The following is a 69,329-nucleotide window of genomic DNA, read 5'->3' on the forward strand; positions in this document are numbered from 1 at the left end:
GGCGGTTACAGTTGTTATGTGGGCGTTAACAGCTGTGAGATGGCCGCTTCTGCCTCAGCTTTTCCATTCTTCACCAGAAGAAAGGAGTCTGACACCCAAGGCTGAGGTTCCCTGTGGTCTGAGGGCTGCCAGCCCCGTGACACTTAGCACAGGTGGCTCAGCAGTTCCTTCTGTTGGCTTGTAGAGGCAAGTAAAGTTTAATCACATGCTCACAGAATCATCCGGGTTGGAAGAGAGCTCCAAGAGCACCTAGTCCAACCTCTGACCTAACACTGACCAGTCCTCCACTAAACCATATCACATAGCTCTACATCTAAACATCTTTTAAAGACCTCCAGGGATGGTGACTCAGCCACCGAGCCCTGGGCTCGCCACTAGTGACCGGCCTCCAACTGGATTCACTTAATTCACCACGACTCTTTGGTCTGGGCTATTCAGCTAGATTTTAGCCCAACGAAGCGTGCACCAGTCCAAGCCATGAGCAGCCAGTTTCTTGAGGAGAATGCTGTGGGAAATGGTGTCAAAAGCCTTACTCAAGTCAAGGTAGACCACAGCCACAGCCTTTCCCTCATCCACTCAGCGCGTCACTTTGTCATAGCAGGAGATCAGGTTCGTCAAGCAGGACCTGCCTTTCATAAACCCATGCTGACTGGGCCTGATCTGTGTAATACACAATAAATGTTTGTTCATTGTCTCTTGTATTATAAAAACAAGGAGTTCTGTCTGAGGAGCGGGAGTTGCGAAAGCTCCCTGCTGAAGTAAGGAGCTGTATAATGCTTGGCTAGACACTATGAAAATTCTTTTGCTTAATGTAACAAAAAAGAGAACCCCCTCCCCTTCTCTCCTGCGTCTCAGTTGCCTCTTTTTGTTCAAAGACCCTGCTGCAAAGCTCATGGAACCATCTCCTGAGAAGTTGCTAACCTAGTGTCTCCACATCCTGCCTTCCTGTCTCACACTAGGCCAACATGACCAAACAAAAAAAGAAGTTGAACCACAACGCTGAGGAAGACAACAGCCTTCATCTTCACGACCACCAGAGGGACAGAGATGACCCCCTAGCAACAGTGTGCGCAGTCACAGAATTTACCAGGATGTGCTGCGTAATCCCGGAATTACCAAGGTATAAAAAGGGACCTGGCAGGGGTGAGGTGCGCGCCGTTGGTGGAGCCGAGACTCCCCAGCCACCTAGCGCTGTCTTGCTTGCTGTTGGCTTACTCAATAAATTCCTTTCTATGGTTAATACAACGCTCTCTGAAAAATTAAGAGGGCAACTTATAACAATCTGGGCCTGCTTGCCCTGCAAGTGCCGCGTAATGACTCTCAGGAGGATCTGCTCCATGAGCTTCCCTGGCACTGAGGTCACACTGACAGGCCTGTAGTTCCCCGGGTCTGCCCTCCGGCCCTTCTTGTAGATGGGCGTCACGTTTGCTAGCCACCAGTCAACTGGGACCTCCCCCGATAGCCAGGACTGCTGATAAGTGATGGATAGTGGCTTGGCCAGCTCCTCTGCCAGTTCTCTCAGTACCCTCAGGTGGATCCTATCTGGCCCCATTGACTTCCATGCATCCAAGTGCCGTAGCAGGTCGCCAACCATTTCCTTGTGGATTATGAGGGCCACATCCTGCTCCCCATCCCCTGCCACCAAGTCAGAGGGCTGGGTACCCAAGAGAACAACTGGTCTTGTCGCTAAAGACTGAGGCAAAGAAGGCATTAAGCACCTCAGCCTTTTCCTCAGTGGGGGCTTCCCAACAGCCAGGCTGCTCTCCAAGCTCAGCACGGTGGCAGCGGGGAAACCTCCTGCCAAACGTGCCAGTGCCGTTCGTCACAGGGTTGTGCCGCAGCTGCACCCCCTTGCGAAACAGCAGTGGGGAGAAAGGGTGGGCATTGCGGGCAGCAGCCGCGAGCAGCTTGTGCACATCTTTGCCTTTGCAGTTTCGGAGGTACAAGAGGAATGCCGTGGAAGCACTGGGGCGTGAAATGGAGAAGGCGGACTGTCCTGGGGTGGCTGCGGAGAGCATGCTGGCCCTGGCAGAAATACTTGGAAAGCTGATGGCGAACGGCTTGGGTGAGGCCTTCAGAAGTATAGCCTGCTTCTCCAGGAAGTTCTTTGATACCGTGATCCAAGGTGAGGAAAATGGGTTCTTCCTGGCCTCCATCAGCCCCATCTTCTCTTCCTTCCCTGCCCAGCGAGGCCTTTGGTTTAAATCCCTGGCCAGCCAGTCGAGAAACACTGTCGCATCGAAGGGAGTGGACGGGGCGCTCTGCGGCCCTACACAATCACCGTTCCCACTCAGAAATCAGCTGGAAGTGAGCTCCTGCCTCCTCCTCAGTGAGCAGCATCTGTGCTGTCTGCGCTGAGGAATTTGTGGGGAGGACCTGGGGATGCAGCAGCTGGAAGCAGAGGCCTGTGGCTGCTGCCTGTGGCCCCGCTGCCCCAAAACAGCTCCAGGGGAAGGAGGGCTCTGTGCGGCCCGGGATGTGTCAGCCACAGAGCCGGGCTGGTGGCATCATGCCATGGGAGGGTTGGGAGGGCCCTGGCCTTTGCTCCCCATCCCCCTCTATCCGTGTCTGGGGCCAGAGGTTCAGTTCCCCTAACCAGGACTCCCTTCTCTCACAGCTTGTGGCCTGACGAGGACTGGGAGAAGAGTGGTGCTCCAAGTGCCTGACTTCAAGGAGCTGTGTGAGGGGCTGGAGACCATGGAGGATGGGTCTCCATGTGAGAGACCCTCTGTGCCCTTGGGGCAGGGGCTTGTCCCAGCCCTGCTCCGGACCTTTTTCCAGACAAACACCATCTCATCGTGCACAGAACCTTCTTTCTTTGGAGACAATCAGGCAAAGGCACGGAGGGGAGCAGTGCTGCCACCTCCGGCCCTGCCCTGTGACGTGTCCCCATTTCTGTGGCAACCCTCTGTGATGCGCGAGGCCCCTTGATGAGGTCACAATGGCTGGGTGCCTTGTAAGTGCCACCGTGAGGGCAGGTGGCCCATTGCCTCTCGGCGGCCGCAGGAGTAGGACCTAGAGAGAGATTCTGGGGTGATCCTGCTGCGATGGAGAGGCTGAGGAGATTTTTTGGTAAGGAGCAGTGGGAGGCCGGGGGCCGCATCCCCATGAGTTCCCAGCACCACCAGAGATGGGTCCCCGGCCTGTGCTCTCGGTGCTGGGAGGATGCCTGCCCCACCTGGTGCGAATCCCCACGGCCAGCCAAGCTGATGCAAACTGGTTGTTTCCTTCCATCTTCCTTTGCTTGCGTAGGGATCAGGATTAGACGAAGACGTCACAGGAATGGTGGCAGAGAGACGGGGTCTGAGACTCTTGCCACCTCTGCCACCGTCGTGACTTCCTTGTTGGAGAAGCTGCAAGACAGAGAGGTGAGCTGACAGAGCTGGTGCTGCCTGTGGGCTCTCCAGAGTGAGGGGCAGCAGCTCGCAGCTGCCCAGGAATAAGGGCAAAGCAAGAGGTGTCGTGGTCTCTCCCTAGGGTGAGCGAGTGGAGACTTATCGCCGCCTCGAGCACGTCTTGCAAGAAGATGACACCCATCTGCCGAGTGGCGTTGTCAACCGAGTGCTCGCAGAGGTGTCTGGAGACGTGAAGGCAGCCCAGGTGAGCTTGTTCTCTAGGAGGACGAACGGAGCAGCCCGCCTCTCCCCAGCTCTCTCCTGGGCAGCATTTCACCTGTGGCTCTTTTTCAGGGCGCGATGACCGAAGTGACAGCAGCTGCTGGTGACGTCCTGGTGGCTCTGGCTCGTTCCCACTTCGAGTTTGTGATGTCCGAGCTCCAGGGCCACCTGAAGAGCATGAAGGGAGGAGTATGCCAGGAGTTTGTGCTCAACACCTTGAGCAAACTGGCCAGCAGCTATGGTATGACCCCTTTGGCCTTGTGCTCTGGGATATGGTCCATGACGGCCAGGAGCAGGGCCCCTGCCCCTCCCTGAAGGCTATTTTGGGCCGGCGGGCTGTGGGCTTGTGGCACCTCCTCGCCCGGAGCTGGGATTTCTCCCCAGCCCTCCTGCCCGCGGTGCTGCTCTGGCTCTGGCTGACCGTGGCTCCCTCTGTCCCTCTGCCCGTCCTCTCTCTTGCAGCCCTGCGGTGCATCCCCTTCACCCAAATGATGTTTGCTGCTCTGCACGCCGTGCTGAGCCACGTGGAGAGCAGCCGGATCCTGCACATCATCTGCAGTGGTGAGTAGAGGGGAAGGGGCCGGGCGGGCTCTCGCTGCCTCGCTCCGATCCGATGGCGGCGTGGTCCTATGCTGGGGGGCAAATTTGGGAAGGGCAGGGTGGGGGCTGCAATGGTAAGTGCTGGAGGGGAAGAGGAACAGGAGGAGGAGGAGGTAGAGAAGGAGGCTGAGGTGCAGTGGGCAGGAGGGGCACCGTAGTTTAGTCCAGATGCCTGGAGCACAGCACTTGCTGGTCCCGAGCCGAAGCCTGGCGAGCCAGGGACTGCTCCACGCGGGCATGGGTGAGGGAGCCGGGCACGCTGCCTGTTGCAAGCTTTGACGAGCTCCTTTCTTGTGGTGCAGTGCTGGAGCAGTGGTCGAGGGCGATCAACGCTTACTTCAGTGCCTGGGAGCAGTGCCCCTTCCCTCGCATCGGGGAGGCGCAGCTCTGCGAGCAGGTGTACGGCCTGTTCTGCCACGCCGTGGGAAACTGGCTGGGCCGTGAGGAGGAGGAGGAGGTGAGAGCTGCTGGCCCTTTGGCAGGGGAACGCTTGCTGTCCTCTGGAGAGAGCCAGAGATGGCTCTCCTCTGGAGAGAAGGGAAAGGGAAAGCCCCCTGTGGGCAAGGCAGGCACGTGCTGGGGGACGCCGAGTGCTGGACAGCACTCAGAGCATCTCGCCTCTCTTCCCTCTGCAGGACAAGCAGGCTGTCTTGGGAGCAGTGGCTGCTATGATGGCCGTCATCCTCCGTGATGCACAGCACCAGGACAATGTGTGGAAGCAGGTCTTCTGGCTCCTGCAGCAGTACCAGGAGCTCCAGGAGACTTGCCGGGTGACAGAGGTGAGGCGTTGCGCGGGGTCTGGTGCAGCTGTGGGCAGGGCTTCCCCATGCTGCAGGCGTGCTGGGTTTCTTCCTTCCCACGTGCCTTTAACCCGCTCGTCCTCTCCCTTCTCTTGTAGAACCTCCGTTATTTCCTGACAACCTTGAAGGAACTTCACGGTGTCGCCCCCCAGGACCAGCTCCGTGCCATCACTGCTGCTGTGCACCACCAGGTAAAGGGAGCCCGTGTCTGTGCTGCTGGCCCACGTCCTGCAGGCTGGATTGCCACAGAGGGGCAGGGCAGGGCGTCCTTCCACCAGGACCTTCCTGGAGGTGCCTCGAGGCTGTGAGCACCCCGATCCTGGCTGTTTTGTGCAGGCCCGAGGGGCAGCTCAGTTCCTTCAGCCCTTTCCGCCTCCTCCACCTGGCAGGAGGCCTCTGGAGTGCCGGGACCCAAAGGGACCCAAAAGGCAGCCTCTGATGGCTGCTCTGCCTGCGATCGTTCTCTAAAATGGACCTTTTTCCCCACAGATGGTGGATGAGGCCAGGCAGCACAGCGCAGGCCACAAAGAAGAACTGAGGCAGTGCATTGTGCTTCAAGGTAAGGGAGGGAACGGGACGATGCCCGTCGTGTGCTCACAACTTCCTTGTGAACCTCAGCCGTGGGGTTTTTCTGACTATTCACGCAAAATGTGGTGTCCTGCCCGCAGCTCAAATCTGCCCGGAGGAGACAATCATGTTCCTGCTGTCCCAGCTGAGCAGTGAGGACAAGAGCATCCGCGGGACAGCGCTGACTCTGCTGGGAGCCGTGGCACGCAGTGACGGTCAGTACCACAGGCCAGGCCTGGGGCAGTCGGGGGGCTGAAGCTATCTGCTGTCGGAGCTTTCAGGCCCTGCAAGGCAGCAGGAGCTGCAGAAACAAAGTCCTTCTGGGACGCCAGTGCTTCCCCTGCAGTCAGAGCCCAGCCCTGCTGTGCTGTCCCGCTTGTGCATGAGAAGCCTGGGAGCTTCGAGGGATCCCTTCTGCCATCTGAGCCCTGCCTGAACGTGGACCTCTCTGTGTCTCTTGTAGAACCTGCAGTGAGAGAGAAGCTGCCCCTAATTGTAGAGGCCGTGCAGCCCTTGTTCATTGAGGCCAGCACCCAGGTGAGTAGGGCAGGGGAAGCCCCCTGAGCCGGCAGGTTGTGGAGCTGTACAAAGCCGAGCCCAGGCAGCGAAGCCTTCTCCTGCACGCTCGGTGCCTCTCCATGGGCTGCGGGGGCTGCCCTAGGTGAAGGTGGCTTCCCTGTGGCTGCTGGCGGGGCAGACCGTAACCACAGCGTCCCCTTGACAGGTGAGGAGCGCGCTCCTGGGTTTCATCAAGGACCTGCTCAGCGTCAGCCTCCCAAGATGCTTGGCGTGGGAAGCGGTGGCGCACATCTTCGTGGAGTTCAGGCGGGCCTCGGACAGACTGGTAAGGACAGAGCGGGACACCCGCGGCTCGGTTTCGTGCCCAGGCTGTGCTGAGAGCTCCCTCAGTGGCACTCGCAGCATCGCCTGGGCCCCGCAGAACCTCGTGTGCTCGACAGCCCTGTGCAGCGCTCGCTGCTCCCGAGCTGGGGCTGGGATGTGGGGCCTGGCCGTCCTCCTCCTCCACAGAGCCTCCTGAGGCAGGAGCTGGGAGTAACGGGGGGTTTCCCAACGCTGTCTTGCAGGCAGTAGAAGACCTCCAAGAAGAAAGAGACCTTCAGGCCCAGTGCGTAGATGTCCTGGAGTCTCTGGATGTCTCCGTTGGAGGCATGACCCAAGTAAGTGGTCCTGCTCCCCGCTGCTGCAGCCACTTTGCACCTGCAGGGTGTTTTTGCCAGCCCTCGCCTGCCCCTTTTGGGGAAAGCCGTCCTTTCCCTCTCCGAGCCGCGATGGGCATGCTAACGTGCCAAACTGCCTCCTCTTCCTCTGCAGCTCTTGTGGCCACGGCTCCTGCGGTACATGGTGCCGGCCCAGGACTGCAGCCTGCTGCTCGCGCTGTCCCGCTGTCTCCAAGCCGTGATCGAGAGACAGAAGCAAACGGAAGGGCAAGAGGACACCGAGATGCCTGATGCTGCCCAGGGGCAAGGTGAGAGCAGAAAGTGCCCCAGCAATGTGTGCTGGGCTCGGCCAGGGGCCCTCCTGGGGCATTCCTCCCTCCCAGCTGCATGGGGGCATCGAAGGTAGGAGGGGCTGGGGGCGAGGTGCTCAGGGGCTCACCCTGCCTTTCTTCTTCCTTGCAGACAAGACACCCACGCCACAGGCGCTCCTGGTAAAGCTGCTGGTGAGTAGCGGGGCCACGGGGAAAGAGCTTTTCTGGCCAGGGGCAGGGGGAGGTGCTGGGGCAGGGCTGCTTTTGCTTTTTGGGGTCGAGCTCCCTGGTGGGAGAAGCTGCGTCCCCGGCAGAAGGAGTGAGCCCGTCTCTCTTTGTCCTCACCTAGGTGGTGGCGGCTTCTGCTGGGTGCAGAGGGTGTGGGGCCGCTGTCCTACAGCTGCTGCAGGCCCTGCAGAGCAGGATCCACGGATCCCTGAAGGACCTGTGGCCCACGCGCATCCCCTGCATGCTGCAGTACCTGGAAGGTAAGGTGCTAGTGTGGAGCGCCGGGCTCAGGAGAGCTGGAGGGGGCAGGAAAAGAGCCTCCCTCCCAGCATGGTGGAGGGGAACCGCTGCCGTCCCCCTTCCGGGCAGCCAGCGTGGAGGCTGGGATCTGCTGGGATGGGCTTGCCCCTGGGGTCTGCAGCCTGGCAAGAGCTGTGGTGCAGGCGATCTGAGGCCCTTTCAAGCCTGGGACTTCTGGGGGTTTGGGCTCCCAGGGAAGGAGAGCGCGGAACTCTTCCCTGGTGCTGGCTCAAGTGACAGCGAGGGATTTTGCTTCCTCTTGCTTTGCAGAGCATCCAGAGGGCTCCCTGGACTCCGAAGAGTGGCAGTGCTACCTACTTAAGGTACAGCATCCCCGGGGGTGAGGCTGCGGGCAGTTGTGCCCCGGCAGCTCCTGTGCAAGGCCCGGGCAAAGGGCGAGACAACATTGGCCTCCTGTCGTCTTTTTCCCCCCCAGTTCCTGATGGAGTCAGCGGACGAGATGCAGGAGGACCAGCTATGGATCGTGTGCCTGAGCCGGGAGCTGAGCCAGCAGCTGAGCAGCTCCTCCAGCAGCGAGGAGGGGAAGGTTTGTTCCCTGCCTGCGCCCTCCTGGCAGCACAGCCCGGGGCACCCGGCTCCGGGGCTGGGGCTGAAAGAGCGCGTTCCCCTGCGGGCTGTTGGCACCGCTCCCCCTGCCCTCGCCCCAAAGGTGCTTCCCTCCGCTACCACGGCTTGGGCTCGGTCTCTTCTCTTGCAGAAGTTCCTGTACCAGGCTCTCGGCACGGTGCTGGCCTCTTGTCAGCAGCTCACCCACGTCCAAGGGCAGCTGCTGAAATACTTGAAAGAAACGGATGCCACCAGGCCGTGTGACAAACAGGTGAAGGTTCCTCTCCCTCTCCTGCCCCCGCTCTGCCCAGTGTCCCCTTGTCCCTGCTCCGGACCTTTTCCATATCCTGGGAGCTGCTGTTTCCCTCGGGCAATGTCCTGCCTTGCCGTCGTACGTGTGCCAGAGCTCACTCCCATTTCTCTGTCATTGCAGGGAATAGTTTCCGTGGTCTCCTACGCTGCTGAGCGCCACTTCCACCTGGCCCTGGATGCAGTGTGCACGTTCAGCAAGGCGCTCATCAAATTCAGCAGACGGCGAAGGGTAATGGCAGCAGGCTTTGAGTGTTTGGCCTTCTCTTGCCCTGTTTTCACTTCCCGAACGGTGGTGGCCGAGTCGTGGCACCCAAGTTGCACTTGTCCCTCCCGGTAGAGCTACCTAAGACGCCTGCCCCCTGCAGAAAGCTGAGGGCCAGGAGCCCTGTGAGCTGTGGCTGGCTCTGCCCCTAGCCTGGGGGCCATGGGCAAGCCTTCCACGGCCAGCACACCCCTGACGGGCACGGGCTGCTCGCCTCCGGGCAGGAACGGGACAAAGTCCTTCAGATGCTTTTCCATGGCCCTGCATAGCCGAGCCAGACAGCTCCCTCACAGCCCCGTTCCCCAGCCCCACAAATTCACGGCGGCCCGGGCATCGGACTGACATCTCGGGGCATCTTTGTCAACACAGGCGCTGTACAGGCAGCGGAGAAATCAGGCCACGTGGGCTGCAGTCTTGCTTACCTATGGCAAGATTGCACTGCATGCGCCCAAGGCAGAACTGCTGGCCTGCGTGGAGAAACGCATCCTGGCCAGCATCCTGGAGCTCTTCGATGCCTGCAAAACAAAGGTAGGGGCGTGGGGCACAGAGGAAGGAGCAGGGAGGGCTGGGTGTCCCCACGTGCCGAGATGGACGGCCTCCTTCTGAGCGTCCCCTGCGTGCTTTGTCCTCAATGTCCAGCCCCAAAGAAGCCCTCGCTCGTGCTCCTCTCCCAGCTCTCCAAGCAGTTCAACTGGTGTTTTTCTCTCTCTGGTCTCAGGAACTGCAGCACAAGCTCGCCCTGGTGCACAGTATCCAGGAGATCATCCGTGCCATCCAGGCTGTGGACACCAAGCAGAGATTCGTGCTCGGCAAGAAGGTGGAGGTGCTGAAGGTCCTGCTGGTGAGTGCCTGGAGCTGGGGCTGCCCGCAGGGGAGGCAGCTTTTCCCGGAGGTCTCCAGCGGCCACCCCCCAGCTCCTTGTCCCCAGCTGCTGGGCCCTGGGGCGCTGGCACTCGGTGGCTCTGTGGTGGCCGTGGGGATGAAGGGGCTGATGCGGGCCCCTCCGTGCCCCTGCCCACCCTGAGTGCGTCTCTCTGGGCCTTGCAGGACCTGATGAGGGAGGATGGCTGCAACAGCCCCCTGTCCCAAGTGCATCTCAAGGTGCTTCGGCTGCTGGAGCAGTTGAGGTGAGCTCTGTGCCCCAGGCTGGGGAGGCCGGCTCTGGGGCTCAAACCCAGCTGGCGTTTGGGCCACTCTGGAGACGGCTGGTAAAGCCCCTCACTGTTTGACTGTTTTCTCCCCCTTTTTCTGCATCCAGCAAGCTGAAGCCTCGCATGGAGTGGGAGAGGAGGCACGCCCAGGTGGCCGTGTGTTGCTGGAGAGTCCTGTCGTGCCCTCCTGCGGACACAGAGCTGCAGGTACCTGCCAGCCCTTCCCTGCACACCTCTCTGTCGGGATCGCACCTCGGCGCTCCCTGTGCTCTGGCAGCTGCCGCGGTGCTGAACCTCAGTCCTCCTTTCCCACTTTCAGCCTCTGCAAACGTCGTGTGAGGAAGCTCTGGGCCAGCTGATGTCAGCCTTCCTCCGAGCGGAAGGCACCCGCAGCACCTTCGCGAACGTGGTCTTGGTGAGTTACCCGTGGGGCAGAGCTGGGCCTTTTGGGGATGCTCCGAGGGGGATCCGTTCCCTGCTGCGATGCCAGGGCAGGCAAAGGAACGGGCCCCGCGGGAGGCAGAGCCAAGAGCCAGGCTGGCACAGGGAGATGCCGGTGGGGAAACGGCTCCTGGGGGAGGGCAGGGGGGTGGCAGTGCCGGTGCTTGGCGGGGCTGGGGCCACGCGGAGCCCCAGGGCAGGGGCCAGGAGAGGAGGGAGGGAGGCAGAGAGGGGTGGCGGGGGGAGAAAGAAGGACGCCCGCCCGTCACGAGACACGTCTGCTCCACCCCAGGTCTTGCTGTACCAACTCACCTCAGGGAACGCGTGGCAGCAAGAGAGGGCCCTGCAGCTCTGCACCCAGCTGCTGGGCATTTACGAAGAGCTCTTCAAGTGCTCGGTGAGTATGAGCCCCGCGTGCCCCATTCCCTCTCCCTGCTGGCCACGGCCCGGGGAGGCGAGCAGGCACTGGGCTGCCTGTGACCTTCCTCCTGCCTCTCGCCCCCACAGAAGGAACTCAGCTGCTCGGGCTTCGGCTCCTTGCTCGGTGCGCTGGGGCCTCTGCTGAGCGACTCCCAGGCCACATTCCGGCAGAGGGCAGGGGCCTGCCTCAGCTGCCTTCTCCGGATCCAAGGTGAGGAAAGCGGGTTCTTCCTGGCCTCCAGCGGCCCCATCTTCTCTTCCTTCCCTGCCCAGCGAGGCCATTGCTCCCCATCCCCCTCTGTGCGTGTCTGGGCCCAGAGATTCAGTTCCCCTAACCAGGACTCCCTTCTCTCACAGCTTGTGGCCTGGGGAGGGCTTGGAGAGTGGTGCTCCGAGTGCCCGACATCAGGGAGCTGTGTGAGAGGCTGGACACCGTGGAGGACAGGCCTCTGCGTGAGGACCGTGCCGAAATAGCGAAGGTAACTGGCTCCAGAGAGTGGGGTGGGGGCCCCAGTGCCTTTGTCAGGAGGTGCGTTTTGCACGCAGGGAAGCAAGACGAGAGGAGACGGTTCTAAGCCTCTCCGCTGCAGGAAGTACGAAAAACAGCGTGTGCACAGAGGAGTGTGCCCCGAGTGCCCTCTCAATGACCAGTGAGCTGCTGAGCTCAGAGGCCCCTCGCGTCTCCTTTCTGTCCGAAAGAGCTGGAGCAGAGCCGTGACAGTCTCTCCTCTCTCTCCAGGATGTTTGCCAGTACCTCCCCCTGGGACAGGCCAGGAGCTTCATGGACTCCATCGTGAAGACCTTCTTGTGCACTAACCAGGAGCATGCACAAGCAGCTGGCGACTGGCTGATCATGTTCCTGGAGACACATGGAAACGAAATATACCTTGAGGTACGGGAGACACTTGTTCCCCTCGGCCTTGACTTTTCCCTGCTGGCTGTCGTGCTGCACCTCGTGTGGACTGCAGAAACGCAGCCCGAGCATGGGCGGGGCTGAGGGGACCGCACAGGCGAAGGATACGCTGAAGTGTTCCCTCTCGCCCCTTTCCTTGCAGGTGTCTAAATACGTGAAGATCCTGTGGGAGGCCAGGCACACTATGGAGCAGAGCCTTGAGGGCCTCCTCTTCAAGACAATCTGTCTCCTGGCCGGCTTACAAATCCAGCCTGTGGTGGACACCCTCCTCCAGACAGAATTGGCCTCGGATAGGTATGTGCGCTCCCCCTTGCCCCTCCGTGGCCACCAAACAGCAACCCCACGGCTTGCCTGCAGTGGGGGGATCCAGGGAAGCAGCAGGTCCCATTCTTCCCCCAGAAGCCTGAGCTCTGCGAGACCGGGTGCTCGTGTCTCTGGGGAAGCAGGCAGCGTGCGCCCTGCTGCTGGCGAGGAGAGCGTTTGGCCTCTGGGAAGGAAGGGCACCAGGGGTCCCAGAGGACAGGGCTCACAGGTGAACGTCTGTTTGCTTGCAGAGATGTGGTGAGGCTCTGGAGGAGGCTGGGCAGCAGCGACCTTGGGCCTAAGGTGCTGTATCACTTAATTCTGATGCTGGACAAGGCAGCTGAAGCCAGGCATCGGCTCACGGTTGCTGGTCAACTGCTGGATCCTCTCAAGGTATGCTCGTCGGCAGGAGCATCTCTACAGCTTCCTGCCTGCTTTCTCACTTAGCTCAGCAGGGTGAGGGAGTTGGGGGTCACCACAAGGTGTGAGACTTGCAGGCAGGAAGAGTCCCCCGGGGGACAGGGGCACCACCGGGCTGGTGGGAAAGGCGGTGTTTAACAGGTTGTTTTGGGTCACATTTTCCTGCAGCTCCTCTATGCCATCTCTGAGGTGATGTCTGCTCTGCTGACCACGAAGGAAACCCAGGACATGCTTCTCTGCCTCCTTCCCGTCCTCCTGAAGGGGGTCAGCGTTGAACTGGGGACGCTGGTGCTGTTTCCCCCCCTGAGTCTTCCGGAAGAAGCCTTCAGGGAAACGGAAGAAGAGGATCTGGTGTGCGGGTAAGGAGCAGCAGGGGCAGGGAACAGGGGGCTTCAGTTCCCCAGCCAGGCACATTTGTTTGTGATGCTGAGGGAGCCAAAGGGCTGCCCTGTTTCCCAGGCGTGGAAATTTCTGAGGGTTTTCTGTGGGTTTTCGTTCGCCAGACGCTACAGCGCTGTTCTGGAACAAGTGCTGAGAAGAATCCTGGATGAGAGGTGGCGGCAGGTGCTCTGGAACCATCGAGTGTGGCCGTTCCTGGACGTGCCTAAGTGGCACTGCAATGCCGTGCAGCTCCTGACCAGGTGAGAGCCCAGGGCTGCATCTCACCTCCCCCTGGGAAGCAGCCGCAGAACCCTTCCCATGTGCCTGGGGAGCTCTCCTGGGAGGCAGGGCAGCGCCTGCTCCGCAGCAGGGGACGTTTCGGGCCGCGGCCCGGGGCCTTCCCACCTGACCACATCACCTGCTTGTGCTCTGTGTGCAGAGTGCTGCTCCGTGCCCAGCTCATCTCACGTTCGCTGATGAGGAGCTTCATGCCGTGGCTGCACTCCTCCTCGCAAAACCTGCAACTCACGGCACTGGCTTTCTTCACTGAGGTGAGGCGGCACGTGGGGAAGGGCGGGCTCGGAGGGCTTTTCCAAAGAAACTGCTGCTTAGGGTGTCTCTTCATGGAAGAGACCGGCCCAGGTCCCTTCCCGGTACTAACAGAGCTTTGGCTGTCTTGTAGGTGGTGAAGGACCCGCCAGCTGAGGGGAAGTGTCTCCTGAAGCCCCTGGTGCGGGTCTTCCTGGAGAAGCTGAAGAGTCCGAGCCATGCTGTGAAGCAGATAGCAGCGAGAGGCCTGGGCAGTGCTGCCAGTGGCTTGCCCAAGAAGGTGAGGTGCACTTCCCTCTGCTCTGGCTGCAGCCCCCCAGCAGAGAGCCAGGCAGGGCTGCAGGGCAGTTGGGGAGCCTGGGGCAGAGCAGCACAGGCAGATGGGGGCTTCCCAACAGCCAGGCTGCTCTCCAAGCTCAGCACGGTGGCAGCGGGGAAACCTCCTGCCAAACGTGCCAGTGCCGTTCGTCACGGGGTTGTGCCGCAGCTGCACCCCCTTGCGAAACAGCAGTGGGGAGAAAGGGTGGGCATTGCGGGCAGCAGCCGCGAGCAGCTTGTGCACATCTTTGCCTTTGCAGTTTCGGAGGTACAAGAGGAACGCCGTGGAAGCACTGGGGCGTGAAATGGAGAAGGCGGACTGTCCTGGGGTGGCTGCGGAGAGCATGCTGGCCCTGGCAGAAATACTTGGAAAGCTCATGGCGAAGGGCTTGGGTGAGGCCTTCAAAAGCATCGCCCGCTCCACCAGGAAGTTCTTCGATGCCGTGAGTGAACCTACTTTTCTGCCACTTGTCCGGGGGGTGTGGGGTGGGCAGGGGCCTGCCTGTGCTGCGTGGAGGTGCTCCTGCAGGCAACCAGCTGCTGCGGCCCCTCTCTCTCTGCTGCGGGTGGGACGCAGCAAGGGCCCCGGCGCTCAGGTGCCATTTCTTAGGGATGGGACGAGGAAGGGACCTTCCTCATGGAGGGAAGGGGCCGTGATGAGGTGACCTCATTCCCGAAGCACCACTGCCACCAGCACTGCTCACACGCCCTCCGTTGTCAGTCCCTGATGCTTCGTTGTTGGAGAGAGGCTGGGAGGAGATGCCTTTGTGACCCAGCTCACAGATGGCTTTCTGGGTTGCAGGAGCAAGAGGACCTTCGTTTTGCGGCCTTCCATCTCTACACGGCCCTGGCTGCTTGCGCCACAGGCAATCTCACCACGTTCTTCAGAGCAGAAGTGGAGCAGACGTTGGGCAGACTCTTCGTGCACCTCCAGGACCCCAGCTGTGCAGTATCCAACGTAAGGACCCCCTGAGCTTATTTGCAATCCCACAGAAAGGCTCCCTGAGGAGCTGCCTCCCTGACACAGGAGAAGGAATGACCAAGCACAATGCTCTTTTCCAGGCTTGCAGGACAGCCCTCTACAGCTGCGCTCCTTTAGTCGAGCCAAAGGGGCTGCAGGTGGTCGTCATGAAGTCCATCAGGTGCAGTGGGGCAGAGCTGCAGCACGATGTCTACTCTTACCTGGTGAGTGAGCCCTGTCCTGGGGGGATGCTGGGGCCATGGGAGTCGGAGGGCTCGGCAACGAGGCCTCTCTGGCCCAAGCAGAATTCACACCTCCCTGCTCTCCCCCAGGAGACACGTGCTCCCGAGCTGCTGGAGAAACTGAGGCACCAGCAGGAGTCACCACAGGAGACGCCCTTCGCAGATGCCGCTCTCCACGTCCTTGGTGAGAGCCGGGACAGAGCTCTCTGCTCCGCTCCCACCGGGGCGGCCAAGCGCTGCCCCAGCCGCCTTCCCTACGGTGCCCAGGAGGGCACGGCCAGGGGCCATATCTTGACACTGCCTCTTCTTCCCCACCCTACAGAAGCCAGCCTGGAGCACACAGAGAGCACAACGCATGCTGAAGACATCCCAGAGCATGCAGAAGACCTCTCGGGGGACACAGAAGATGCCCCCGAGCTTGTGGAGGTCTAAGCACCCACAGAATAAAAATCCAGAGAGCACAGCGGGTGTGGCCTGGGTCCTTCCCAGGGTGGTGTTGGTGGGAGCTGGGGCTGGGCAGCTCTGCCTGCGAGCCTCTCAGCACTGGTGGGATGGGGAGGGTCATGGCCAAAGCACCAGTACTCTGATCCCCCCATCCATGTCCAAATGTAGTCACAAGGCTGGGAAAAACAAGGATACCTTGAAGAAAACTGGGAGGCCTGTAGCTTGCGTAGTCTTTCAGCCGAAAGAAAGAGACAGGTAGCCTTGAGCTAGCAGAAGCAAGGAAGGAAAGGGATAAAAGGGTAAAAAGAAGGAGAAAGCCAGCTCCAGACTGGTTTTCTAACTATAGTTACCTTTTGCTCGTCAAGGGGCATTAACATATGTTAATGTGGGATTTGGTGTCCCTCCCTCCACGGCTGCTCCTTTGTAATGAGCAAACTCAGTGGAGATAGGTTAGGTGAGCTAAGATAGCCAATGAAATGTAACCAAAGAGAGAGTTTTCACAAGTTTGCTGCATATAAATTATGGTGATTCGAGTCAGAGGCGTGCTTGCTTTGATGAAGATCGCCAAGCATCTGACTGCAGAGTTATACGATTACTTATTTAATTAAACGACCTTTGTGTGGATTCTGACTCTGTGTGCCTATTGGCGCGGGCACGAACCTACGGACTACACAAACACGGCCTGGGGCAGAAAGAAAAGCAAAACGGGGGCAGCTGAAGGCGGCTGGGAAGGTACCTGGGGAAACTGAGCTGGGGCAGGAAAACAGAGGTGAAATGTTGCACGCTGTAGCTCAACACCAGTCTCTGTGCACTGGTTTGGGGGTCCAATGTGGAGATGAAGCCATCAGCTGTCTCTGGGGGGCTCAAAATGAGCCTTGTTTGGCTGCTTTTCAGGCTCAGCAATGCAGGCAGAGTCCTGTGGTTTTCAGCCTTTAGAGGAGGCTCGTTGGGCAGCTGTGGGCGGCTTGAAAAGGGAGACCACCTGCTGTGTTTTGTGGGCTCAGCCAGGCTCATTTGTCCACTTCGGGCGCTCGCACACGGAGAGTAAGCAGCACGTTTTGGGGCTGGGAATCGAGCCCAGTGCCAGTGTACTCGGGCTCAGAAACCCAACCCAGCGGCCGCTTTGGGGCCAAGCCCTCGGCCAGGCCGGACGGTGTGTGTTAGTATGTTTACAGGGCACAGCTGGGGCAGCCGACATTCACATTTCAGCTCTGACAGCCATCGAGTTGCCCAGGCTGTTTGGACAAGCCCCAGCTGTAATTCCCTGCAGGCAGCTAATGACACGCACAACGCAGCCGGTCAGTGTTCACACCACGTGCGAGCACAGCACCAAGATGGAGACCGAGCGTCGTGACAGAGGGGGCTGGGATCAGGAACAGGGGCCGGGCCTCGCTGCACAGCTGCCACTTGCATGGCTCCGCCTGGCGGGTGTGAGGCAGCCCCTCAGCGTCCTTCCTGAGGAGACTGTTACATAGTCGTTAGGTGGCGGTTACAGTTGTTATGTGGGCGTTAACAGCTGTGAGATGGCCGCTTCTGCCTCAGCTTTTCCATTCTTCACCAGAAGAAAGGAGTCTGACACCCAAGGCTGAGGTTCCCTGTGGTCTGAGGGCTGCCAGCCCCGTGACACTTAGCACAGGTGGCTCAGCAGTTCCTTCTGTTGGCTTGTAGAGGCAAGTAAAGTTTAATCACATGCTCACAGAATCATCCGGGTTGGAAGAGAGCTCCAAGAGCACCTAGTCCAACCTCTGACCTAACACTGACCAGTCCTCCACTAAACCATATCACATAGCTCTACATCTAAACATCTTTTAAAGACCTCCAGGGATGGTGACTCAGCCACCGAGCCCTGGGCTCGCCACTAGTGACCGGCCTCCAACTGGATTCACTTAATTCACCACGACTCTTTGGTCTGGGCTATTCAGCTAGATTTTAGCCCAACGAAGCGTGCACCAGTCCAAGCCATGAGCAGCCAGTTTCTTGAGGAGAATGCTGTGGGAAATGGTGTCAAAAGCCTTACTCAAGTCAAGGTAGACCACAGCCACAGCCTTTCCCTCATCCACTCAGCGCGTCACTTTGTCATAGCAGGAGATCAGGTTCGTCAAGCAGGACCTGCCTTTCATAAACCCATGCTGACTGGGCCTGATCTGTGTAATACACAATAAATGTTTGTTCATTGTCTCTTGTATTATAAAAACAAGGAGTTCTGTCTGAGGAGCGGGAGTTGCGAAAGCTCCCTGCTGAAGTAAGGAGCTGTATAATGCTTGGCTAGACACTATGAAAATTCTTTTGCTTAATGTAACAAAAAAGAGAACCCCCTCCCCTTCTCTCCTGCGTCTCAGTTGCCTCTTTTTGTTCAAAGACCCTGCTGCAAAGCTCATGGAACCATCTCCTGAGAAGTTGCTAACCTAGTGTCTCCACATCCTGCCTTCCTGTCTCACACTAGGCCAACATGACCAAACAAAAAAAGAAGTTGAACCACAACGCTGAGGAAGACAACAGCCTTCATCTTCACGACCACCAGAGGGACAGAGATGACCCCCTAGCAACAGTGTGCGCAGTCACAGAATTTACCAGGATGTGCTGCGTAATCCCGGAATTACCAAGGTATAAAAAGGGACCTGGCAGGGGTGAGGTGCGCGCCGTTGGTGGAGCCGAGACTCCCCAGCCACCTAGCGCTGTCTTGCTTGCTGTTGGCTTACTCAATAAATTCCTTTCTATGGTTAATACAACGCTCTCTGAAAAATTAAGAGGGCAACTTATAACAATCTGGGCCTGCTTGCCCTGCAAGTGCCGCGTAATGACTCTCAGGAGGATCTGCTCCATGAGCTTCCCTGGCACTGAGGTCACACTGACAGGCCTGTAGTTCCCCGGGTCTGCCCTCCGGCCCTTCTTGTAGATGGGCGTCACGTTTGCTAGCCACCAGTCAACTGGGACCTCCCCCGATAGCCAGGACTGCTGATAAGTGATGGATAGTGGCTTGGCCAGCTCCTCTGCCAGTTCTCTCAGTACCCTCAGGTGGATCCTATCTGGCCCCATTGACTTCCATGCATCCAAGTGCCGTAGCAGGTCGCCAACCATTTCCTTGTGGATTATGAGGGCCACATCCTGCTCCCCATCCCCTGCCACCAAGTCAGAGGGCTGGGTACCCAAGAGAACAACTGGTCTTGTCGCTAAAGACTGAGGCAAAGAAGGCATTAAGCACCTCAGCCTTTTCCTCAGTGGGGGCTTCCCAACAGCCAGGCTGCTCTCCAAGCTCAGCACGGTGGCAGCGGGGAAACCTCCTGCCAAACGTGCCAGTGCCGTTCGTCACAGGGTTGTGCCGCAGCTGCACCCCCTTGCGAAACAGCAGTGGGGAGAAAGGGTGGGCATTGCGGGCAGCAGCCGCGAGCAGCTTGTGCACATCTTTGCCTTTGCAGTTTCGGAGGTACAAGAGGAATGCCGTGGAAGCACTGGGGCGTGAAATGGAGAAGGCGGACTGTCCTGGGGTGGCTGCGGAGAGCATGCTGGCCCTGGCAGAAATACTTGGAAAGCTGATGGCGAACGGCTTGGGTGAGGCCTTCAGAAGTATAGCCTGCTTCTCCAGGAAGTTCTTTGATACCGTGATCCAAGGTGAGGAAAATGGGTTCTTCCTGGCCTCCATCAGCCCCATCTTCTCTTCCTTCCCTGCCCAGCGAGGCCTTTGGTTTAAATCCCTGGCCAGCCAGTCGAGAAACACTGTCGCATCGAAGGGAGTGGACGGGGCGCTCTGCGGCCCTACACAATCACCGTTCCCACTCAGAAATCAGCTGGAAGTGAGCTCCTGCCTCCTCCTCAGTGAGCAGCATCTGTGCTGTCTGCGCTGAGGAATTTGTGGGGAGGACCTGGGGATGCAGCAGCTGGAAGCAGAGGCCTGTGGCTGCTGCCTGTGGCCCCGCTGCCCCAAAACAGCTCCAGGGGAAGGAGGGCTCTGTGCGGCCCGGGATGTGTCAGCCACAGAGCCGGGCTGGTGGCATCATGCCATGGGAGGGTTGGGAGGGCCCTGGCCTTTGCTCCCCATCCCCCTCTATCCGTGTCTGGGGCCAGAGGTTCAGTTCCCCTAACCAGGACTCCCTTCTCTCACAGCTTGTGGCCTGACGAGGACTGGGAGAAGAGTGGTGCTCCAAGTGCCTGACTTCAAGGAGCTGTGTGAGGGGCTGGAGACCATGGAGGATGGGTCTCCATGTGAGAGACCCTCTGTGCCCTTGGGGCAGGGGCTTGTCCCAGCCCTGCTCCAGACCTTTTCCAGATGATCACCGTCTCATCGTGCACAGAACCTTCTTTCTTTGGAGACAATCAGGCAAAGGCACGGAGGGGAGCAGTGCTGCCACCTCCGGCCCTGCCCTGTGACGTGTCCCCATTTCTGTGGCAACCCTCTGTGATGCGCGAGGCCCCTTGATGAGGTCACAATGGCTGGGTGCCTTGTAAGTGCCACCGTGAGGGCAGGTGGCCCATTGCCTCTCGGCGGCCGCAGGAGTAGGACCTAGAGAGAGATTCTGGGGTGATCCTGCTGCGATGGAGAGGCTGAGGAGATTTTTTGGTAAGGAGCAGTGGGAGGCCGGGGGCCGCATCCCCATGAGTTCCCAGCACCACCAGAGATGGGTCCCCGGCCTGTGCTCTCGGTGCTGGGAGGATGCCTGCCCCACCTGGTGCGAATCCCCACGGCCAGCCAAGCTGATGCAAACTGGTTGTTTCCTTCCATCTTCCTTTGCTTGCGTAGGGATCAGGATTAGACGAAGACGTCACAGGAATGGTGGCAGAGAGACGGGGTCTGAGACTCTTGCCACCTCTGCCACCGTCGTGACTTCCTTGTTGGAGAAGCTGCAAGACAGAGAGGTGAGCTGACAGAGCTGGTGCTGCCTGTGGGCTCTCCAGAGTGAGGGGCAGCAGCTCGCAGCTGCCCAGGGATAAGGGCAAAGCAAGAGGTGTCGTGGTCTCTCCCTAGGGTGAGCGAGTGGAGACTTATCGCCGCCTCGAGCACGTCTTGCAAGAAGATGACACCCATCTGCCGAGCGGCGTTGTCAACCGAGTGCTCGCAGAGGTGTCTGGAGACGTGAAGGCAGCCCAGGTGAGCTTGTTCTCTAGGAGGACGAACGGAGCAGCCCGCCTCTCCCCAGCTCTCTCCTGGGCAGCATTTCACCTGTGGCTCTTTTTCAGGGCGCGATGACCGAAGTGACAGCAGCTGCTGGTGACGTCCTGGTGGCTCTGGCTCGTTCCCACTTCGAGTTTGTGATGTCCGAGCTCCAGGGCCACCTGAAGAGCATGAAGGGAGGAGTATGCCAGGAGTTTGTGCTCAACACCTTGAGCAAACTGGCCAGCAGCTATGGTATGACCCCTTTGGCCTTGTGCTCTGGGATATGGTCCATGACGGCCAGGAGCAGGGCCCCTGCCCCTCCCTGAAGGCTATTTTGGGCCGGCGGGCTGTGGGCTTGTGGCACCTCCTCGCCCGGAGCTGGGATTTCTCCCCAGCCCTCCTGCCCGCGGTGCTGCTCTGGCTCTGGCTGACCGTGGCTCCCTCTGTCCCTCTGCCCGTCCTCTCTCTTGCAGCCCTGCGGTGCATCCCCTTCACCCAAATGACGTTTGCTGCTCTGCACGCCGTGCTGAGCCACGTGGAGAGCAGCCGGATCCTGCACATCATCTGCAGTGGTGAGTAGAGGGGAAGGGGCCGGGCGGGCTCTCGCTGCCTCGCTCCGATCCGATGGCGGCGTGGTCCTATGCTGGGGGGCAAATTTGGGAAGGGCAGGGTGGGGGCTGCAATGGTAAGTGCTGGAGGGGAAGAGGAACAGGAGGAGGAGGAGGTAGAGAAGGAGGCTGAGGTGCAGTGGGCAGGAGGGGCACCGTAGTTTAGTCCAGATGCCTGGAGCACAGCACTTGCTGGTCCCGAGCCGAAGCCTGGCGAGCCAGGGACTGCTCCACGCGGGCATGGGTGAGGGAGCCGGGCACGCTGCCTGTTGCAAGCTTTGACGAGCTCCTTTCTTGTGGTGCAGTGCTGGAGCAGTGGTCGAGGGCGATCAACGCTTACTTCAGTGCCTGGGAGCAGTGCCCCTTCCCTCGCATCGGGGAGGCGCAGCTCTGCGAGCAGGTGTACGGCCTGTTCTGCCACGCCGTGGGAAACTGGCTGGGCCGTGAGGAGGAGGAGGAGGTGAGAGCTGCTGGCCCTTTGGCAGGGGAACGCTTGCTGTCCTCTGGAGAGAGCCAGAGATGGCTCTCCTCTGGAGAGAAGGGAAAGGGAAAGCCCCCTGTGGGCAAGGCAGGCACGTGCTGGGGGACGCCGAGTGCTGGACAGCACTCAGAGCATCTCGCCTCTCTTCCCTCTGCAGGACAAGCAGGCTGTCTTGGGAGCAGTGGCTGCTATGATGGCCGTCATCCTCCGTGATGCACAGCACCAGGACAATGTGTGGAAGCAGGTCTTCTGGCTCCTGCAGCAGTACCAGGAGCTCCAGGAGACTTGCCGGGTGACAGAGGTGAGGCGTTGCGCGGGGTCTGGTGCAGCTGTGGGCAGGGCTTCCCCATGCTGCAGGCGTGCTGGGTTTCTTCCTTCCCACGTGCCTTTAACCCGCTCGTCCTCTCCCTTCTCTTGTAGAACCTCCGTTATTTCCTGACAACCTTGAAGGAACTTCACGGTGTCGCCCCCCAGGACCAGCTCCGTGCCATCACTGCTGCTGTGCACCACCAGGTAAAGGGAGCCCGTGTCTGTGCTGCTGGCCCACGTCCTGCAGGCTGGATTGCCACAGAGGGGCAGGGCAGGGCGTCCTTCCACCAGGACCTTCCTGGAGGTGCCTCGAGGCTGTGAGCACCCCGATCCTGGCTGTTTTGTGCAGGCCCGAGGGGCAGCTCAGTTCCTTCAGCCCTTTCACCCTCCTCCACCTGGCAGGAGGCCTCTGGAGTGCCGGGACCCAAAGGGACCCAAAAGGCAGCCTCTGATGGCTGCTCTGCCTGCGATTGTTCTCTAAAATGGACCTTTTTCCCCACAGATGGTGGATGAGGCCAGGCAGCACAGCGCAGGCCACAAAGAAGAACTGAGGCAGTGCATTGTGCTTCAAGGTAAGGGAGGGAACGGGACGATGCCCGTCGTGTGCTCGCAACTTCCTTGTGAACCTCAGCCGTGGGGTTTTTCTGACTATTCACGCAAAATGTGGTGTCCTGCCCGCAGCTCAAATCTGCCCGGAGGAGACAATCATGTTCCTGCTGTCCCGGCTGAGCAGTGAGGACAAGAGCATCCGCGGGACAGCGCTGACTCTGCTGGGAGCCGTGGCACGCAGTGACGGTCAGTACCACAGGCCAGGCCTGGGGCAGTCGGGGGGCTGAAGCTATCTGCTGTCGGAGCTTTCAGGCCCTGCAAGGCAGCAGGAGCTGCAGAAACAAAGTCCTTCTGGGACGCCAGTGCTTCCCCTGCAGTCAGAGCCCAGCCCTGCTGTGCTGTCCCGCTTGTGCATGAGAAGCCTGGGAGCTTCGAGGGATCCCTTCTGCCATCTGAGCCCTGCCTGAACGTGGACCTCTCTGTGTCTCTTGTAGAACCTGCAGTGAGAGAGAAGCTGCCCCTAATTGTAGAGGCCGTGCAGCCCTTGTTCATTGAGGCCAGCACCCAGGTGAGTAGGGCAGGGGAAGCCCCCTGAGCCGGCAGGTTGTGGAGCTGTACAAAGCCGAGCCCAGGCAGCGAAGCCTTCTCCTGCACGCTCGGTGCCTCTCCATGGGCTGCGGGGGCTGCCCTAGGTGAAGGTGGCTTCCCTGTGGCTGCTGGCGGGGCAGACCGTAACCACAGCGTCCCCTTGACAGGTGAGGAGCGCGCTCCTGGGTTTCATCAAGGACCTGCTCAGCGTCAGCCTCCCAAGATGCTTGGCGTGGGAAGCGGTGGCGCACATCTTCGTGGAGTTCAGGCGGGCCTCGGACAGACTGGTAAGGACAGAGCGGGACACCTGCGGCTCGGTTTCGTGCCCAGGCTGTGCTGAGAGCTCCCTCAGTGGCACTCGCAGCATCGCCTGGGCCCCGCAGAACCTCGTGTGCTCGACAGCCCTGTGCAGCGCTCGCTGCTCCCGAGCTGGGGCTGGGATGTGGGGCCTGGCCGTCCTCCTCCTCCACAGAGCCTCCTGAGGCAGGAGCTGGGAGTAACGGGGGGTTTCCCAACGCTGTCTTGCAGGCAGTAGAAGACCTCCAAGAAGAAAGAGACCTTCAGGCCCAGTGCGTAGATGTCCTGGAGTCTCTGGATGTCTCCGTTGGAGGCATGACCCAAGTAAGTGGTTTTGCTCCCCGCTGCTGCAACCACTTTGCACCTGCAGGGTGTTTTTGCCAGCCCTCGCCTGCCCCTTTTGGGGAAAGCCGTCCTTTCCCTCTCCGAGCCGCGATGGGCATGCTAACGTGCCAAACTGCCTCCTCTTCCTCTGCAGCTCTTGTGGCCACGGCTCCTGCGGTACATGGTGCCGGCCCAGGACTGCAGCCTGCTGCTCGCGCTGTCCCGCTGTCTCCAAGCCGTGATCGAGAGACAGAAGCAAACGGAAGGGCAAGAGGACACCGAGATGCCTGATGCTGCCCAGGGGCAAGGTGAGAGCAGAAAGTGCCCCAGCAATGTGTGCTGGGCTCGGCCAGGGGCCCTCCTGGGGCATTCCTCCCTCCCAGCTGCATGGGGGCATCGAAGGTAGGAGGGGCTGGGGGCGAGGTGCTCAGGGGCTCACCCTGCCTTTCTTCTTCCTTGCAGACAAGACACCCACGCCACAGGCGCTCCTGGTAAAGCTGCTGGTGAGTAGCGGGGCCGTGGGGAAAGAGCTTTTCTGGCCAGGGGCAGGGGGAGGTGCTGGGGCAGGGCTGCTTTTGCTTTTTGGGGTCGAGCTCCCTGGTGGGAGAAGCTGCGTCCCCGGCAGAAGGAGTGAGCCCGTCTCTCTTTGTCCTCACCTAGGTGGTGGCGGCTTCTGCTGGGTGCAGAGGGTGTGGGGCCGCTGTCCTACAGCTGCTGCAGGCCCTGCAGAGCAGGATCCACGGATCCCTGAAGGACCTGTGGCCCACGCGCATCCCCTGCATGCTGCAGTACCTGGAAGGTAAGGTGCTAGTGTGGAGCGCCGGGCTCAGGAGAGCTGGAGGGGGCAGGAAAAGAGCCTCCCTCCCAGCATGGTGGAGGGGAACCGCTGCCGTCCCCCTTCCGGGCAGCCAGCGTGGAGGCTGGGATCTGCTGGGATGGGCTTGCCCCTGGGGTCTGCAGCCTGGCAAGAGCTGTGGTGCAGGCGATCTGAGGCCCTTTCAAGCCTGGGACTTCTGGGGGTTTGGGCTCCCAGGGAAGGAGAGCGCGGAACTCTTCCCTGGTGCTGGCTCAAGTGACAGCGAGGGATTTTGCTTCCTCTTGCTTTGCAGAGCATCCAGAGGGCTCCCTGGACTCCGAAGAGTGGCAGTGCTACCTACTTAAGGTACAGCATCCCCGGGGGTGAGGCTGCGGGCAGTTGTGCCCCGGCAGCTCCTGTGCAAGGCCCGGGCAAAGGGCGAGACAACATTGGCCTCCTGTCGTCTTTTTCCCCCCCAGTTCCTGATGGAGTCAGCGGACGAGATGCAGGAGGACCAGCTATGGATCGTGTGCCTGAGCCGGGAGCTGAGCCAGCAGCTGAGCAGCTCCTCCAGCAGCGAGGAGGGGAAGGTTTGTTCCCTGCCTGCGCCCTCCTGGCAGCACAGCCCGGGGCACCCGGCTCCGGGGCTGGGGCTGAAAGAGCGCGTTCCCCTGCGGGCTGTTGGCACCGCTCCCCCTGCCCTCGCCCCAAAGGTGCTTCCCTCCGCTACCACGGCTTGGGCTCGGTCTCTTCTCTTGCAGAAGTTCCTGTACCAGGCTCTCGGCACGGTGCTGGCCTCTTGTCAGCAGCTCACCCACGTCCAAGGGCAGCTGCTGAAATACTTGAAAGAAACGGATGCCACCAGGCCGTGTGACAAACAGGTGAAGGTTCCTCTCCCTCTCCTGCCCCCGCTCTGCCCAGTGTCCCCTTGTCCCTGCTCCAGACCTTTTCCATTTCCTGGGAGCTGCTGTTTCCCTCGGGCAATGTCCTGCCTTGCCGTCGTACGTGTGCCAGAGCTCACTCCCATTTCTCTGTCATTGCAGGGAATAGTTTCCGTGGTCTCCTACGCTGCTGAGCGCCACTTCCACCTGGCCCTGGATGCAGTGTGCACGTTCAGCAAGGCGCTCATCAAATTCAGCAGACGGCGAAGGGTAATGGCAGCAGGCTTTGAGTGTTTGGCCTTCTCTTGCCCTGTTTTCACTTCCCGAACGGTGGTGGCCGAGTCGTGGCACCCACGTTGCACTTGTCCCTCCCGGTAGAGCTACCTAAGACGCCTGCCCCCTGCAGAAAGCTGAGGGCCAGGAGCCCTGTGAGCTGTGGCTGGCTCTGCCCCTAGCCTGGGGGCCATGGGCAAGCCTTCCACGGCCAGCACACCCCTGACGGGCACGGGCTGCTCGCCTCAGGGCAGGAACGGGACAAAGTCCTTCAGATGCTTTTCCATGGCCCTGCATAGCCGAGCCAGACAGCTCCCTCACAGCCCCGTTCCCCAGCCCCACAAATTCACGGCGGCCCGGGCATCGGACTGACATCTCGGGGCATCTTTGTCAACACAGGCGCTGTACAGGCAGCGGAGAAATCAGGCCACGTGGGCTGCAGTCTTGCTTACCTATGGCAAGATTGCACTGCATGCGCCCAAGGCAGAACTGCTGGCCTGCGTGGAGAAACGCATCCTGGCCAGCATCCTGGAGCTCTTCGATGCCTGCAAAACAAAGGTAGGGGCGTGGGGCACAGAGGAAGGAGCAGGGAGGGCTGGGTGTCCCCACGTGCCGAGATGGACGGCCTCCTTCTGAGCGTCCCCTGCGTGCTTTGTCCTCAATGTCCAGCCCCAAAGAAGCCCTCGCTCGTGCTCCTCTCCCAGCTCTCCAAGCAGTTCAACTGGTGTTTTTCTCTCTCTGGTCTCAGGAACTGCAGCACAAGCTCGCCCTGGTGCACAGTATCCAGGAGATCATCCGTGCCATCCAGGCTGTGGACACCAAGCAGAGATTCGTGCTCGGCAAGAAGGTGGAGGTGCTGAAGGTCCTGCTGGTGAGTGCCTGGAGCTGGGGCTGCCCGCAGGGGAGGCAGCTTTTCCCGGAGGTCTCCAGCGGCCACCCCCCAGCTCCTTGTCCCCAGCTGCTGGGCCCTGGGGCGCTGGCACTCGGTGGCTCTGTGGTGGCCGTGGGGATGAAGGGGCTGATGCGGGCCCCTCCGTGCCCCTGCCCACCCTGAGTGCGTCTCTCTGGGCCTTGCAGGACCTGATGAGGGAGGATGGCTGCAACAGCCCCCTGTCCCAAGTGCATCTCAAGGTGCTTCGGCTGCTGGAGCAGTTGAGGTGAGCTCTGTGCCCCAGGCTGGGGAGGCCGGCTCTGGGGCTCAAACCCAGCTGGCGTTTGGGCCACTCTGGAGACGGCTGGTAAAGCCCCTCACTGTTTGACTGTTTTCTCCCCCTTTTTCTGCATCCAGCAAGCTGAAGCCTCGCATGGAGTGGGAGAGGAGGCACGCCCAGGTGGCCGTGTGTTGCTGGAGAGTCCTGTCGTGCCCTCCTGCGGACACAGAGCTGCAGGTACCTGCCAGCCCTTCCCTGCACACCTCTCTGTCGGGATCGCACCTCGGCGCTCCCTGTGCTCTGGCAGCTGCCGCGGTGCTGAACCTCAGTCCTCCTTTCCCACTTTCAGCCTCTGCAAACGTCGTGTGAGGAAGCTCTGGGCCAGCTGATGTCAGCCTTCCTCCGAGCGGAAGGCACCCGCAGCACCTTCGCGAACGTGGTCTTGGTGAGTTACCCGTGGGGCAGAGCTGGGCCTTTTGGGGATGCTCCGAGGGGGATCCGTTCCCTGCTGCGATGCCAGGGCAGGCAAAGGAACGGGCCCCGCGGGAGGCAGAGCCAAGAGCCAGGCTGGCACAGGGAGATGCCGGTGGGGAAACGGCTCCTGGGGGAGGGCAGGGGGGTGGCAGTGCCGGTGCTTGGCGGGGCTGGGGCCACGCGGAGCCCCAGGGCAGGGGCCAGGAGAGGAGGGAGGGAGGCAGAGAGGGGTGGCGGGGGGAGAAAGAAGGACGCCCGCCCGTCACGAGACACGTCTGCTCCACCCCAGGTCTTGCTGTACCAACTCACCTCAGGGAACGCGTGGCAGCAAGAGAGGGCCCTGCAGCTCTGCACCCAGCTGCTGGGCATTTACGAAGAGCTCTTCAAGTGCTCGGTGAGTATGAGCCCCGCGTGCCCCATTCCCTCTCCCTGCTGGCCACGGCCCGGGGAGGCGAGCAGGCACTGGGCTGCCTGTGACCTTCCTCCTGCCTCTCGCCCCCACAGAAGGAACTCAGCTGCTCGGGCTTCGGCTCCTTGCTCGGTGCGCTGGGGCCTCTGCTGAGCGACTCCCAGGCCACATTCCGGCAGAGGGCAGGGGCCTGCCTCAGCTGCCTTCTCCGGATCCAAGGTGAGGAAAGCGGGTTCTTCCTGGCCTCCAGCGGCCCCATCTTCTCTTCCTTCCCTGCCCAGCGAGGCCATTGCTCCCCATCCCCCTCTGTGCGTGTCTGGGCCCAGAGATTCAGTTCCCCTAACCAGGACTCCCTTCTCTCACAGCTTGTGGCCTGGGGAGGGCTTGGAGAGTGGTGCTCCGAGTGCCCGACATCAGGGAGCTGTGTGAGAGGCTGGACACCGTGGAGGACAGGCCTCTGCGTGAGGACCGTGCCGAAATAGCAAAGGTAACTGGCTCCAGAGAGTGGGGTGGGGGCCCCAGTGCCTTTGTCAGGAGGTGCGTTTTGCACGCAGGGAAGCAAGACGAGAGGAGACGGTTCTAAGCCTCTCCGCTGCAGGAAGTACGAAAAACAGCGTGTGCACAGAGGAGTGTGCCCCGAGTGCCCTCTCAATGACCAGTGAGCTGCTGAGCTCAGAGGCCCCTCGCGTCTCCTTTCTGTCCGAAAGAGCTGGAGCAGAGCCGTGACAGTCTCTCCTCTCTCTCCAGGATGTTTGCCAGTACCTCCCCCTGGGACAGGCCAGGAGCTTCATGGACTCCATCGTGAAGACCTTCTTGTGCACTAACCAGGAGCATGCACAAGCAGCTGGCGACTGGCTGATCATGTTCCTGGAGACACATGGAAACGAAATATACCTTGAGGTACGGGAGACACTTGTTCCCCTCGGCCTTGACTTTTCCCTGCTGGCTGTCGTGCTGCACCTCGTGTGGACTGCAGAAACGCAGCCCGAGCATGGGCGGGGCTGAGGGGACCGCACAGGCGAAGGATACGCTGAAGTGTTCCCTCTCGCCCCTTTCCTTGCAGGTGTCTAAATACGTGAAGATCCTGTGGGAGGCCAGGCACACTATGGAGCAGAGCCTTGAGGGCCTCCTCTTCAAGACAATCTGTCTCCTGGCCGGCTTACAAATCCAGCCTGTGGTGGACACCCTCCTCCAGACAGAATTGGCCTCGGATAGGTATGTGCGCTCCCCCTTGCCCCTCCGTGGCCACCAAACAGCAACCCCACGGCTTGCCTGCAGTGGGGGAATCCAGGGAAGCAGCAGGTCCCATTCTTCCCCCAGAAGCCTGAGCTCTGCGAGACCGGGTGCTCGTGTCTCTGGGGAAGCAGGCAGCGTGCGCCCTGCTGCTGGCGAGGAGAGCGTTTGGCCTCTGGGAAGGAAGGGCACCAGGGGTCCCAGAGGACAGGGCTCACAGGTGAACGTCTGTTTGCTTGCAGAGATGTGGTGAGGCTCTGGAGGAGGCTGGGCAGCAGCGACCTTGGGCCTAAGGTGCTGTATCACTTAATTCTGATGCTGGACAAGGCAGCTGAAGCCAGGCATCGGCTCACGGTTGCTGGTCAACTGCTGGATCCTCTCAAGGTATGCTCGTCGGCAGGAGCATCTCTACAGCTTCCTGCCTGCTTTCTCACTTAGCTCAGCAGGGTGAGGGAGTTGGGGGTCACCACAAGGTGTGAGACTTGCAGGCAGGAAGAGTCCCCCGGGGGACAGGGGCACCACCGGGCTGGTGGGAAAGGCGGTGTTTAACAGGTTGTTTTGGGTCACATTTCCCTGCAGCTCCTCTATGCCATCTCTGAGGTGATGTCTGCTCTGCTGACCACGAAGGAAACCCAGGACATGCTTCTCTGCCTCCTTCCCGTCCTCCTGAAGGGGGTCAGCGTTGAACTGGGGACGCTGGTGCTGTTTCCCCCCCTGAGTCTTCCGGAAGAAGCCTTCAGGGAAACGGAAGAAGAGGATCTGGTGTGCGGGTAAGGAGCAGCAGGGGCAGGGAACAGGGGGCTTCAGTTCCCCAGCCAGGCACATTTGTTTGTGATGCTGAGGGAGCCAAAGGGCTGCCCTGTTTCCCAGGCGTGGAAATTTCTGAGGGTTTTCTGTGGGTTTTCGTTCACCAGACGCTACAGCGCTGTTCTGGAACAAGTGCTGAGAAGAATCCTGGATGAGAGGTGGCGGCAGGTGCTCTGGAACCATCGAGTGTGGCCGTTCCTGGACGTGCCTAAGTGGCACTGCAATGCCGTGCAGCTCCTGACCAGGTGAGAGCCCAGGGCTGCATCTCACCTCCCCCTGGGAAGCAGCCGCAGAACCCTTCCCATGTGCCTGGGGAGCTCTCCTGGGAGGCAGGGCAGCGCCTGCTCCGCAGCAGGGGACGTTTCGGGCCGCGGCCCGGGGCCTTCCCACCTGACCACATCACCTGCTTGTGCTCTGTGTGCAGAGTGCTGCTCCGTGCCCAGCTCATCTCACGTTCGCTGATGAGGAGCTTCATGCCGTGGCTGCACTCCTCCTCGCAAAACCTGCAACTCACGGCACTGGCTTTCTTCACTGAGGTGAGGCGGCACGTGGGGAAGGGCGGGCTCGGAGGGCTTTTCCAAAGAAACTGCTGCTTAGGGTGTCTCTTCATGGAAGAGACCGGCCCAGGTCCCTTCCCGGTACTAACAGAGCTTTGGCTGTCTTGTAGGTGGTGAAGGACCCGCCAGCTGAGGGGAAGTGTCTCCTGAAGCCCCTGGTGCGGGTCTTCCTGGAGAAGCTGAAGAGTCCGAGCCATGCTGTGAAGCAGATAGCAGCGAGAGGCCTGGGCAGTGCTGCCAGTGGCTTGCCCAAGAAGGTGAGGTGCACTTCCCTCTGCTCTGGCTGCAGCCCCCCAGCAGAGAGCCAGGCAGGGCTGCAGGGCAGTTGGGGAGCCTGGGGCAGAGCAGCACAGGCAGATGGGGGCTTCCCAACAGCCAGGCTGCTCTCCAAGCTCAGCACGGTGGCAGCGGGGAAACCTCCTGCCAAACGTGCCAGTGCCGTTCGTCACGGGGTTGTGCCGCAGCTGCACCCCCTTGCGAAACAGCAGTGGGGAGAAAGGGTGGGCATTGCGGGCAGCAGCCGCGAGCAGCTTGTGCACATCTTTGCCTTTGCAGTTTCGGAGGTACAAGAGGAACGCCGTGGAAGCACTGGGGCGTGAAATGGAGAAGGCGGACTGTCCTGGGGTGGCTGCGGAGAGCATGCTGGCCCTGGCAGAAATACTTGGAAAGCTCATGGCGAAGGGCTTGGGTGAGGCCTTCAAAAGCATCGCCCGCTCCACCAGGAAGTTCTTCGATGCCGTGAGTGAACCTACTTTTCTGCCACTTGTCCGGGGGGTGTGGGGTGGGCAGGGGCCTGCCTGTGCTGCGTGGAGGTGCTCCTGCAGGCAACCAGCTGCTGCGGCCCCTCTCTCTCTGCTGCGGGTGGGACGCAGCAAGGGCCCCGGCGCTCAGGTGCCATTTCTTAGGGATGGGACGAGGAAGGGACCTTCCTCATGGAGGGAAGGGGCCGTGATGAGGTGACCTCATTCCCGAAGCACCACTGCCACCAGCACTGCTCACACGCCCTCCGTTGTCAGTCCCTGATGCTTCGTTGTTGGAGAGAGGCTGGGAGGAGATGCCTTTGTGACCCAGCTCACAGATGGCTTTCTGGGTTGCAGGAGCAAGAGGACCTTCGTTTTGCGGCCTTCCATCTCTACACGGCCCTGGCTGCTTGCGCCACAGGCAATCTCACCACGTTCTTCAGAGCAGAAGTGGAGCAGACGTTGGGCAGACTCTTCGTGCACCTCCAGGACCCCAGCTGTGCAGTATCCAACGTAAGGACCCCCTGAGCTTATTTGCAATCCCACAGAAAGGCTCCCTGAGGAGCTGCCTCCCTGGCACAGGAGAAGGAATGACCAAGCACAATGCTCTTTTCCAGGCTTGCAGGACAGCCCTCTACAGCTGCGCTCCTTTAGTCGAGCCAAAGGGGCTGCAGGTGGTCGTCATGAAGTCCATCAGGTGCAGTGGGGCAGAGCTGCAGCGCGATGTCTACTCTTACCTGGTGAGTGAGCCCTGTCCTGGGGGGATGCTGGGGCCATGGGAGTCGGAGGGCTCGGCAACGAGGCCTCTCTGGCCCAAGCAGAATTCACACCTCCCTGCTCTCCCCCAGGAGACACGTGCTCCCGAGCTGCTGGAGAAACTGAGGCACCAGCAGGAGTCACCACAGGAGACGCCCTTCGCAGATGCCGCTCTCCACGTCCTTGGTGAGAGCCGGGACGGAGCTCTCTGCTCCGCTCCCACCGGGGCGGCCAAGCGCTGCCCCAGCCGCCTTCCCTACGGTGCCCAGGAGGGCACGGCCAGGGGCCATATCTTGACACTGCCTCTTCTTCCCCACCCTACAGAAGCCAGCCTGGAGCACAAAGAGAGCACAACGCATGCTGACGACATCCCAGAGCATGCAGAAGACCTCTCGGGGGACACAGAAGACGTCCCCGAGCTTGTGGAGGTCTAAGCACCCACAGAATAAAAATCCAGAGAGCACAGCGGGTGTGGCCTGGGTCCTTCCCAGGGTGGTGTTGGTGGGAGCTGGGGCTGGGCAGCTCTGCCTGCGAGCCTCTCAGCACTGGTGGGATGGGGAGGGTCATGGCCAAAGCACCAGTACTCTGATCCCCCCATCCATGTCCAAATGTAGTCACAAGGCTGGGAAAAACAAGGATACCTTGAAGAAAACTGGGAGGCCTGTAGCTTGCGTAGTCTTTCAGCCGAAAGAAAGAGACAGGTAGCCTTGAGCTAGCAGAAGCAAGGAAGGAAAGGGATAAAAGGGTAAAAAGAAGGAGAAAGCCAGCTCCAGACTGGTTTTCTAACTATAGTTACCTTTTGCTCATCAAGGGGCATTAACATATGTTAATGTGGGATTTGGTGTCCCTCCCTCCACCGCTGGTCCTTTGTAATGAGCAAACTCAGTGGAGATAGGTTAGGTGAGCTAAGATAGCCAATGAAATGTAACCAAAGAGAGAGTTTTCACAAGTTTGCTGCATATAAATTATGGTGATTCGAGTCAGAGGCGTGCTTGCTTTGATGAAGATCGCCAAGCATCTGACTGCAGAGTTATACGATTACTTATTTAATTAAACGACCTTTGTGTGGATTCTGACTCTGTGTGCCTATTGGCGCGGGCACGAACCTACGGACTACACAAACACGGCCTGGGGCAGAAAGAAAAGCAAAACGGGGGCAGCTGAAGGCGGCTGGGAAGGTACCTGGGGAAACTGAGCTGGGGCAGGAAAACAGAGGTGAAATGTTGCACGCTGTAGCTCAACACCAGTCTCTGTGCACTGGTTTGGGGGTCCAATGTGGAGATGAAGCCATCAGCTGTCTCTGGGGGGCTCAAAATGAGCCTTGTTTGGCTGCTTTTCAGGCTCAGCAATGCAGGCAGAGTCCTGTGGTTTTCAGCCTTTAGAGGAGGCTCGTTGGGCAGCTGTGGGCGGCTTGAAAAGGGAGACCACCTGCTGTGTTTTGTGGGCTCAGCCAGGCTCATTTGTCCACTTCGGGCGCTCGCACACGGAGAGTAAGCAGCACGTTTTGGGGCTGGGAATCGAGCCCAGTGCCAGTGTACTCGGGCTCAGAAACCCAACCCAGCGGCCGCTTTGGGGCCAAGCCCTCGGCCAGGCCGGACGGTGTGTGTTAGTATGTTTACAGGGCACAGCTGGGGCAGCCGACATTCACATTTCAGCTCTGACAGCCATCGAGTTGCCCAGGCTGTTTGGACAAGCCCCAGCTGTAATTCCCTGCAGGCAGCTAATGACACGCACAACGCAGCCGGTCAGTGTTCACACCACGTGCGAGCACAGCACCAAGATGGAGACCGAGCGTCGTGACAGAGGGGGCCGGGATCAGGAACAGGGGCTGGGCCTCGCTGCGCAGCTGCCACTTGCATGGCTCCGCCTGGCGGGTGTGAGGCAGCCCCTCAGCGTCCTTCCTGAGGAGACTGTTACATAGTCGTTAGGTGGCGGTTACAGTCGTTATGTGGGCGTTAACAGCTGTGAGATGGCCGCTTCTGCCTCAGCTTTTCCATTCTTCACCAGAAGAAAGGAGTCTGACACCCAAGGCTGAGGTTCCCTGTGGTCTGAGGGCTGCCAGCCCCGTGACACTTAGCACAGGTGGCTCAGCAGTTCCTTCTGTTGGCTTGTCAAGGCAAGTAAAGTTTAATCACGTGCTCACAGAATCAGCCGGGTTGGAAGAGAGCTCCAAGAGCACCTAGTCCAACCTCTGACCTAACACTGACCAGTCCTCCACTAAACCATATCACATAGCTCTACATCTAAACATCTTTTAAAGACCTCCAGGGATGGTGACTCAGCCACCGAGCCCTGGGGTCGCCACTAGTGACCGGCCTCCAACTGGATTCACTTAATTCACCACGACTCTTTGGTCTGGGCTATTCAGCTAGATTTTAGCCCAACGAAGCGTGCACCAGTCCAAGCCATGAGCAGCCAGTTTCTTGAGGAGAATGCTGTGGGAAATGGTGTCAAAAGCCTTACTCAAGTCAAGGTAGACCACAGCCACAGCCTTTCCCTCATCCACTCAGCGCGTCACTTTGTCATAGCAGGAGATCAGGTTCGTCAAGCAGGACCTGCCTTTCATAAACCCATGCTGACTGGGCCTGATCTGTGTAATACACAATAAATGTTTGTTCATTGTCTCTTGTATTATAAAAACAAGGAGTTCTGTCTGAGGAGCGGGAGTTGCGAAAGCTCCCTGCTGAAGTAAGGAGCTGTATAATGCTTGGCTAGACACTATGAAAATTCTTTTGCTTAATGTAACAAAAAAGAGAACCCCCTCCCCTTCTCTCCTTCTGCATCTCAGTTGCCTCTTTTGTTCAAAGACCCTGCTGCAAAGCTCATGGAACCATCTCCTGAGAAGTTGCTAACCTAGTGTCTCCACATCCTGCCTTCCTGTCTCATGCTGGGCCAACATGACCAAACAAAAAAAGAAGTTGAACCACAACACTGAGGAAGACTACAGCCTTCATCTTCACGACCACCAGAGGGACAGAGATGACCCCCTGGCAACAGTGCGCGCAGTCGCAGAACATACCAGGATGTGCTGCGTAATCCCGGAATTACCAAGGTATAAAAAGAGACTCCCCAGCCACCCAGCGCTGTTTTGCTTGCTGTTGGCTTACTCAATAAATTCCTTTCTATGGTTAATACAATGCTCTCTGAAAAATTAAGGGGGCAACTTATAACAATCTGGGCCTGCTTGCCCTGCAGGTGCTGCGTGATGACTCTCAGGAGGATCTGCTCCATGAGCTTCCCTGGCACTGAGGTCAAACTGACAGGCCTGTAGTTTCCCGGGTCTGCCCTCCGGCCCTTCTTGTAGATGGGCGTCACGTTTGCTAGCCGCCAGTCAACTGGGACCTCCCCCGATAGCCAGGACTGTTGATAAATGATGGTAAGCAGCTTGGCCAGCTCCTCTGCCAGTTCTCTCGGTACCCTCAGGTGGATCCTATCTGGCCCCATTGACTTCCATGCATCCAAGTGCCGTAGCAGGTCGCCAACCATTTCCTTGTGGATTATGAGGGCCACATCCTGCTCCCCATCCCCTGCCACCAAGTCAGAGGGCTGGGTACCCAAGAGAACAACTGGTCTTGTTGCTAAAGACTGAGGCAAAGAAGGCATTAAGCACCTCAGCCTTTTCCTCAGTGGGGGCTTCCCAACAGCCAGGCTGCTCTCCAAGCTCAGCACGGTGGCAGCGGGGAAACCTCCTGCCAAACGTGCCAGTGCCGTTCGTCACGGGGTTGTGCCGCAGCTGCACCCCCTTGCGAAACAGCAGTGGGGAGAAAGGGTGGGCATTGCGGGCAGCAGCCGCGAGCAGCTTGTGCACATCTTTGCCTTTGCAGTTTCGGAGGTACAAGAGGAACGCCGTGGAAGCACTGGGGCGTGAAATGGAGAAGGCGGACTGTCCTGGGGTGGCTGCGGAGAGCATGCTGGCCCTGGCAGAAATACTTGGAAAGCTGATGGCGAACGGCTTGGGTGAGGCCTTCAGAAGTATAGCCTGCTTCTCCAGGAAGTTCTTTGATACCGTGATCCAAGGTGAGGAAAATGGGTTCTTCCTGGCCTCCATCAGCCCCATCTTCTCTTCCTTCCCTGCCCAGCGAGGCCTTTGGTTTAAATCCCTGGCCAGCCAGTCGAGAAACACTGTCGCATCGAAGGGAGTGGACGGGGCGCTCTGCGGCCCTACACAATCACCGTTCCCACTCAGAAATCAGCTGGAAGTGAGCTCCTGCCTCCTCCTCAGTGAGCAGCATCTGTGCTGTCTGCGCTGAGGAATTTGTGGGGAGGACCTGGGGATGCAGCAGCTGGAAGCAGAGGCCTGTGGCTGCTGCCTGTGGCCCCGCTGCCCCAAAACAGCTCCAGGGGAAGGAGGGCTCTGTGCGGCCCGGGATGTGTCAGCCACAGAGCCGGGCTGGTGGCATCATGCCATGGGAGGGTTGGGAGGGCCCTGGCCTTTGCTCCCCATCCCCCTCTATCCGTGTCTGGGGCCAGAGGTTCAGTTCCCCTAACCAGGACTCCCTTCTCTCACAGCTTGTGGCCTGACGAGGACTGGGAGAAGAGTGGTGCTCCAAGTGCCTGACTTCAAGGAGCTGTGTGAGGGGCTGGAGACCATGGAGGATGGGTCTCCATGTGAGAGACCCTCTGTGCCCTTGGGGCAGGGGCTTGTCCCAGCCCTGCTCCGGACCTTTTTCCAGACAAACACCATCTCATCGTGCACAGAACCTTCTTTCTTTGGAGACAATCAGGCAAAGGCACGGAGGGGAGCAGTGCTGCCACCTCCGGCCCTGCCCTGTGACGTGTCCCCGTTTCTGTGGCAACCCTCTGTGATGCGCGAGGCCCCTTGATGAGGTCACAATGGCTGGGTGCCTTGTAAGTGCCACCGTGAGGGCAGGTGGCCCATTGCCTCTCGGCGGCCGCAGGAGTAGGACCTAGAGAGAGATTCTGGGGTGATCCTGCTGCGATGGAGAGGCTGAGGAGATTTTTTGGTAAGGAGCAGTGGGAGGCCGGGGGCCGCATCCCCATGAGTTCCCAGCACCACCAGAGATGGGTCCCCGGCCTGTGCTCTCGGTGCTGGGAGGATGCCTGCCCCACCTGGTGCGAATCCCCACGGCCAGCCAAGCTGATGCAAACTGGTTGTTTCCTTCCATCTTCCTTTGCTTGCGTAGGGATCAGGATTAGACGAAGACGTCACAGGAATGGTGGCAGAGAGACGGGGTCTGAGACTCTTGCCACCTCTGCCACCGTCGTGACTTCCTTGTTGGAGAAGCTGCAAGACAGAGAGGTGAGCTGACAGAGCTGGTGCTGCCTGTGGGCTCTCCAGAGTGAGGGGCAGCAGCTCGCAGCTGCCCAGGAATAAGGGCAAAGCAAGAGGTGTCGTGGTCTCTCCCTAGGGTGAGCGAGTGGAGACTTATCGCCGCCTCGAGCACGTCTTGCAAGAAGATGACACCCATCTGCCGAGCGGCGTTGTCAACCGAGTGCTCGCAGAGGTGTCTGGAGACGTGAAGGCAGCCCAGGTGAGCTTGTTCTCTAGGAGGACGAACGGAGCAGCCCGCCTCTCCCCAGCTCTCTCCTGGGCAGCATTTCACCTGTGGCTCTTTTTCAGGGCGCGATGACCGAAGTGACAGCAGCTGCTGGTGACGTCCTGGTGGCTCTGGCTCGTTCCCACTTCGAGTTTGTGATGTCCGAGCTCCAGGGCCACCTGAAGAGCATGAAGGGAGGAGTATGCCAGGAGTTTGTGCTCAACACCTTGAGCAAACTGGCCAGCAGCTATGGTATGACCCCTTTGGCCTTGTGCTCTGGGATATGGTCCATGACGGCCAGGAGCAGGGCCCCTGCCCCTCCCTGAAGGCTATTTTGGGCCGGCGGGCTGTGGGCTTGTGGCACCTCCTCGCCCGGAGCTGGGATTTCTCCCCAGCCCTCCTGCCCGCGGTGCTGCTCTGGCTCTGGCTGACCGTGGCTCCCTCTGTCCCTCTGCCCGTCCTCTCTCTTGCAGCCCTGCGGTGCATCCCCTTCACCCAAATGACGTTCGCTGCTCTGCACGCCGTGCTGAGCCACGTGGAGAGCAGCCGGATCCTGCGCATCATCTGCAGTGGTGAGTAGAGGGGAAGGGGCCGGGCGGGCTCTCGCTGCCTCGCTCCGATCCGATGGCGGCGTGGTCCTATGCTGGGGGGCAAATTTGGGAAGGGCAGGGTGGGGGCTGCAATGGTAAGTGCTGGAGGGGAAGAGGAACAGGAGGAGGAGGAGGTAGAGAAGGAGGCTGAGGTGCAGTGGGCAGGAGGGGCACCGTAGTTTAGTCCAGATGCCTGGAGCACAGCACTTGCTGGTCCCGAGCCGAAGCCTGGCGAGCCAGGGACTGCTCCACGCGGGCATGGGTGAGGGAGCCGGGCACGCTGCCTGTTGCAAGCTTTGACGAGCTCCTTTCTTGTGGTGCAGTGCTGGAGCAGTGGTCGAGGGCGATCAACGCTTACTTCAGTGCCTGGGAGCAGTGCCCCTTCCCTCGCATCGGGGAGGCGCAGCTCTGCGAGCAGGTGTACGGCCTGTTCTGCCACGCCGTGGGAAACTGGCTGGGCCGTGAGGAGGAGGAGGAGGTGAGAGCTGCTGGCCCTTTGGCAGGGGAACGCTTGCTGTCCTCTGGAGAGAGCCAGAGATGGCTCTCCTCTGGAGAGAAGGGAAAGGGAAAGCCCCCTGTGGGCAAGGCAGGCACGTGCTGGGGGACGCCGAGTGCTGGACAGCACTCAGAGCATCTCGCCTCTCTTCCCTCTGCAGGACAAGCAGGCTGTCTTGGGAGCAGTGGCTGCTATGATGGCCGTCATCCTCCGTGATGCACAGCACCAGGACAATGTGTGGAAGCAGGTCTTCTGGCTCCTGCAGCAGTACCAGGAGCTCCAGGAGACTTGCCGGGTGACAGAGGTGAGGCGTTGCGCGGGGTCTGGTGCAGCTGTGGGCAGGGCTTCCCCATGCTGCAGGCGTGCTGGGTTTCTTCCTTCCCACGTGCCTTTAACCCGCTCGTCCTCTCCCTTCTCTTGTAGAACCTCCGTTATTTCCTGACAACCTTGAAGGAACTTCACGGTGTCGCCCCCCAGGACCAGCTCCGTGCCATCACTGCTGCTGTGCACCACCAGGTAAAGGGAGCCCGTGTCTGTGCTGCTGGCCCACGTCCTGCAGGCTGGATTGCCACAGAGGGGCAGGGCAGGGCGTCCTTCCACCAGGACCTTCCTGGAGGTGCCTCGAGGCTGTGAGCACCCCGATCCTGGCTGTTTTGTGCAGGCCCGAGGGGCAGCTCAGTTCCTTCAGCCCTTTCACCCTCCTCCACCTGGCAGGAGGCCTCTGGAGTGCCGGGACCCAAAGGGACCCAAAAGGCAGCCTCTGATGGCTGCTCTGCCTGCGATTGTTCTCTAAAATGGACCTTTTTCCCCACAGATGGTGGATGAGGCCAGGCAGCACAGCGCAGGCCACAAAGAAGAACTGAGGCAGTGCATTGTGCTTCAAGGTAAGGGAGGGAACGGGACGATGCCCGTCGTGTGCTCGCAACTTCCTTGTGAACCTCAGCCGTGGGGTTTTTCTGACTATTCACGCAAAATGTGGTGTCCTGCCCGCAGCTCAAATCTGCCCGGAGGAGACAATCATGTTCCTGCTGTCCCGGCTGAGCAGTGAGGACAAGAGCATCCGCGGGACAGCGCTGACTCTGCTGGGAGCCGTGGCACGCAGTGACGGTCAGTACCACAGGCCAGGCCTGGGGCAGTCGGGGGGCTGAAGCTATCTGCTGTCGGAGCTTTCAGGCCCTGCAAGGCAGCAGGAGCTGCAGAAACAAAGTCCTTCTGGGACGCCAGTGCTTCCCCTGCAGTCAGAGCCCAGCCCTGCTGTGCTGTCCCGCTTGTGCATGAGAAGCCTGGGAGCTTCGAGGGATCCCTTCTGCCATCTGAGCCCTGCCTGAACGTGGACCTCTCTGTGTCTCTTGTAGAACCTGCAGTGAGAGAGAAGCTGCCCCTAATTGTAGAGGCCGTGCAGCCCTTGTTCATTGAGGCCAGCACCCAGGTGAGTAGGGCAGGGGAAGCCCCCTGAGCCGGCAGGTTGTGGAGCTGTACAAAGCCGAGCCCAGGCAGCGAAGCCTTCTCCTGCACGCTCGGTGCCTCTCCATGGGCTGCGGGGGCTGCCCTAGGTGAAGGTGGCTTCCCTGTGGCTGCTGGCGGGGCAGACCGTAACCACAGCGTCCCCTTGACAGGTGAGGAGCGCGCTCCTGGGTTTCATCAAGGACCTGCTCAGCGTCAGCCTCCCAAGATGCTTGGCGTGGGAAGCGGTGGCGCACATCTTCGTGGAGTTCAGGCGGGCCTCGGACAGACTGGTAAGGACAGAGCGGGACACCCGCGGCTCGGTTTCGTGCCCAGGCTGTGCTGAGAGCTCCCTCAGTGGCACTCGCAGCATCGCCTGGGCCCCGCAGAACCTCGTGTGCTCGACAGCCCTGTGCAGCGCTCGCTGCTCCCGAGCTGGGGCTGGGATGTGGGGCCTGGCCGTCCTCCTCCTCCACAGAGCCTCCTGAGGCAGGAGCTGGGAGTAACGGGGGGTTTCCCAACGCTGTCTTGCAGGCAGTAGAAGACCTCCAAGAAGAAAGAGACCTTCAGGCCCAGTGCATAGATGTCCTGGAGTCTCTGGATGTCTCCGTTGGAGGCATGACCCAAGTAAGTGGTTTTGCTCCCCGCTGCTGCAACCACTTTGCACCTGCAGGGTGTTTTTGCCAGCCCTCGCCTGCCCCTTTTGGGGAAAGCCGTCCTTTCCCTCTCCGAGCCGCGATGGGCATGCTAACGTGCCAAACTGCCTCCTCTTCCTCTGCAGCTCTTGTGGCCACGGCTCCTGCGGTACATGGTGCCGGCCCAGGACTGCAGCCTGCTGCTCGCGCTGTCCCGCTGTCTCCAAGCCGTGATCGAGAGACAGAAGCAAACGGAAGGGCAAGAGGACACCGAGATGCCTGATGCTGCCCAGGGGCAAGGTGAGAGCAGAAAGTGCCCCAGCAATGTGTGCTGGGCTCGGCCAGGGGCCCTCCTGGGGCATTCCTCCCTCCCAGCTGCATGGGGGCATCGAAGGTAGGAGGGGCTGGGGGCGAGGTGCTCAGGGGCTCACCCTGCCTTTCTTCTTCCTTGCAGACAAGACACCCACGCCACAGGCGCTCCTGGTAAAGCTGCTGGTGAGTAGCGGGGCCGTGGGGAAAGAGCTTTTCTGGCCAGGGGCAGGGGGAGGTGCTGGGGCAGGGCTGCTTTTGCTTTTTGGGGTCGAGCTCCCTGGTGGGAGAAGCTGCGTCCCCGGCAGAAGGAGTGAGCCCGTCTCTCTTTGTCCTCACCTAGGTGGTGGCGGCTTCTGCTGGGTGCAGAGGGTGTGGGGCCGCTGTCCTACAGCTGCTGCAGGCCCTGCAGAGCAGGATCCACGGATCCCTGAAGGACCTGTGGCCCACGCGCATCCCCTGCATGCTGCAGTACCTGGAAGGTAAGGTGCTAGTGTGGAGCGCCGGGCTCAGGAGAGCTGGAGGGGGCAGGAAAAGAGCCTCCCTCCCAGCATGGTGGAGGGGAACCGCTGCCGTCCCCCTTCCGGGCAGCCAGCGTGGAGGCTGGGATCTGCTGGGATGGGCTTGCCCCTGGGGTCTGCAGCCTGGCAAGAGCTGTGGTGCAGGCGATCTGAGGCCCTTTCAAGCCTGGGACTTCTGGGGGTTTGGGCTCCCAGGGAAGGAGAGCGCGGAACTCTTCCCTGGTGCTGGCTCAAGTGACAGCGAGGGATTTTGCTTCCTCTTGCTTTGCAGAGCATCCAGAGGGCTCCCTGGACTCCGAAGAGTGGCAGTGCTACCTACTTAAGGTACAGCATCCCCGGGGGTGAGGCTGTGGGCAGTTGTGCCCCGGCAGCTCCTGTGCAAGGCCCGGGCAAAGGGCGAGACAACATTGGCCTCCTGTCGTCTTTTTCCCCCCCAGTTCCTGATGGAGTCAGCGGACGAGATGCAGGAGGACCAGCTATGGATCGTGTGCCTGAGCCGGGAGCTGAGCCAGCAGCTGAGCAGCTCCTCCAGCAGCGAGGAGGGGAAGGTTTGTTCCCTGCCTGCGCCCTCCTGGCAGCACAGCCCGGGGCACCCGGCTCCGGGGCTGGGGCTGAAAGAGCGCGTTCCCCTGCGGGCTGTCGGCACCGCTCCCCCTGCCCTCGCCCCAAAGGTGCTTCCCTCCGCTACCACGGCTTGGGCTCGGTCTCTTCTCTTGCAGAAGTTCCTGTACCAGGCTCTCGGCACGGTGCTGGCCTCTTGTCAGCAGCTCACCCACGTCCAAGGGCAGCTGCTGAAATACTTGAAAGAAACGGATGCCACCAGGCCGTGTGACAAACAGGTGAAGGTTCCTCTCCCTCTCCTGCCCCCGCTCTGCCCAGTGTCCCCTTGTCCCTGCTCCGGACCTTTTCCATATCCTGGGAGCTGCTGTTTCCCTCGGGCAATGTCCTGCCTTGCCGTCGTACGTGTGCCAGAGCTCACTCCCATTTCTCTGTCATTGCAGGGAATAGTTTCCGTGGTCTCCTACGCTGCTGAGCGCCACTTCCACCTGGCCCTGGATGCAGTGTGCACGTTCAGCAAGGCGCTCATCAAATTCAGCAGACGGCGAAGGGTAATGGCAGCAGGCTTTGAGTGTTTGGCCTTCTCTTGCCCTGTTTTCACTTCCCGAACGGTGGTGGCCGAGTCGTGGCACCCACGTTGCACTTGTCCCTCCCGGTAGAGCTACCTAAGACGCCTGCCCCCTGCAGAAAGCTGAGGGCCAGGAGCCCTGTGAGCTGTGGCTGGCTCTGCCCCTAGCCTGGGGGCCATGGGCAAGCCTTCCACGGCCAGCACACCCCTGACGGGCACGGGCTGCTCGCCTCCGGGCAGGAACGGGACAAAGTCCTTCAGATGCTTTTCCATGGCCCTGCATAGCCGAGCCAGACAGCTCCCTCACAGCCCCGTTCCCCAGCCCCACAAATTCACGGCGGCCCGGGCATCGGACTGACATCTCGGGGCATCTTTGTCAACACAGGCGCTGTACAGGCAGCGGAGAAATCAGGCCACGTGGGCTGCAGTCTTGCTTACCTATGGCAAGATTGCACTGCATGCGCCCAAGGCAGAACTGCTGGCCTGCGTGGAGAAACGCATCCTGGCCAGCATCCTGGAGCTCTTCGATGCCTGCAAAACAAAGGTAGGGGCGTGGGGCACAGAGGAAGGAGCAGGGAGGGCTGGGTGTCCCCACGTGCCGAGATGGACGGCCTCCTTCTGAGCGTCCCCTGCGTGCTTTGTCCTCAATGTCCAGCCCCAAAGAAGCCCTCGCTCGTGCTCCTCTCCCAGCTCTCCAAGCAGTTCAACTGGTGTTTTTCTCTCTCTGGTCTCAGGAACTGCAGCACAAGCTCGCCCTGGTGCACAGTATCCAGGAGATCATCCGTGCCATCCAGGCTGTGGACACCAAGCAGAGATTCGTGCTCGGCAAGAAGGTGGAGGTGCTGAAGGTCCTGCTGGTGAGTGCCTGGAGCTGGGGCTGCCCGCAGGGGAGGCAGCTTTTCCCGGAGGTCTCCAGCGGCCACCCCCCAGCTCCTTGTCCCCAGCTGCTGGGCCCTGGGGCGCTGGCACTCGGTGGCTCTGTGGTGGCCGTGGGGATGAAGGGGCTGATGCGGGCCCCTCCGTGCCCCTGCCCACCCTGAGTGCGTCTCTCTGGGCCTTGCAGGACCTGATGAGGGAGGATGGCTGCAACAGCCCCCTGTCCCAAGTGCATCTCAAGGTGCTTCGGCTGCTGGAGCAGTTGAGGTGAGCTCTGTGCCCCAGGCTGGGGAGGCCGGCTCTGGGGCTCAAACCCAGCTGGCGTTTGGGCCACTCTGGAGACGGCTGGTAAAGCCCCTCACTGTTTGACTGTTTTCTCCCCCTTTTTCTGCATCCAGCAAGCTGAAGCCTCGCATGGAGTGGGAGAGGAGGCACGCCCAGGTGGCCGTGTGTTGCTGGAGAGTCCTGTCGTGCCCTCCTGCGGACACAGAGCTGCAGGTACCTGCCAGCCCTTCCCTGCACACCTCTCTGTCGGGATCGCACCTCGGCGCTCCCTGTGCTCTGGCAGCTGCCGCGGTGCTGAACCTCAGTCCTCCTTTCCCACTTTCAGCCTCTGCAAACGTCGTGTGAGGAAGCTCTGGGCCAGCTGATGTCAGCCTTCCTCCGAGCGGAAGGCACCCGCAGCACCTTCGCGAACGTGGTCTTGGTGAGTTACCCGTGGGGCAGAGCTGGGCCTTTTGGGGATGCTCCGAGGGGGATCCGTTCCCTGCTGCGATGCCAGGGCAGGCAAAGGAACGGGCCCCGCGGGAGGCAGAGCCAAGAGCCAGGCTGGCACAGGGAGATGCCGGTGGGGAAACGGCTCCTGGGGGAGGGCAGGGGGGTGGCAGTGCCGGTGCTTGGCGGGGCTGGGGCCACGCGGAGCCCCAGGGCAGGGGCCAGGAGAGGAGGGAGGGAGGCAGAGAGGGGTGGCGGGGGGAGAAAGAAGGACGCCCGCCCGTCACGAGACACGTCTGCTCCACCCCAGGTCTTGCTGTACCAACTCACCTCAGGGAACGCGTGGCAGCAAGAGAGGGCCCTGCAGCTCTGCACCCAGCTGCTGGGCATTTACGAAGAGCTCTTCAAGTGCTCGGTGAGTATGAGCCCCGCGTGCCCCATTCCCTCTCCCTGCTGGCCACGGCCCGGGGAGGCGAGCAGGCACTGGGCTGCCTGTGACCTTCCTCCTGCCTCTCGCCCCCACAGAAGGAACTCAGCTGCTCGGGCTTCGGCTCCTTGCTCGGTGCGCTGGGGCCTCTGCTGAGCGACTCCCAGGCCACATTCCGGCAGAGGGCAGGGGCCTGCCTCAGCTGCCTTCTCCGGATCCAAGGTGAGGAAAGCGGGTTCTTCCTGGCCTCCAGCGGCCCCATCTTCTCTTCCTTCCCTGCCCAGCGAGGCCATTGCTCCCCATCCCCCTCTGTGCGTGTCTGGGCCCAGAGATTCAGTTCCCCTAACCAGGACTCCCTTCTCTCACAGCTTGTGGCCTGGGGAGGGCTTGGAGAGTGGTGCTCCGAGTGCCCGACATCAGGGAGCTGTGTGAGAGGCTGGACACCGTGGAGGACAGGCCTCTGCGTGAGGACCGTGCCGAAATAGCGAAGGTAACTGGCTCCAGAGAGTGGGGTGGGGGCCCCAGTGCCTTTGTCAGGAGGTGCGATTTGCACGCAGGGAAGCAAGACGAGAGGAGACGGTTCTAAGCCTCTCCGCTGCAGGAAGTACGAAAAACAGCGTGTGCACAGAGGAGTGTGCCCCGAGTGCCCTCTCAATGACCAGTGAGCTGCTGAGCTCAGAGGCCCCTCGCGTCTCCTTTCTGTCCGAAAGAGCTGGAGCAGAGCCGTGACAGTCTCTCCTCTCTCTCCAGGATGTTTGCCAGTACCTCCCCCTGGGACAGGCCAGGAGCTTCATGGACTCCATCGTGAAGACCTTCTTGTGCACTAACCAGGAGCATGCACAAGCAGCTGGCGACTGGCTGATCATGTTCCTGGAGACACATGGAAACGAAATATACCTTGAGGTACGGGAGACACTTGTTCCCCTCGGCCTTGACTTTTCCCTGCTGGCTGTCGTGCTGCACCTCGTGTGGACTGCAGAAACGCAGCCCGAGCATGGGCGGGGCTGAGGGGACCGCACAGGCGAAGGATACGCTGAAGTGTTCCCTCTCGCCCCTTTCCTTGCAGGTGTCTAAATACGTGAAGATCCTGTGGGAGGCCAGGCACACTATGGAGCAGAGCCTTGAGGGCCTCCTCTTCAAGACAATCTGTCTCCTGGCCGGCTTACAAATCCAGCCTGTGGTGGACACCCTCCTCCAGACAGAATTGGCCTCGGATAGGTATGTGCGCTCCCCCTTGCCCCTCCGTGGCCACCAAACAGCAACCCCACGGCTTGCCTGCAGTGGGGGAATCCAGGGAAGCAGCAGGTCCCATTCTTCCCCCAGAAGCCTGAGCTCTGCGAGACCGGGTGCTCGTGTCTCTGGGGAAGCAGGCAGCGTGCGCCCTGCTGCTGGCGAGGAGAGCGTTTGGCCTCTGGGAAGGAAGGGCACCAGGGGTCCCAGAGGACAGGGCTCACAGGTGAACGTCTGTTTGCTTGCAGAGATGTGGTGAGGCTCTGGAGGAGGCTGGGCAGCAGCGACCTTGGGCCTAAGGTGCTGTATCACTTAATTCTGATGCTGGACAAGGCAGCTGAAGCCAGGCATCGGCTCACGGTTGCTGGTCAACTGCTGGATCCTCTCAAGGTATGCTCGTCGGCAGGAGCATCTCTACAGCTTCCTGCCTGCTTTCTCACTTAGCTCAGCAGGGTGAGGGAGTTGGGGGTCACCACAAGGTGTGAGACTTGCAGGCAGGAAGAGTCCCCCGGGGGACAGGGGCACCACCGGGCTGGTGGGAAAGGCGGTGTTTAACAGGTTGTTTTGGGTCACATTTCCCTGCAGCTCCTCTATGCCATCTCTGAGGTGATGTCTGCTCTGCTGACCACGAAGGAAACCCAGGACATGCTTCTCTGCCTCCTTCCCGTCCTCCTGAAGGGGGTCAGCGTTGAACTGGGGACGCTGGTGCTGTTTCCCCCCCTGAGTCTTCCGGAAGAAGCCTTCAGGGAAACGGAAGAAGAGGATCTGGTGTGCGGGTAAGGAGCAGCAGGGGCAGGGAACAGGGGGCTTCAGTTCCCCAGCCAGGCACATTTGTTTGTGATGCTGAGGGAGCCAAAGGGCTGCCCTGTTTCCCAGGCGTGGAAATTTCTGAGGGTTTTCTGTGGGTTTTCGTTCACCAGACGCTACAGCGCTGTTCTGGAACAAGTGCTGAGAAGAATCCTGGATGAGAGGTGGCGGCAGGTGCTCTGGAACCATCGAGTGTGGCCGTTCCTGGACGTGCCTAAGTGGCACTGCAATGCCGTGCAGCTCCTGACCAGGTGAGAGCCCAGGGCTGCATCTCACCTCCCCCTGGGAAGCAGCCGCAGAACCCTTCCCATGTGCCTGGGGAGCTCTCCTGGGAGGCAGGGCAGCGCCTGCTCCGCAGCAGGGGACGTTTCGGGCCGCGGCCCGGGGCCTTCCCACCTGACCACATCACCTGCTTGTGCTCTGTGTGCAGAGTGCTGCTCCGTGCCCAGCTCATCTCACGTTCGCTGATGAGGAGCTTCATGCCGTGGCTGCACTCCTCCTCGCAAAACCTGCAACTCACGGCACTGGCTTTCTTCACTGAGGTGAGGCGGCACGTGGGGAAGGGCGGGCTCGGAGGGCTTTTCCAAAGAAACTGCTGCTTAGGGTGTCTCTTCATGGAAGAGACCGGCCCAGGTCCCTTCCCGGTACTAACAGAGCTTTGGCTGTCTTGTAGGTGGTGAAGGACCCGCCAGCTGAGGGGAAGTGTCTCCTGAAGCCCCTGGTGCGGGTCTTCCTGGAGAAGCTGAAGAGTCCGAGCCATGCTGTGAAGCAGATAGCAGCGAGAGGCCTGGGCAGTGCTGCCAGTGGCTTGCCCAAGAAGGTGAGGTGCACTTCCCTCTGCTCTGGCTGCAGCCCCCCAGCAGAGAGCCAGGCAGGGCTGCAGGGCAGTTGGGGAGCCTGGGGCAGAGCAGCACAGGCAGATGGGGGCTTCCCAACAGCCAGGCTGCTCTCCAAGCTCAGCACGGTGGCAGCGGGGAAACCTCCTGCCAAACGTGCCAGTGCCGTTCGTCACGGGGTTGTGCCGCAGCTGCACCCCCTTGCGAAACAGCAGTGGGGAGAAAGGGTGGGCATTGCGGGCAGCAGCCGCGAGCAGCTTGTGCACATCTTTGCCTTTGCAGTTTCGGAGGTACAAGAGGAACGCCGTGGAAGCACTGGGGCGTGAAATGGAGAAGGCGGACTGTCCTGGGGTGGCTGCGGAGAGCATGCTGGCCCTGGCAGAAATACTTGGAAAGCTCATGGCGAAGGGCTTGGGTGAGGCCTTCAAAAGCATCGCCCGCTCCACCAGGAAGTTCTTCGATGCCGTGAGTGAACCTACTTTTCTGCCACTTGTCCGGGGGGTGTGGGGTGGGCAGGGGCCTGCCTGTGCTGCGTGGAGGTGCTCCTGCAGGCAACCAGCTGCTGCGGCCCCTCTCTCTCTGCTGCGGGTGGGACGCAGCAAGGGCCCCGGCGCTCAGGTGCCATTTCTTAGGGATGGGACGAGGAAGGGACCTTCCTCATGGAGGGAAGGGGCCGTGATGAGGTGACCTCATTCCCGAAGCACCACTGCCACCAGCACTGCTCACACGCCCTCCGTTGTCAGTCCCTGATGCTTCGTTGTTGGAGAGAGGCTGGGAGGAGATGCCTTTGTGACCCAGCTCACAGATGGCTTTCTGGGTTGCAGGAGCAAGAGGACCTTCGTTTTGCGGCCTTCCATCTCTACACGGCCCTGGCTGCTTGCGCCACAGGCAATCTCACCACGTTCTTCAGAGCAGAAGTGGAGCAGACGTTGGGCAGACTCTTCGTGCACCTCCAGGACCCCAGCTGTGCAGTATCCAACGTAAGGACCCCCTGAGCTTATTTGCAATCCCACAGAAAGGCTCCCTGAGGAGCTGCCTCCCTGGCACACACAGGAGAAGGAACGACCAAGCACAATGCTCTTTTCCAGGCTTGCAGGACAGCCCTCTACAGCTGCGCTCCTTTAGTCGAGCCAAAGGGGCTGCAGGTGGTCGTCATGAAGTCCATCAGGTGCAGTGGGGCAGAGCTGCAGCGCGATGTCTACTCTTACCTGGTGAGTGAGCCCTGTCCTGGGGGGATGCTGGGGCCATGGGAGTCGGAGGGCTCGGCAACGAGGCCTCTCTGGCCCAAGCAGAATTCACACCTCCCTGCTCTCCCCCAGGAGACACGTGCTCCCGAGCTGCTGGAGAAACTGAGGCACCAGCAGGAGTCACCACAGGAGACGCCCTTCGCAGATGCCGCTCTCCACGTCCTTGGTGAGAGCCGGGACGGAGCTCTCTGCTCCGCTCCCACCGGGGCGGCCAAGCGCTGCCCCAGCCGCCTTCCCTACGGTGCCCAGGAGGGCACGGCCAGGGGCCATATCTTGACACTGCCTCTTCTTCCCCACCCTACAGAAGCCAGCCTGGAGCACAAAGAGAGCACAACGCATGCTGACGACATCCCAGAGCATGCAGAAGACCTCTCGGGGGACACAGAATACGTCCCCGAGCTTGTGGAGGTCTAAGCACCCACAGAATAAAAATCCAGAGAGCACAGCGGGTGTGGCCTGGGTCCTTCCCAGGGTGGTGTTGGTGGGAGCTGGGGCTGGGCAGCTCTGCCTGCGAGCCTCTCAGCACTGGTGGGATGGGGAGGGTCATGGCCAAAGCACCAGTACTCTGATCCCCCCATCCATGTCCAAATGTAGTCACAAGGCTGGGAAAAACAAGGATACCTTGAAGAAAACTGGGAGGCCTGTAGCTTGCGTAGTCTTTCAGCCGAAAGAAAGAGACAGGTAGCCTTGAGCTAGCAGAAGCAAGGAAGGAAAGGGATAAAAGGGTAAAAAGAAGGAGAAAGCCAGCTCCAGACTGGTTTTCTAACTATAGTTACCTTTTGCTCATCAAGGGGCATTAACATATGTTAATGTGGGATTTGGTGTCCCTCCCTCCACCGCTGGTCCTTTGTAATGAGCAAACTCAGTGGAGATAGGTTAGGTGAGCTAAGATAGCCAATGAAATGTAACCAAAGAGAGAGTTTTCACAAGTTTGCTGCATATAAATTATGGTGATTCGAGTCAGAGGCGTGCTTGCTTTGATGAAGATCGCCAAGCATCTGACTGCAGAGTTATACGATTACTTATTTAATTAAACGACCTTTGTGTGGATTCTGACTCTGTGTTCCTATTGGCGCGGGCACGAACCTACGGACTACACAAACACGGCCTGGGGCAGAAAGAAAAGCAAAACGGGGGCAGCTGAAGGCGGCTGGGAAGGTACCTGGGGAAACTGAGCTGGGGCAGGAAAACAGAGGTGAAATGTTGCACGCTGTAGCTCAACACCAGTCTCTGTGCACTGGTTTGGGGGTCCAATGTGGAGATGAAGCCATCAGCTGTCTCTGGGGGGCTCAAAATGAGCCTTGTTTGGCTGCTTTTCAGGCTCAGCAATGCAGGCAGAGTCCTGTGGTTTTCAGCCTTTAGAGGAGGCTCGTTGGGCAGCTGTGGGCGGCTTGAAAAGGGAGACCACCTGCTGTGTTTTGTGGGCTCAGCCAGGCTCATTTGTCCACTTCGGGCGCTCGCACACGGAGAGTAAGCAGCACGTTTTGGGGCTGGGAATCGAGCCCAGTGCCAGTGTACTCGGGCTCAGAAACCCAACCCAGCGGCCGCTTTGGGGCCAAGCCCTCGGCCAGGCCGGACGGTGTGTGTTAGTATGTTTACAGGGCACAGCTGGGGCAGCCGACATTCACATTTCAGCTCTGACAGCCATCGAGTTGCCCAGGCTGTTTGGACAAGCCCCAGCTGTAATTCCCTGCAGGCAGCTAATGACACGCACAACGCAGCCGGTCAGTGTTCACACCACGTGCGAGCACAGCACCAAGATGGAGACCGAGCGTCGTGACAGAGGGGGCTGGGATCAGGAACAGGGGCCGGGCCTCGCTGCACAGCTGCCACTTGCATGGCTCCGCCTGGCGGGTGTGAGGCAGCCCCTCAGCGTCCTTCCTGAGGAGACTGTTACATAGTCGTTAGGTGGCGGTTACAGTTGTTATGTGGGCGTTAACAGCTGTGAGATGGCCGCTTCTGCCTCAGCTTTTCCATTCTTCACCAGAAGAAAGGAGTCTGACACCCAAGGCTGAGGTTCCCTGTGGTCTGAGGGCTGCCAGCCCCGTGACACTTAGCACAGGTGGCTCAGCAGTTCCTTCTGTTGGCTTGTAGAGGCAAGTAAAGTTTAATCACATGCTCACAGAATCATCCGGGTTGGAAGAGAGCTCCAAGAGCACCTAGTCCAACCTCTGACCTAACACTGACCAGTCCTCCACTAAACCATATCACATAGCTCTACATCTAAACATCTTTTAAAGACCTCCAGGGATGGTGACTCAGCCACCGAGCCCTGGGCTCGCCACTAGTGACCGGCCTCCAACTGGATTCACTTAATTCACCACGACTCTTTGGTCTGGGCTATTCAGCTAGATTTTAGCCCAACGAAGCGTGCACCAGTCCAAGCCATGAGCAGCCAGTTTCTTGAGGAGAATGCTGTGGGAAATGGTGTCAAAAGCCTTACTCAAGTCAAGGTAGACCACAGCCACAGCCTTTCCCTCATCCACTCAGCGCGTCACTTTGTCATAGCAGGAGATCAGGTTCGTCAAGCAGGACCTGCCTTTCATAAACCCATGCTGACTGGGCCTGATCTGTGTAATACACAATAAATGTTTGTTCATTGTCTCTTGTATTATAAAAACAAGGAGTTCTGTCTGAGGAGCGGGAGTTGCGAAAGCTCCCTGCTGAAGTAAGGAGCTGTATAATGCTTGGCTAGACACTATGAAAATTCTTTTGCTTAATGTAACAAAAAAGAGAACCCCCTCCCCTTCTCTCCTGCATCTCAGTTGCCTCTTTTTGTTCAAAGACCCTGCTGCAAAGCTCATGGAACCATCTCCTGAGAAGTTGCTAACCTAGTGTCTCCACATCCTGCCTTCCTGTCTCACACTAGGCCAACATGACCAAACAAAAAAAGAAGTTGAACCACAACGCTGAGGAAGACAACAGCCTTCATCTTCACGACCACCAGAGGGACAGAGATGACCCCCTAGCAACAGTGTGCGCAGTCACAGAATTTACCAGGATGTGCTGCGTAATCCCGGAATTACCAAGGTATAAAAAGGGACCTGGCAGGGGTGAGGTGCGCGCCGTTGGTGGAGCCGAGACTCCCCAGCCACCTAGCGCTGTCTTGCTTGCTGTTGGCTTACTCAATAAATTCCTTTCTATGGTTAATACAATGCTCTCTGAAAAATTAAGATGGCAACTTATAACAATCTGGGCCTGCTTGCCCTGCAAGTGCCGCGTAATGACTCTCAGGAGGATCTGCTCCATGAGCTTCCCTGGCACTGAGGTCAAACTGACAGGCCTGTAGTTCCCCGGGTCTGCCCTCCGGCCCTTCTTGTAGATGGGCGTCACGTTTGCTAGCCGCCAGTCAACTGGGACCTCCCCCGATAGCCAGGACTGCTGATAAGTGATGGATAGTGGCTTGGCCAGCTCCTCTGCCAGTTCTCTCAGTACCCTCAGGTGGATCCTATCTGGCCCCATTGACTTCCATGCATCCAAGTGCCGTAGCAGGTCGCCAACCATTTCCTTGTGGATTATGAGGGCCACATCCTGCTCCCCATCCCCTGCCACCAAGTCAGAGGGCTGGGTACCCAAGAGAACAACTGGTCTTGTCGCTAAAGACTGAGGCAAAGAAGGCATTAAGCACCTCAGCCTTTTCCTCAGTGGGGGCTTCCCAACAGCCAGGCTGCTCTCCAAGCTCAGCACGGTGGCAGCGGGGAAACCTCCTGCCAAACGTGCCAGTGCCGTTCGTCACGGGGTTGTGCCGCAGCTGCACCCCCTTGCGAAACAGCAGTGGGGAGAAAGGGTGGGCATTGCGGGCAGCAGCCGCGAGCAGCTTGTGCACATCTTTGCCTTTGCAGTTTCGGAGGTACAAGAGGAACGCCGTGGAAGCACTGGGGCGTGAAATGGAGAAGGCGGACTGTCCTGGGGTGGCTGCGGAGAGCATGCTGGCCCTGGCAGAAATACTTGGAAAGCTGATGGCGAACGGCTTGGGTGAGGCCTTCAGAAGTATAGCCTGCTTCTCCAGGAAGTTCTTTGATACCGTGATCCAAGGTGAGGAAAATGGGTTCTTCCTGGCCTCCATCAGCCCCATCTTCTCTTCCTTCCCTGCCCAGCGAGGCCTTTGGTTTAAATCCCTGGCCAGCCAGTCGAGAAACACTGTCGCATCGAAGGGAGTGGACGGGGCGCTCTGCGGCCCTACACAATCACCGTTCCCACTCAGAAATCAGCTGGAAGTGAGCTCCTGCCTCCTCCTCAGTGAGCAGCATCTGTGCTGTCTGCGCTGAGGAATTTGTGGGGAGGACCTGGGGATGCAGCAGCTGGAAGCAGAGGCCTGTGGCTGCTGCCTGTGGCCCCGCTGCCCCAAAACAGCTCCAGGGGAAGGAGGGCTCTGTGCGGCCCGGGATGTGTCAGCCACAGAGCCGGGCTGGTGGCATCATGCCATGGGAGGGTTGGGAGGGCCCTGGCCTTTGCTCCCCATCCCCCTCTATCCGTGTCTGGGGCCAGAGGTTCAGTTCCCCTAACCAGGACTCCCTTCTCTCACAGCTTGTGGCCTGACGAGGACTGGGAGAAGAGTGGTGCTCCAAGTGCCTGACTTCAAGGAGCTGTGTGAGGGGCTGGAGACCATGGAGGATGGGTCTCCATGTGAGAGACCCTCTGTGCCCTTGGGGCAGGGGCTTGTCCCAGCCCTGCTCCAGACCTTTTCCAGATGATCACCGTCTCATCGTGCACAGAACCTTCTTTCTTTGGAGACAATCAGGCAAAGGCACGGAGGGGAGCAGTGCTGCCACCTCCGGCCCTGCCCTGTGACGTGTCCCCGTTTCTGTGGCAACCCTCTGTGATGCGCGAGGCCCCTTGATGAGGTCACAATGGCTGGGTGCCTTGTAAGTGCCACCGTGAGGGCAGGTGGCCCATTGCCTCTCGGCGGCCGCAGGAGTAGGACCTAGAGAGAGATTCTGGGGTGATCCTGCTGCGATGGAGAGGCTGAGGAGATTTTTTGGTAAGGAGCAGTGGGAGGCCGGGGGCCGCATCCCCATGAGTTCCCAGCACCACCAGAGATGGGTCCCCGGCCTGTGCTCTCGGTGCTGGGAGGATGCCTGCCCCACCTGGTGCGAATCCCCACGGCCAGCCAAGCTGATGCAAACTGGTTGTTTCCTTCCATCTTCCTTTGCTTGCGTAGGGATCAGGATTAGACGAAGACGTCACAGGAATGGTGGCAGAGAGACGGGGTCTGAGACTCTTGCCACCTCTGCCACCGTCGTGACTTCCTTGTTGGAGAAGCTGCAAGACAGAGAGGTGAGCTGACAGAGCTGGTGCTGCCTGTGGGCTCTCCAGAGTGAGGGGCAGCAGCTCGCAGCTGCCCAGGAATAAGGGCAAAGCAAGAGGTGTCGTGGTCTCTCCCTAGGGTGAGCGAGTGGAGACTTATCGCCGCCTCGAGCACGTCTTGCAAGAAGATGACACCCATCTGCCGAGCGGCGTTGTCAACCGAGTGCTCGCAGAGGTGTCTGGAGACGTGAAGGCAGCCCAGGTGAGCTTGTTCTCTAGGAGGACGAACGGAGCAGCCCGCCTCTCCCCAGCTCTCTCCTGGGCAGCATTTCACCTGTGGCTCTTTTTCAGGGCGCGATGACCGAAGTGACAGCAGCTGCTGGTGACGTCCTGGTGGCTCTGGCTCGTTCCCACTTCGAGTTTGTGATGTCCGAGCTCCAGGGCCACCTGAAGAGCATGAAGGGAGGAGTATGCCAGGAGTTTGTGCTCAACACCTTGAGCAAACTGGCCAGCAGCTATGGTATGACCCCTTTGGCCTTGTGCTCTGGGATATGGTCCATGACGGCCAGGAGCAGGGCCCCTGCCCCTCCCTGAAGGCTATTTTGGGCCGGCGGGCTGTGGGCTTGTGGCACCTCCTCGCCCGGAGCTGGGATTTCTCCCCAGCCCTCCTGCCCGCGGTGCTGCTCTGGCTCTGGCTGACCGTGGCTCCCTCTGTCCCTCTGCCCGTCCTCTCTCTTGCAGCCCTGCGGTGCATCCCCTTCACCCAAATGACGTTCGCTGCTCTGCACGCCGTGCTGAGCCACGTGGAGAGCAGCCGGATCCTGCGCATCATCTGCAGTGGTGAGTAGAGGGGAAGGGGCCGGGCGGGCTCTCGCTGCCTCGCTCCGATCCGATGGCGGCGTGGTCCTATGCTGGGGGGCAAATTTGGGAAGGGCAGGGTGGGGGCTGCAATGGTAAGTGCTGGAGGGGAAGAGGAACAGGAGGAGGAGGAGGTAGAGAAGGAGGCTGAGGTGCAGTGGGCAGGAGGGGCACCGTAGTTTAGTCCAGATGCCTGGAGCACAGCACTTGCTGGTCCCGAGCCGAAGCCTGGCGAGCCAGGGACTGCTCCACGCGGGCATGGGTGAGGGAGCCGGGCACGCTGCCTGTTGCAAGCTTTGACGAGCTCCTTTCTTGTGGTGCAGTGCTGGAGCAGTGGTCGAGGGCGATCAACGCTTACTTCAGTGCCTGGGAGCAGTGCCCCTTCCCTCGCATCGGGGAGGCGCAGCTCTGCGAGCAGGTGTACGGCCTGTTCTGCCACGCCGTGGGAAACTGGCTGGGCCGTGAGGAGGAGGAGGAGGTGAGAGCTGCTGGCCCTTTGGCAGGGGAACGCTTGCTGTCCTCTGGAGAGAGCCAGAGATGGCTCTCCTCTGGAGAGAAGGGAAAGGGAAAGCCCCCTGTGGGCAAGGCAGGCACGTGCTGGGGGACGCCGAGTGCTGGACAGCACTCAGAGCATCTCGCCTCTCTTCCCTCTGCAGGACAAGCAGGCTGTCTTGGGAGCAGTGGCTGCTATGATGGCCGTCATCCTCCGTGATGCACAGCACCAGGACAATGTGTGGAAGCAGGTCTTCTGGCTCCTGCAGCAGTACCAGGAGCTCCAGGAGACTTGCCGGGTGACAGAGGTGAGGCGTTGCGCGGGGTCTGGTGCAGCTGTGGGCAGGGCTTCCCCATGCTGCAGGCGTGCTGGGTTTCTTCCTTCCCACGTGCCTTTAACCCGCTCGTCCTCTCCCTTCTCTTGTAGAACCTCCGTTATTTCCTGACAACCTTGAAGGAACTTCACGGTGTCGCCCCCCAGGACCAGCTCCGTGCCATCACTGCTGCTGTGCACCACCAGGTAAAGGGAGCCCGTGTCTGTGCTGCTGGCCCACGTCCTGCAGGCTGGATTGCCACAGAGGGGCAGGGCAGGGCGTCCTTCCACCAGGACCTTCCTGGAGGTGCCTCGAGGCTGTGAGCACCCCGATCCTGGCTGTTTTGTGCAGGCCCGAGGGGCAGCTCAGTTCCTTCAGCCCTTTCCGCCTCCTCCACCTGGCAGGAGGCCTCTGGAGTGCCGGGACCCAAAGGGACCCAAAAGGCAGCCTCTGATGGCTGCTCTGCCTGCGATTGTTCTCTAAAATGGACCTTTTTCCCCACAGATGGTGGATGAGGCCAGGCAGCACAGCGCAGGCCACAAAGAAGAACTGAGGCAGTGCATTGTGCTTCAAGGTAAGGGAGGGAACGGGACGATGCCCGTCGTGTGCTCGCAACTTCCTTGTGAACCTCAGCCGTGGGGTTTTTCTGACTATTCACGCAAAATGTGGTGTCCTGCCCGCAGCTCAAATCTGCCCGGAGGAGACAATCATGTTCCTGCTGTCCCGGCTGAGCAGTGAGGACAAGAGCATCCGCGGGACAGCGCTGACTCTGCTGGGAGCCGTGGCACGCAGTGACGGTCAGTACCACAGGCCAGGCCTGGGGCAGTCGGGGGGCTGAAGCTATCTGCTGTCGGAGCTTTCAGGCCCTGCAAGGCAGCAGGAGCTGCAGAAACAAAGTCCTTCTGGGACGCCAGTGCTTCCCCTGCAGTCAGAGCCCAGCCCTGCTGTGCTGTCCCGCTTGTGCATGAGAAGCCTGGGAGCTTCGAGGGATCCCTTCTGCCATCTGAGCCCTGCCTGAACGTGGACCTCTCTGTGTCTCTTGTAGAACCTGCAGTGAGAGAGAAGCTGCCCCTAATTGTAGAGGCCGTGCAGCCCTTGTTCATTGAGGCCAGCACCCAGGTGAGTAGGGCAGGGGAAGCCCCCTGAGCCGGCAGGTTGTGGAGCTGTACAAAGCCGAGCCCAGGCAGCGAAGCCTTCTCCTGCACGCTCGGTGCCTCTCCATGGGCTGCGGGGGCTGCCCTAGGTGAAGGTGGCTTCCCTGTGGCTGCTGGCGGGGCAGACCGTAACCACAGCGTCCCCTTGACAGGTGAGGAGCGCGCTCCTGGGTTTCATCAAGGACCTGCTCAGCGTCAGCCTCCCAAGATGCTTGGCGTGGGAAGCGGTGGCGCACATCTTCGTGGAGTTCAGGCGGGCCTCGGACAGACTGGTAAGGACAGAGCGGGACACCCGCGGCTCGGTTTCGTGCCCAGGCTGTGCTGAGAGCTCCCTCAGTGGCACTCGCAGCATCGCCTGGGCCCCGCAGAACCTCGTGTGCTCGACAGCCCTGTGCAGCGCTCGCTGCTCCCGAGCTGGGGCTGGGATGTGGGGCCTGGCCGTCCTCCTCCTCCACAGAGCCTCCTGAGGCAGGAGCTGGGAGTAACGGGGGGTTTCCCAACGCTGTCTTGCAGGCAGTAGAAGACCTCCAAGAAGAAAGAGACCTTCAGGCCCAGTGCATAGATGTCCTGGAGTCTCTGGATGTCTCCGTTGGAGGCATGACCCAAGTAAGTGGTTTTGCTCCCCGCTGCTGCAACCACTTTGCACCTGCAGGGTGTTTTTGCCAGCCCTCGCCTGCCCCTTTTGGGGAAAGCCGTCCTTTCCCTCTCCGAGCCGCGATGGGCATGCTAACGTGCCAAACTGCCTCCTCTTCCTCTGCAGCTCTTGTGGCCACGGCTCCTGCGGTACATGGTGCCGGCCCAGGACTGCAGCCTGCTGCTCGCGCTGTCCCGCTGTCTCCAAGCCGTGATCGAGAGACAGAAGCAAACGGAAGGGCAAGAGGACACCGAGATGCCTGATGCTGCCCAGGGGCAAGGTGAGAGCAGAAAGTGCCCCAGCAATGTGTGCTGGGCTCGGCCAGGGGCCCTCCTGGGGCATTCCTCCCTCCCAGCTGCATGGGGGCATCGAAGGTAGGAGGGGCTGGGGGCGAGGTGCTCAGGGGCTCACCCTGCCTTTCTTCTTCCTTGCAGACAAGACACCCACGCCACAGGCGCTCCTGGTAAAGCTGCTGGTGAGTAGCGGGGCCGTGGGGAAAGAGCTTTTCTGGCCAGGGGCAGGGGGAGGTGCTGGGGCAGGGCTGCTTTTGCTTTTTGGGGTCGAGCTCCCTGGTGGGAGAAGCTGCGTCCCCGGCAGAAGGAGTGAGCCCGTCTCTCTTTGTCCTCACCTAGGTGGTGGCGGCTTCTGCTGGGTGCAGAGGGTGTGGGGCCGCTGTCCTACAGCTGCTGCAGGCCCTGCAGAGCAGGATCCACGGATCCCTGAAGGACCTGTGGCCCACGCGCATCCCCTGCATGCTGCAGTACCTGGAAGGTAAGGTGCTAGTGTGGAGCGCCGGGCTCAGGAGAGCTGGAGGGGGCAGGAAAAGAGCCTCCCTCCCAGCATGGTGGAGGGGAACCGCTGCCGTCCCCCTTCCGGGCAGCCAGCGTGGAGGCTGGGATCTGCTGGGATGGGCTTGCCCCTGGGGTCTGCAGCCTGGCAAGAGCTGTGGTGCAGGCGATCTGAGGCCCTTTCAAGCCTGGGACTTCTGGGGGTTTGGGCTCCCAGGGAAGGAGAGCGCGGAACTCTTCCCTGGTGCTGGCTCAAGTGACAGCGAGGGATTTTGCTTCCTCTTGCTTTGCAGAGCATCCAGAGGGCTCCCTGGACTCCGAAGAGTGGCAGTGCTACCTACTTAAGGTACAGCATCCCCGGGGGTGAGGCTGCGGGCAGTTGTGCCCCGGCAGCTCCTGTGCAAGGCCCGGGCAAAGGGCGAGACAACATTGGCCTCCTGTCGTCTTTTTCCCCCCCAGTTCCTGATGGAGTCAGCGGACGAGATGCAGGAGGACCAGCTATGGATCGTGTGCCTGAGCCGGGAGCTGAGCCAGCAGCTGAGCAGCTCCTCCAGCAGCGAGGAGGGGAAGGTTTGTTCCCTGCCTGCGCCCTCCTGGCAGCACAGCCCGGGGCACCCGGCTCCGGGGCTGGGGCTGAAAGAGCGCGTTCCCCTGCGGGCTGTCGGCACCGCTCCCCCTGCCCTCGCCCCAAAGGTGCTTCCCTCCGCTACCACGGCTTGGGCTCGGTCTCTTCTCTTGCAGAAGTTCCTGTACCAGGCTCTCGGCACGGTGCTGGCCTCTTGTCAGCAGCTCACCCACGTCCAAGGGCAGCTGCTGAAATACTTGAAAGAAACGGATGCCACCAGGCCGTGTGACAAACAGGTGAAGGTTCCTCTCCCTCTCCTGCCCCCGCTCTGCCCAGTGTCCCCTTGTCCCTGCTCCGGACCTTTTCCATATCCTGGGAGCTGCTGTTTCCCTCGGGCAATGTCCTGCCTTGCCGTCGTACGTGTGCCAGAGCTCACTCCCATTTCTCTGTCATTGCAGGGAATAGTTTCCGTGGTCTCCTACGCTGCTGAGCGCCACTTCCACCTGGCCCTGGATGCAGTGTGCACGTTCAGCAAGGCGCTCATCAAATTCAGCAGACGGCGAAGGGTAATGGCAGCAGGCTTTGAGTGTTTGGCCTTCTCTTGCCCTGTTTTCACTTCCCGAACGGTGGTGGCCGAGTCGTGGCACCCACGTTGCACTTGTCCCTCCCGGTAGAGCTACCTAAGACGCCTGCCCCCTGCAGAAAGCTGAGGGCCAGGAGCCCTGTGAGCTGTGGCTGGCTCTGCCCCTAGCCTGGGGGCCATGGGCAAGCCTTCCACGGCCAGCACACCCCTGACGGGCACGGGCTGCTCGCCTCCGGGCAGGAACGGGACAAAGTCCTTCAGATGCTTTTCCATGGCCCTGCATAGCCGAGCCAGACAGCTCCCTCACAGCCCCGTTCCCCAGCCCCACAAATTCACGGCGGCCCGGGCATCGGACTGACATCTCGGGGCATCTTTGTCAACACAGGCGCTGTACAGGCAGCGGAGAAATCAGGCCACGTGGGCTGCAGTCTTGCTTACCTATGGCAAGATTGCACTGCATGCGCCCAAGGCAGAACTGCTGGCCTGCGTGGAGAAACGCATCCTGGCCAGCATCCTGGAGCTCTTCGATGCCTGCAAAACAAAGGTAGGGGCGTGGGGCACAGAGGAAGGAGCAGGGAGGGCTGGGTGTCCCCACGTGCCGAGATGGACGGCCTCCTTCTGAGCGTCCCCTGCGTGCTTTGTCCTCAATGTCCAGCCCCAAAGAAGCCCTCGCTCGTGCTCCTCTCCCAGCTCTCCAAGCAGTTCAACTGGTGTTTTTCTCTCTCTGGTCTCAGGAACTGCAGCACAAGCTCGCCCTGGTGCACAGTATCCAGGAGATCATCCGTGCCATCCAGGCTGTGGACACCAAGCAGAGATTCGTGCTCGGCAAGAAGGTGGAGGTGCTGAAGGTCCTGCTGGTGAGTGCCTGGAGCTGGGGCTGCCCGCAGGGGAGGCAGCTTTTCCCGGAGGTCTCCAGCGGCCACCCCCCAGCTCCTTGTCCCCAGCTGCTGGGCCCTGGGGCGCTGGCACTCGGTGGCTCTGTGGTGGCCGTGGGGATGAAGGGGCTGATGCGGGCCCCTCCGTGCCCCTGCCCACCCTGAGTGCGTCTCTCTGGGCCTTGCAGGACCTGATGAGGGAGGATGGCTGCAACAGCCCCCTGTCCCAAGTGCATCTCAAGGTGCTTCGGCTGCTGGAGCAGTTGAGGTGAGCTCTGTGCCCCAGGCTGGGGAGGCCGGCTCTGGGGCTCAAACCCAGCTGGCGTTTGGGCCACTCTGGAGACGGCTGGTAAAGCCCCTCACTGTTTGACTGTTTTCTCCCCCTTTTTCTGCATCCAGCAAGCTGAAGCCTCGCATGGAGTGGGAGAGGAGGCACGCCCAGGTGGCCGTGTGTTGCTGGAGAGTCCTGTCGTGCCCTCCTGCGGACACAGAGCTGCAGGTACCTGCCAGCCCTTCCCTGCACACCTCTCTGTCGGGATCGCACCTCGGCGCTCCCTGTGCTCTGGCAGCTGCCGCGGTGCTGAACCTCAGTCCTCCTTTCCCACTTTCAGCCTCTGCAAACGTCGTGTGAGGAAGCTCTGGGCCAGCTGATGTCAGCCTTCCTCCGAGCGGAAGGCACCCGCAGCACCTTCGCGAACGTGGTCTTGGTGAGTTACCCGTGGGGCAGAGCTGGGCCTTTTGGGGATGCTCCGAGGGGGATCCGTTCCCTGCTGCGATGCCAGGGCAGGCAAAGGAACGGGCCCCGCGGGAGGCAGAGCCAAGAGCCAGGCTGGCACAGGGAGATGCCGGTGGGGAAACGGCTCCTGGGGGAGGGCAGGGGGGTGGCAGTGCCGGTGCTTGGCGGGGCTGGGGCCACGCGGAGCCCCAGGGCAGGGGCCAGGAGAGGAGGGAGGGAGGCAGAGAGGGGTGGCGGGGGGAGAAAGAAGGACGCCCGCCCGTCACGAGACACGTCTGCTCCACCCCAGGTCTTGCTGTACCAACTCACCTCAGGGAACGCGTGGCAGCAAGAGAGGGCCCTGCAGCTCTGCACCCAGCTGCTGGGCATTTACGAAGAGCTCTTCAAGTGCTCGGTGAGTATGAGCCCCGCGTGCCCCATTCCCTCTCCCTGCTGGCCACGGCCCGGGGAGGCGAGCAGGCACTGGGCTGCCTGTGACCTTCCTCCTGCCTCTCGCCCCCACAGAAGGAACTCAGCTGCTCGGGCTTCGGCTCCTTGCTCGGTGCGCTGGGGCCTCTGCTGAGCGACTCCCAGGCCACATTCCGGCAGAGGGCAGGGGCCTGCCTCAGCTGCCTTCTCCGGATCCAAGGTGAGGAAAGCGGGTTCTTCCTGGCCTCCAGCGGCCCCATCTTCTCTTCCTTCCCTGCCCAGCGAGGCCATTGCTCCCCATCCCCCTCTGTGCGTGTCTGGGCCCAGAGATTCAGTTCCCCTAACCAGGACTCCCTTCTCTCACAGCTTGTGGCCTGGGGAGGGCTTGGAGAGTGGTGCTCCGAGTGCCCGACATCAGGGAGCTGTGTGAGAGGCTGGACACCGTGGAGGACAGGCCTCTGCGTGAGGACCGTGCCGAAATAGCAAAGGTAACTGGCTCCAGAGAGTGGGGTGGGGGCCCCAGTGCCTTTGTCAGGAGGTGCGATTTGCACGCAGGGAAGCAAGACGAGAGGAGACGGTTCTAAGCCTCTCCGCTGCAGGAAGTACGAAAAACAGCGTGTGCACAGAGGAGTGTGCCCCGAGTGCCCTCTCAATGACCAGTGAGCTGCTGAGCTCAGAGGCCCCTCGCGTCTCCTTTCTGTCCGAAAGAGCTGGAGCAGAGCCGTGACAGTCTCTCCTCTCTCTCCAGGATGTTTGCCAGTACCTCCCCCTGGGACAGGCCAGGAGCTTCATGGACTCCATCGTGAAGACCTTCTTGTGCACTAACCAGGAGCATGCACAAGCAGCTGGCGACTGGCTGATCATGTTCCTGGAGACACATGGAAACGAAATATACCTTGAGGTACGGGAGACACTTGTTCCCCTCGGCCTTGACTTTTCCCTGCTGGCTGTCGTGCTGCACCTCGTGTGGACTGCAGAAACGCAGCCCGAGCGCGGGCGGGGCTGAGGGGACCGCACAGGCGAAGGATACGCTGAAGTGTTCCCTCTCGCCCCTTTCCTTGCAGGTGTCTAAATACGTGAAGATCCTGTGGGAGGCCAGGCACACTATGGAGCAGAGCCTTGAGGGCCTCCTCTTCAAGACAATCTGTCTCCTGGCCGGCTTACAAATCCAGCCTGTGGTGGACACCCTCCTCCAGACAGAATTGGCCTCGGATAGGTATGTGCGCTCCCCCTTGCCCCTCCGTGGCCACCAAACAGCAACCCCACGGCTTGCCTGCAGTGGGGGGATCCAGGGAAGCAGCAGGTCCCATTCTTCCCCCAGAAGCCTGAGCTCTGCGAGACCGGGTGCTCGTGTCTCTGGGGAAGCAGGCAGCGTGCGCCCTGCTGCTGGCGAGGAGAGCGTTTGGCCTCTGGGAAGGAAGGGCACCAGGGGTCCCAGAGGACAGGGCTCACAGGTGAACGTCTGTTTGCTTGCAGAGATGTGGTGAGGCTCTGGAGGAGGCTGGGCAGCAGCGACCTTGGGCCTAAGGTGCTGTATCACTTAATTCTGATGCTGGACAAGGCAGCTGAAGCCAGGCATCGGCTCACGGTTGCTGGTCAACTGCTGGATCCTCTCAAGGTATGCTCGTCGGCAGGAGCATCTCTACAGCTTCCTGCCTGCTTTCTCACTTAGCTCAGCAGGGTGAGGGAGTTGGGGGTCACCACAAGGTGTGAGACTTGCAGGCAGGAAGAGTCCCCCGGGGGACAGGGGCACCACCGGGCTGGTGGGAAAGGCGGTGTTTAACAGGTTGTTTTGGGTCACATTTCCCTGCAGCTCCTCTATGCCATCTCTGAGGTGATGTCTGCTCTGCTGACCACGAAGGAAACCCAGGACATGCTTCTCTGCCTCCTTCCCGTCCTCCTGAAGGGGGTCAGCGTTGAACTGGGGACGCTGGTGCTGTTTCCCCCCCTGAGTCTTCCGGAAGAAGCCTTCAGGGAAACGGAAGAAGAGGATCTGGTGTGCGGGTAAGGAGCAGCAGGGGCAGGGAACAGGGGGCTTCAGTTCCCCAGCCAGGCACATTTGTTTGTGATGCTGAGGGAGCCAAAGGGCTGCCCTGTTTCCCAGGCGTGGAAATTTCTGAGGGTTTTCTGTGGGTTTTCGTTCACCAGACGCTACAGCGCTGTTCTGGAACAAGTGCTGAGAAGAATCCTGGATGAGAGGTGGCGGCAGGTGCTCTGGAACCATCGAGTGTGGCCGTTCCTGGACGTGCCTAAGTGGCACTGCAATGCCGTGCAGCTCCTGACCAGGTGAGAGCCCAGGGCTGCATCTCACCTCCCCCTGGGAAGCAGCCGCAGAACCCTTCCCATGTGCCTGGGGAGCTCTCCTGGGAGGCAGGGCAGCGCCTGCTCCGCAGCAGGGGACGTTTCGGGCCGCGGCCCGGGGCCTTCCCACCTGACCACATCACCTGCTTGTGCTCTGTGTGCAGAGTGCTGCTCCGTGCCCAGCTCATCTCACGTTCGCTGATGAGGAGCTTCATGCCGTGGCTGCACTCCTCCTCGCAAAACCTGCAACTCACGGCACTGGCTTTCTTCACTGAGGTGAGGCGGCACGTGGGGAAGGGCGGGCTCGGAGGGCTTTTCCAAAGAAACTGCTGCTTAGGGTGTCTCTTCATGGAAGAGACCGGCCCAGGTCCCTTCCCGGTACTAACAGAGCTTTGGCTGTCTTGTAGGTGGTGAAGGACCCGCCAGCTGAGGGGAAGTGTCTCCTGAAGCCCCTGGTGCGGGTCTTCCTGGAGAAGCTGAAGAGTCCGAGCCATGCTGTGAAGCAGATAGCAGCGAGAGGCCTGGGCAGTGCTGCCAGTGGCTTGCCCAAGAAGGTGAGGTGCACTTCCCTCTGCTCTGGCTGCAGCCCCCCAGCAGAGAGCCAGGCAGGGCTGCAGGGCAGTTGGGGAGCCTGGGGCAGAGCAGCACAGGCAGATGGGGGCTTCCCAACAGCCAGGCTGCTCTCCAAGCTCAGCACGGTGGCAGCGGGGAAACCTCCTGCCAAACGTGCCAGTGCCGTTCGTCACGGGGTTGTGCCGCAGCTGCACCCCCTTGCGAAACAGCAGTGGGGAGAAAGGGTGGGCATTGCGGGCAGCAGCCGCGAGCAGCTTGTGCACATCTTTGCCTTTGCAGTTTCGGAGGTACAAGAGGAACGCCGTGGAAGCACTGGGGCGTGAAATGGAGAAGGCGGACTGTCCTGGGGTGGCTGCGGAGAGCATGCTGGCCCTGGCAGAAATACTTGGAAAGCTCATGGCGAAGGGCTTGGGTGAGGCCTTCAAAAGCATCGCCCGCTCCACCAGGAAGTTCTTCGATGCCGTGAGTGAACCTACTTTTCTGCCACTTGTCCGGGGGGTGTGGGGTGGGCAGGGGCCTGCCTGTGCTGCGTGGAGGTGCTCCTGCAGGCAACCAGCTGCTGCGGCCCCTCTCTCTCTGCTGCGGGTGGGATGCAGCAAGGGCCCCAGCGCTCAGGTGCCATTTCTTAGGGATGGGACGAGGAAGGGACCTTCCTCATGGAGGGAAGGGGCCGTGATGAGGTGACCTCATTCCCAAAGCACCACTGCCACCAGCACTGCTCACACGCCCTCCGTTGTCAGTCCCTGATGCTTCGTTGTTGGAGAGAGGCTGGGAGGAGATGCCTTTGTGACCCAGCTCACAGATGGCTTTCTGGGTTGCAGGAGCAAGAGGACCTTCGTTTTGCGGCCTTCCATCTCTACACGGCCCTGGCTGCTTGCGCCACAGGCAATCTCACCACGTTCTTCAGAGCAGAAGTGGAGCAGACGTTGGGCAGACTCTTCGTGCACCTCCAGGACCCCAGCTGTGCAGTATCCAACGTAAGGACCCCCTGAGCTTATTTGCAATCCCACAGAAAGGCTCCCTGAGGAGCTGCCTCCCTGGCACACACAGGAGAAGGAACGACCAAGCACAATGCTCTTTTCCAGGCTTGCAGGACAGCCCTCTACAGCTGCGCTCCTTTAGTCGAGCCAAAGGGGCTGCAGGTGGTCGTCATGAAGTCCATCAGGTGCAGTGGGGCAGAGCTGCAGCGCGATGTCTACTCTTACCTGGTGAGTGAGCCCTGTCCTGGGGGGATGCTGGGGCCATGGGAGTCGGAGGGCTCGGCAACGAGGCCTCTCTGGCCCAAGCAGAATTCACACCTCCCTGCTCTCCCCCAGGAGACACGTGCTCCCGAGCTGCTGGAGAAACTGAGGCACCAGCAGGAGTCACCACAGGAGACGCCCTTCGCAGATGCCGCTCTCCACGTCCTTGGTGAGAGCCGGGACGGAGCTCTCTGCTCCGCTCCCACCGGGGCGGCCAAGCGCTGCCCCAGCCGCCTTCCCTACGGTGCCCAGGAGGGCACGGCCAGGGGCCATATCTTGACACTGCCTCTTCTTCCCCACCCTACAGAAGCCAGCCTGGAGCACAAAGAGAGCACAACGCATGCTGACGACATCCCAGAGCATGCAGAAGACCTCTCGGGGGACACAGAAGACATCCCCGAGCTTGTGGAGGTCTAAGCACCCACAGAATAAAAATCCAGAGAGCACAGCGGGTGTGGCCTGGGTCCTTCCCAGGGTGGTGTTGGTGGGAGCTGGGGCTGGGCAGCTCTGCCTGCGAGCCTCTCAGCACTGGTGGGATGGGGAGGGTCATGGCCAAAGCACCAGTACTCTGATCCCCCCCATCCATGTCCAAATGTAGTCACAAGGCTGGGAAAAACAAGGAAACCTTGAAGAAAATTGGGAGGCCTGTAGCTTGCGTAGTCTTTCAGCCGAAAGAAAGAGACAGGTAGCCTTGAGCTAGCAGAAGCAAGGAAGGAAAGGGATAAAAGGGTAAAAAGAAGGAGAAAGCCAGATCCAGACTGGTTTTCTAATTATAGTTACCTTTTGCTCGTCAAGGGGCATTAACATATGTTAATGTGGGATTTGGTGTCCCTCCCTCCACCGCTGCTCCTTTGTAATGAGCAAACTCAGTGGAGATAGGTTAGGTGAGCTAAGATAGCCAATCAAAAGTAACCAAAGAGAGAGTTTTCACAAGTTTGCTGCATATAAATTATGGTGATTCGAGTCAGAGGCGTGCTTGCTTTGATGAAGATCGCCAAGCATCTGACTGCAGAGTTATATGATTACTTATTTAATTAAACGACCTTTGTGTGGATTCTGACTCTGTGTTCCTATTGGCGCGGGCACGAAGCTACGGACTACACAAACACAGCCTGGGGCAGAAAGAAAAGCAAAACGGGGGCAGCTGAAGGCGGCTGGGAAGGTACCTGGGGAAACTGAGCTGGGGCAGGAAAACAGAGGTGAAATGTTGCACGCTGTAGCTCAACACCAGTCTCTGTGCACTGGTTTGGGGGTCCAATGTGGAGATGAAGCCATCAGCTGTCTCTGGGGGGCTCAAAATGAGCCTTGTTTGGCTGCTTTTCAGGCTCAGCAATGCAGGCAGAGTCCTGTGGTTTTCAGCCTTTAGAGGAGGCTCGTTGGGCAGCTGTGGGCGGCTTGAAAAGGGAGACCACCTGCTGTGTTTTGTGGGCTCAGCCAGGCTCATTTGTCCACTTCGGGCGCTCGCACACGGAGAGTAAGCAGCACGTTTTGGGGCTGGGAATCGAGCCCAGTGCCAGTGTACTCGGGCTCAGAAACCCAACCCAGCGGCCGCTTTGGGGCCAAGCCCTCGGCCAGGCCGGACGGTGTGTGTTAGTATGTTTACAGGGCACAGCTGGGGCAGCCGACATTCACATTTCAGCTCTGACAGCCATCGAGTTGCCCAGGCTGTTTGGACAAGCCCCAGCTGTAATTCCCTGCAGGCAGCTAATGACACGCACAACGCAGCCGGTCAGTGTTCACACCACGTGCGAGCACAGCACCAAGATGGAGACCGAGCGTCGTGACAGAGGGGGCCGGGATCAGGAACAGGGGCTGGGCCTCGCTGTGCAGCTGCCACTTGCATGGCTCCGCCTGGCGGGTGTGAGGCAGCCCCTCAGCGTCCTTCCTGAGGAGACTGTTACATAGCTGTTAGGTGGCGGTTACAGTCGTTATGTGGGCGTTAACAGCTGTGAGATGGCCGCTTCTGCCTCAGCTTTTCCATTCTTCACCAGAAGAAAGGAGTCTGACACCCAAGGCTGAGGTTCCCTGTGGTCTGAGGGCTGCCAGCCCCGTGACACTTAGCACAGGTGGCTCAGCAGTTCCTTCTGTTGGCTTGTCAAGGCAAGTAAAGTTTAATCACGTGCTCACAGAATCAGCCGGGTTGGAAGAGAGCTCCAAGAGCACCTAGTCCAACCTCTGACCTAACACTGACCAGTCCTCCACTAAACCATATCACATAGCTCTACATCTAAACATCTTTTAAAGACCTCCAGGGATGGTGACTCAGCCACCGAGCCCTGGGGTCGCCACTAGTGACTGGCCTCCAACTGGATTCACTTAATTCACCACGACTCTTTGGTCTGGGCTATTCAGCTAGATTTTAGCCCAACGAAGCGTACACCAGTCCAAGCCATGAGCAGCCAGTTTCTTGAGGAGAATGCTGTGGGAAATGGTGTCAAAAGCCTTACTCAAGTCAAGGTAGACCACAGCCACAGCCTTTCCCTCATCCACTCAGCGCGTCACTTTGTCATAGCAGGAGATCAGGTTCGTCAAGCAGGACCTGCCTTTCATAAACCCATGCTGACTGGGCCTGATCTGTGTAATACACAATAAATGTTTGTTCATTGTCTCTTGTATTATAAAAACAAGGAGTTCTGTCTGAGGAGCGGGAGTTGCGAAAGCTCCCTGCTGAAGTAAGGAGCTGTATAATGCTTGGCTAGACACTATGAAAATTCTTTTGCTTAATGTAACAAAAAAGAGAACCCCCTCCCCTTCTCTCCTGCATCTCAGTTGCCTCTTTTTGTTCAAAGACCCTGCTGCAAAGCTCATGGAACCATCTCCTGATAAGTTGCTAACCTAGTGTCTCCACATCCTGCCTTCCTGTCTCACACTAGGCCAACATGACCAAACAAAAAAAGAAGTTGAACCACAATGCTGAGGAAGACTACGGCCTTCATCTTCACGACCACCAGAGGGACAGAGACGACCCCCTAGCAACAGTGCGTGCAGTCGCAGAACATACCAGGATGTGCTGCGTAATCCCGGAATTACCAAGGTATAAAAAGGGACCTGGCGGGGGTGAGGTGCGCGCTGTTGGCGGAGCCGAGACTCCCCAGCCACCTAGCGCTGTCTTGCTTGCTGTTGGCTTACTCAATAAATTCCTTTCTATGGTTAATACAATGCTCTCTGAAAAATTAAGGGGGCAACTTATAACAGGTAGCAGTAGAAAGATAGATCTGATCATGGGTAGCTGTTAGTTCCTTGCAGGAGCAGTTTGTGGTCTCTCTTAGGAAACCATTGCGACCTGCATTTGATCCCTCACGAACCTAGGCTCCCACCACAAAATATAAATGCTAGCTACTCTCTTCAATCCATCCCTGAACATTATGACACATAAGATCTGATTTTTGCATCTGTCAAAGAGTAATAGTGAAATGCTATTTTATTCTCCATTACGCCTCTAACACTAGAATGCAGAAGGTACTCTTCGTTTATCTGTTGACACCACAGCAAAATTTTAAGCTGGTGCCTCAGAGAGTAGAAGCTGAATTTCCTCTACTCCATAAAGCCTGAAAGTTATATCTTCAAAGCAAGTACTCCATTGTCCTGGTTTCAGTTAGAACAGAGTTGATTTTCTTCCTAGTGGCTGGTGGAATGCTGTGTTTTGGCTTAGGATGAGAAGAGTGCTGATAACACCCCGATGTTTTAATTGTTGCAGAGCAGAGCTTATACTAAGCCAAGGACATCTCAGCTTCTTGCTCTGTCCTGCCAACGGACAGGCTGGGGGTGCAGTAAGAGCTGGGAGGGGACAGACCCAGGACAGGTGACCCAAACTAGCCAAAGGGGTATTCCATACAATCTGACATCATGCTAAACAATATATAGGGGTGGCTAGCCGGGGGGAGGGGGCTGGACTGCTCGGGGTTAGGCTGGGCATCGGTCAGCGGGTGGTGAGCAATTGCATTGTGCATCACTTGTTTGTACATATTATTATTAGTAGTACTATTATCATCATTATATTATTATTATTATTATTATTATTATTATTATTATTATTATTATTATTATTATTATTATTATTATTATTATTATTATTTTCCTGTCTTATTAAACTGTCTTTATCTGAACTCACGGGCTTCACTTTCCATTTCTCTGCCCCGTCCCAGAGAGGGAGGGGGGAGGGTGAGCGAACGGCTGCGTGGTGTTTAGGCCGGGTTAA

This window comes from Aythya marila (assembly GCF_965140915.1).
Source record: "Aythya marila genome assembly, chromosome: 4".
Lineage (NCBI taxonomy): Eukaryota > Metazoa > Chordata > Aves > Anseriformes > Anatidae > Aythya > Aythya marila.